This window comes from Poecile atricapillus, chromosome 36 (genome assembly GCF_030490865.1).
Source record: "Poecile atricapillus isolate bPoeAtr1 chromosome 36, bPoeAtr1.hap1, whole genome shotgun sequence".
Taxonomy (NCBI): domain Eukaryota; kingdom Metazoa; phylum Chordata; class Aves; order Passeriformes; family Paridae; genus Poecile; species Poecile atricapillus.
In genome coordinates, this window is record NC_081284.1 from 422,580 (window position 1) to 492,617 (window position 70,038).

The 70,038-nt window shown below is 52.2% G+C and overlaps 2 protein-coding genes and 1 pseudogene across 2 annotated transcripts in view; all 3 read right to left on the reverse strand.

Annotated features, from left to right (window-relative positions):
* Positions 1 to 8,945, reverse strand: part of LOC131590971 (serine/threonine-protein kinase pim-1-like) — a 9,418-nt gene extending 473 nt beyond the window's left edge. The window contains exons 1-5 of the mRNA XM_058861389.1: positions 8,795 to 8,945; positions 8,388 to 8,494; positions 8,209 to 8,259; positions 7,638 to 8,004; positions 6,925 to 7,101 (exon numbers count right to left, since the gene is read on the reverse strand). Of these exons, the coding sequence (XP_058717372.1) occupies positions 6,925 to 7,101; positions 7,638 to 8,004; positions 8,209 to 8,259; positions 8,388 to 8,494; positions 8,795 to 8,945 (853 nt within the window). The remainder of the gene's footprint in view (positions 1 to 6,924; positions 7,102 to 7,637; positions 8,005 to 8,208; positions 8,260 to 8,387; positions 8,495 to 8,794) is intronic.
* A 27,431-nt stretch (positions 8,946 to 36,376) lies between these two features.
* On the reverse strand, positions 36,377 to 55,323 carry LOC131590972 (serine/threonine-protein kinase pim-1-like). Its single transcript, XM_058861391.1, has 7 exons — positions 55,303 to 55,323; positions 45,041 to 45,219; positions 44,634 to 44,766; positions 44,455 to 44,505; positions 43,884 to 44,250; positions 43,168 to 43,344; positions 36,377 to 36,390 (listed from the first exon to the last, which is right to left on the reverse strand). Exons 1-7 carry the CDS (start codon positions 55,321 to 55,323, stop codon positions 36,377 to 36,379), a joined length of 942 nt encoding a protein of 313 aa, XP_058717374.1.
* Positions 55,324 to 55,451: 128 nt separating this feature from the next.
* Positions 55,452 to 56,417, reverse strand: LOC131590973 (olfactory receptor 14J1-like; annotated as a pseudogene).
* Positions 56,418 to 70,038: the final 13,621 nt, after the last annotated feature.

The window sequence follows — 70,038 nt, forward strand, 5'->3', positions numbered from 1 at the left end:
CCCCTCCCTGAGGATGCCTCCTGAGGGAAACTTTGGACTGTGAGTTAAGCCATCTAAGGGAACCTGAGATAGATAAAGGTGACGCTGGTCAATTTTCTCAGGTCTAGAGAAGTAAACAAGGCTGAGGGAGAAGAAAATATCCCCCAGAGAGCCAAACCCAGCAGCTTTCATGAAAATCAGCTTTGGTTAAGTTTGGGGAGGGGGTGGCCATAGCCTCAGGCTCATCTACTGAGGCCAGGCTTGCACACACTTCCCCCAGCCAAGGGGGAGGTGGGGAATTTTGGGGCTGTGATGTAACCTCTGGCCAGAGGCAGTGAACACCATCCTCTGTTACACAAAATGGCTCAGCTGTCAAACCCCCCACCCCAGGAAAGCCACGCTCAGAGAATATTTTTTAAGGCCTTGCACAAGAGCACTGCAATTTTCATAAAATCAGAAATCTCTTATACACTCTCTGAGTGCGGGGAGAGTTCTCCTCGACACTGAGTTCTACTTCCTGACTGAGGATTGAGAAGAAGGAGACCTCTGCACCCCACTATCATTTGTTGATAAGTGACATAGAAGGAGACCTCTGCACCCCACTATCATTTGTTGATAAGTAACACTGGCTCCTAATCTATACTATTTCTTTGCTAGCTGTAACATAGGTACTTCTATTATCATGCAATGTCTTATGAACCTACTAATAGAGTTTCTTTAGTTTATCCTGTGTAGTAAGTAAGCCTGTCAAAGTCTCATGTCTATTTCTTCCCTTGTGTCTACTCGATAAATAACTCAAATTGTAATTGCTTGATAGGTCATTATTAAGAACTTGAGAGCAAGAGTGGTTTTGGAATGCTGGCTGCCTCAATAAAGCTGCTGCCTACTGCCAGAAGCCTGGGCAAAGGCAGAGACTTGTCTAAGCTCTCTCCTCTCATTTGTAACAGGCCCAACAGGATGCTGTTCAGATCCATGGAGTGGTGATATTTTTTCTGTCACTCTGTCTTTCCACCCACCTCTTTTTCTATTTCTTTCTCTTCCTTTATCTCTCTCATTTACTGTTAAATACAATCCATACTACTGACTTTGGCATATGGTCTTGTTTGGACCTGAATTCAGGGAGAGGCATTCTCTAAAAATTTTAATAATGAGATCACAACACCGTGTTGAGATCCTTGCAGACCAACTCCAGCCAACGTTCATCTGCTGGAAATACGGCACCAACCCTTGGGATCTGCTTCATCTGCATCTGGGACCAGCCGTGGGGTGCCTCAGCAGTGGAAATCAACAGAGGAGTCAATCAGCTGACTGACATGAGACCTTGAGATGACTGTGACCATGAGATAAGCACAACCATGACATGATCCTGACCATGAGACAACCATGGTCATGAGATGACCCTGACTATGACCATGACAGGACCAGGACCATGAGACCAACACATGACCTTGAGATGACCATGACCATGAGGTGATCAAGACCTAGAGGCCACCATGACCAAGAATATGAGGAGTGTCCCTGAGGTGGCCCCAGTGCGATGCCATACCCAGGGGCTGCCGGAGTGAAAGCTCCTGAGGACACAGAGAACAAAGTTTGAGCTCATAGCCCTGGAGATGAGGAGATCTTGGAGAGAAGACCCACTGCCAGGAATTCCACAGGATCTTGGTTGGGAGTGGCAGGAGTGGGGGACACTGGGAATGAAGGAGCAGCACAAGCAGGGGGACACCAGGAATGAGGAACATTGGTAACAGGGTCCACCAGGAATGGGGAGCTCTGGGAGTGGAGAACACTGGGAATAAGAGACATCAGGGATGGGGAATAGCAGTATGGGAGACACTGGGAAAGCGGGCACTGGAAATGGAAGACAAGGAGTGTGTGTACACTCTAACTGGGGATCATGGAAAGAGTCCCAGGGAGATCCAGGGGAGTCCCATGCACTCCTGGGGAGTTTCCCAGGCAGGACCAGGTAAATCCCCAGGGATTCCCTGTGGTGGTGGATTTTCCCCCTGCCTTTTCCATGCTACACCATGATCTGAGAAATACTCATTAGACCTCTGCCTTGATGAACTTCACCTGGGCCGAGCTCCTCTTGAGCTTATCAGAAACATTGTGCTTCTAGGCAATGCTGCTGTGTCACACCTCCTGGTTTCTTTATGAACAGCCTTGGAAACTATTTTTCTTCCCTTAATTGGACCAAATCCTTGTTTTCACTCTTTGGCAGAAAGCTGCCCACCCAAAGTAGGGCCAGGATGAAACCTTGTTGTGACTAAAGGCCATCCCTTGGGGCCCACTAAACAAAGGTGCCAAAGGAGCCCCTTGGAGCTGTGCTGGGCCACAGGAGCTACGAGCAGCAAAGTCCCTGTGAGTGGGGCCTGTGCCAGCCGGGAACTCTCCTGTTTGCTGCACCCAGGGGATCCCTGAAGGACAATGGCTCCTCGGCTGCTGATGCCCCCACTCCTGGAGACCTCAGCCTTTGCTCGGTGAGAAGATGCCAAGGCATCTGAAGGGAGTATTTCAGTAGCTTGGAGAGGAATTTTTTACAAGTACCTTGCACTGGCTCCTTATGTCTGTGTACTTTTTCATGTGCATATGCCACAGCAAAGCTGGGAGAAATGATGCTGTCTAAGATGTTTAAGTACCTTAAATATCTAACTAAGTCAGGCCTGTAAGTTTATTTTAAGTTATATGTTAAGTTAAATGATGTTAAGTTTTATTCCTTTGTTAAATTTTTGAGGTATAAGTGATAGTAAAAGGTTCTAAAATCTTAGAAAATTCGGGGACTTAGGTTTGGAAAGCCCTGGGAAAAGCAGGCCCTGGGAAATGTTAGGCCTTGTGCTTGCTAAAGACCAGGTCAAGCTGCACCTGTGTAGTCAGTATATGATAAATGATACAATTGTTAGATGTGATTAGATATAATTATTTTTTAGAGAACATGGGGAACCATGTTGGGGGGCTAAGGGGGGATCACGAGAAAGTCATGCTTGGATAAAAACAATGCATACAATAGAACAATGTTAGTTTAATAATTAATATGCAAGTTGCATAATGATAGAATATAAAATATGTTCAACTCTAAAACTCAAATGGGGTCAGATTTGGGTATGTGTACCCCTGACACCCAGAGCTCTTTAAATAAAGCACCTTCATATAACCATTCATGGTTATGTGTGTTCCTGAATGCTAACACCTGGGCTGGGGCTGGGAGGGAGCTGCCCCTTGTTCTCCCTCTGCCTCACACAGAGCTGGGCCGGGCACAAGTGGGGCAGCAGAGCCAACAGGGAGCCTGCGAGTCTCTTCCAGCCCTGCCTGCTCAGACTTTGGCCTTGGAGCTTCAGGTGGACAAAGGCAGCTGCTCTGGTCCCTCTGTGTGTTCCCGTGTTCAGCACTGCTGCTCCATCAGTCTGTGCCCAGCAACGGGGAAAAGCCTCAGCCCTGCAGGGCCAGGAGCTGCCGGGCTCTGCCTGAGCAGCTCAGCCAGCGGGAAGGGAGCTGCTCCACACGGGAACCCGGAGCAAAGGACATGCCTTTTCCAGGACATGTTTTCTGTAGAAAAACAAACAAATAAACAAACAAACACAAAAAAAATATGAAAGATAAAAATTACCCCCAAATTTGTAGTGAAAAATCTTCTATAACTCTGGAGTAAGAAAGAGGTAACTGATCCTTTGAAAAAGAGAACTCAGCTTTGATTTTAGTTACTTAGTTTGTACACGTGCTAGTGGAAAGGATCCATTAGCTGCCTTCCTTTACAGATTTTATGGATGTTTTCCAATATTAAGATATTTTAGAATGCAGTTAAAGGAATAGGAAATTGAAATACATGTTCTTCATGACTGTATCTTGAGTGTAGAAATTTTGCAGTTTGAAACTTGGACCTAAAGCGTTGCAAATGGAAGTGATAAATCCCAATGGACTGAGTGAATGCAGCTTTTTTTATGGGATGTGCAGCACTCCAAGGACTCCCTCAGTGGGGCTGTGGGTGCTTGGAGCTTTGTCCTGTGCCACTCTGGGATGTCATGAAATGGGACTTCACCTGCCACCAGCCCAGGTCACGCTCTGCCACCACCCCAGCTCCTTGGACCTTGTGTCCCCAAAGAAGACACAAGGTGTTTCTGCTGCTCCACCCTTTGCACAGATCCACAGAGAGCTGGGATTATCCCAAGTCTCGTGTCTCCATTGTGCCATATTCCTAAAGAGCCAGCAGCCCATCCTGACGAATATGATGAGTTATGTGGATGGTTGTCAGCTCCCTTTCCTGCCTAGAAATCCTGAAACTGCTTCTAAATGCTGTTCCCTTCAGTTCATGGACACCTACTCACACAGAGCTGGGAAAAAATCCCCTGGCCATGGCTTACAAGGTGAGTCATGCCAAATTTAGAGCTCTGTGGGAAATCTCTATCCATCCCCATCCTTTTAATATATCTATACATGGGGGTGTGCATGGATGTGTCTTGTATGGAAAGGAAGGAGTGTGCAAACAACGTGACTGACACTTTCACCCTCTGTGTTCATTCCATACTCATGGGTACAAAGATATTATGGAAACCTTTGCAAGGACAGACCTTCTGTCCATGGATACAAAGACATCCAAGAGCCCCTGGTACAGAAAGACCCTTCTGTCCATGGATACAGAGACATCCAAGAGCCCCTGGCACAGAAAGACCCTTCTGTCCATGGATACAGAGACATCCAAGAGCCCCTGGCACAGACAGACATTGCTGCTCTTCAGCCAGTGACAGGATGAGTCCCTGAGCCTGGGGCTTGGCCTTCCTCGTGGAGAGGGGCATCAAGGAAGGCTGCAGTGTGATGGAGACTGTGATGGGCTGGGAACTCACTAGGGGAAAGGAGGGAACAGTTGTGAAGTAAAAGGTAGGTGGGGGAGAGAACTGTTCAGAGAAAGGCAGAGCTACAGATTGAGAAAGCTGAAAAATGACATTTGGGGTCATCCCAGATCGATTTCATTTCAGAAGTTATGGAACAAGTTTAATTTTGGGGGGTGTCATGTTTTCCTTTGGAGGTGGACACTCTGCAGACTTGAGCTGCATTGCCAAAATGCTCAAGTCACTGCTGCAGGTCACACCATTTCTTCTTTGGCTGATCCCGGCCCGGGGCTGAGCCCAGCAGAGCCCTGGCAGAGCCCAGAGCAGCCTCAGCATCCGCAGAGCCCGGCTGCAAGGAGAGAAACCAGAAACCGCCCGTCAGCTCAAGGCTCCTGTCCCCTTGTCCCAGCCACCCACGGTGCCCAGGCCATGCTGGCCGTGCTCAGAGCTGGGCCCAAAGCTGCCCATCACTGCTGCCTTTGGGAGCCGAGCAGGAGGGCAGGACATGTGCCCAGCCTGCAGCCAGCCACGGCAGATCCAGCCCCTCAGCAGCTGCCCAGAGCGGGATGCTCCTGTGCCCACTGCCATCTCCCAAAAGCTCTTGTCCCACCCATGCCAAGGAGATGAGGACCCACCTCACACCATCTGCTGCCAGAAGAAAAGCTGGTCCCAAACGATGTCCTCAGCCTTCTCCAAGGGCACGGCTCATCCACACCACAGCTGGTCCCAAGCACTTCCTGATCCAGACTGGACCCCACCAAGAACGCTTCCTTTAGAAAAACAAACAACAAATTAATGAAAATAGGTTACAGACAAAAGGGGAAAGAAGAAAATGGTAAGAAATCTTATGTCTGTCAGGAGTTTGAGGAAGGCCCCACCCCTACATTCTAGGGAAAAACCCACCCACGGGTGAGGGACGCCCATGCTTTCTCCCTTCCCCCCTGCACTGTCCCCCAAAATCACGGTGATCCCAATGCAAAGCAGGGGAGTGGAGCAGCCCAAGCCCTTCCTTGCCTGCACAGCAAAGCAGCCGTGCTCAGGTTCTGGAGTCCCACCTGTGCTCCTGCCATGGGGGTTTGTTTGTGTTGGGCTGGCTGCCCCAGCCCCAGCCTGGGGCACGGTGGGTGCTGGGGGCTGTTGGCAGGACCAGGAGCCCACTCCCATTTCGTAACCACCCCAGCCCACACCCCCAGCCCTGCCAAAAACCACCTGGGCAGCCACTGAAGAATCAGTTGCATCCACCCCAGCAAAGGGGAAACCTTTGGTTCCCGGCCAATGCACAAATCTGGGAGCATCCCCCTGGGTCTGGACTTACCTGAAAATTCTCTGTGGAGCCTGGCTTTGAAGAAGGTGCCAGAATCAAAGTCCATCATCGCCAGCTGCCACTGGCCAGGTGGAGGAAGTGGTTGTCATCCTTGCTGTTGTCCTCCATGTCCCCAGCAGCAGCAGCAGCCTCACCTGGTGCAGCTTCTCCAGGGGCTCCTTCTTCCCTGGGGTGACACCAGGCTGTCAGGGTTCTGCCCAGGGCCCGGCTGTCACTGAACCAGGACAAGCAAAACCAGCTCAGATGGCGGCCAGCAGTGCTGGGCAGAGCAGCTGAGCTCCAGCACAATGGCTGCGTGTTCCCACTCGATGAGCCCTGTGCAGTGACACAGGCAGGACAAAAAAGTCTGGGTTTCTTTGCTTCTGATTGCCAGGGTATGTGTGGAGCTGTAACTTACCAGGTCCCTGCATCACTGTGCCTGTGGCTCTCTCCCTTCTTCTAGGGCTGATGAATATCCTGCATCCAGGGATCACAGAACAGGTCTTCTAATGAGGGCCTGTCCAAGTAGTGCAGGGATAAACACCGCCTGATCAGATCTTGGCAATCTGGGGAGAGAAACCACAAATCACTGGTCAGTTGGAGAAGGCTCCTGTCTGCTTTGCCCCACTATACCCCTGCCCAGGCCATGCTGGATGTGCCCAGAGCTGGGCCTAAACTTTCCCATCAATTCTTTGTTTTGGAGGAGAGCAGGAGAGCAGGACATGTGCCACCTCCTCAGCAGCTGCCAGAGCGGGATGCTCACGAGCCCGCTGCTGTCTCCCAACACTGGTGTTCCCCCCGTGCCCAGAGATGAGGATCCACCTTGGGAGAGCTGTTGTGGCAGCAGGAGATGGCCCCAGCTGATGTTCCAGCCCCTCCTGAAAGGGTGCTTCCCGCAGACCATCTCATGCAGCAGGATGCCCAGGGTCCAGACGGTTGCTGCCTCGCCATGGTACCATCCGAAGTTGGTCCATTCCGGGGGTCTGTATGATCGTGTTCCTATGGAATATGGATGGAGCTCATCAGGGGGATGCTGCTGCTCCCAGAGCCTGACCCCAGCATCCCTGGGCATGTGGGGCTACCCCAGTGGCACATGGGGTGACCTGCTGCCCTCTCGCCAGCACCTGGGACTTGTGTACAAACCCAGGGTTTGAAAAGAAGGCACTGGTGCTGGAAGATGGCAGCAGAAACCCTGGCAAGGCCTGACCATGACACACAAAGGAAAAACCCACTCACAGTGCTGGGGAAAAACCATACCCACATCCTCCCTGCTGGCATTGCCCAAAAAATATTATGAACCTAGGCAAACCAGGGAAGAACAGCAGGCCAAGCCCATTCTCACCTGCACACCAAACCAGCTGGTGCACAGGTCCTGGCTCCCCCTCTCTGCTACCCCCACCCACAGGGGATTTTGTCAGGCTGCCCCAGCCCCAGCCCCAGTCCTGGGAGAATCCCTGCTGCCACACCCTGGGTGGGCCATGAGATGTTGGGCCAGGAGATGCCGGGACTGGGAGCCTACCCCTGGGTGGGCTCACCTGCAAATTGTGTGTAGGCTGTGTCCTGCAGGTAGGTGCCACAGCCAAAGTCAATCAATTTTGCCTCGCCGGTGTCCAGGTCTACCAGGATGTTCTCTGGTTTGATGTCTCTGTGAAGGACCCCGCAGCTGGTGCAGTGCTGCACGGCCTCCAGCACCTGCCGGAAAAGCTCCCGCGCCTCTTCCTCGGACAGGAATATCCGTGCCCGAATGTAGCGCCGCAGGTCCTCACATCGCTCTGGGCGCTCCAGCACCATTACGATGTGCTTGGGGAGCTCAAACCATTCCAGCATTTGCACCACACCGGGGAAGCCTGTGGACACCTTGTCCAGCAGCACTATCTCCAGTGGTGCGCTGGTGCCGTTGGGCTGCGGGAGGAGCACGGTGCCGTCAGTGGGGCTGAGCCCGTGCCAGGGCTCGGGGAGCCCTCAGCCAGCCCGGGATGCTCTGCATGCCCCGCTGGCCCCACGCCCGCTCTCCCCGCAGGGCTCCCGGCGGCTCCCACCCTGCCGGGCCCCAGCTCATCCCTGCCCGGCACGCCCCGGCTTCTGCCGCTGGCCCCGCTCACTCACCAGCTCGCCCCAGTCCCGGATGCGGTTCCGTGGCACCTTTTTGATGGCCACCTGCAAGCCAAAGGGAGCAGCGGATTCAGCTCGCCGCCTACCGTGTCCAGCCCCATCCCACTCCTCCGCCCCCTTCGCCTTCTCCGCCCCCTCCTCCTCCTCCGCCCGCCGCTGGCTCCTCTGCTCACCGGGGCGCCATCCGAGAGCCGAGTGGCCGAGAAAACCCTGCCGAATCCGCCGCGCCCCAGCAGCGAGCCGATCCTGTAGCGCTGCTGCAGGGCCTCCTGCGCCTTCCCTGGGGAAGAGACGCGGCGGTCAGCGCTCGGCCCGAGGCCAGGAACGGCCCCCGAGCGCTCCCCAACCTCCCCGGGCCCAGCATCCGCAGGCGTCCGCTCCTTGCAACGCGACAGCGGCGGCTCGGGGCCAGCGGCCGCGCTGCCGAGCGGCGGAGCTCGGGCCGGGGAAGCCGCAGCGGAGGCGGCGGCAACGGCTGCACCGCCTGTGTCCTCCGCGGGCCCCGGGAGGAGCCGGGGCAAGGGCCGGGGCCAGGGCCGGGGCAGGGCTCGGAGCAGGCGGAGCCAAAGGGCGGTGATACCGCCCCAGCCCCAGGCACTGAGGCCCGCCCAGAAGCGCCAGCGCCAGCTCGGCCGGAGCCGGGCGGTGGCGAGAGCGGGACAGGACGCCCGGGGCCGCGGTCGGGGCCGGGGCCGGCGCCGGGGCCGTGGCCAGGAGCGGGCCGGGGGCATGTCCCGGGCGGGCAAGGGGAGAGGGAAACTGGGAGAGAAGGAGAACACAAAGACAGAGAGATCGGGAGTGGGTGAGGGACCGCGGGGGAGAGGGTAGAACAGAGGGATGGGGAGAGGAGAAGATACAGAGGAGAGATAAAGTAGTTTCGTTTGCTGCTTTCTCTTTGCGCTGCTGCTGCTGCCGCTGCTGCTGCTGCTGCCGCTGCTGCTGCCGCTGCTGCTGCCGCTGCAACTGAAGCACCGGGGCCGTTTGTCCCCGGGGCCGTTTGTCCGTTGCCCGCTCGGCCCCGCCCCGAGCCCCGCGCTCCCCGGGCAGCCCCTGAGCCTGGCCAAACACGGGAACTTTGCCGTGTTGAGCCAAGAGCCAGAGTCTTGATTCCTGCACAGGGGCACAGCAATGCCCTTGGCTGCTGCTGTGCCTTGTCCCTGCTGAGCGTCAAACACTGTCTGAGCACATTTCCTGTGTGAGGAGCAGTAGGTTTGGGCCCCAGGACATTCCGTCTGTGCCGCTGCCCCGCAATGGGCGGCCGTGCCCGGGGCTCTGGGCCTGCCCCGCGTGCGCTGAGCTCCCGACACTGCAAGAGCTGCCCGGGCTGGGCTCAGGTTCCCACTGGGACTGGGCAGCAGGCTGGGCTCCAGCTGGGATCAGCAGCAGCTGGAAATACCTCTGGGCATCTCCACTTTCTGCTGTTGCTCGGAAGAAGCAATGAAGCGACAAGTTCTGTTTTTTCTTTCTCCTGGTGTATTTTTTCATTTTATTTGCCACTGCAGAGGCAATTTGTGTGATGGCCTCTGTCAGTTGATTCTATTTCAGCAGCAGCAGCAACAGGGCTGTGCTTGAGCACTGCAAATGTCAGCTGTGTGGCTTTCATTCCCCTCGACTTAGTGCTCAGGGCCTTGGGAGCATTCTGATCTCTACTGATCATGATGCCTGAAACAAAAATCCTGAGTTCCCCATCACAAGAGGACTCTGGGCAGCACTGATTGAAAGAGGCAATTGCAGTTGTACTGCTAAAATTCAGGTGGCAAGCAGAAGAGGGGCAAGAGCAGCCGAGATCTACAATGTCCAAGGCCAAGGCACCAACAGCCTCCTGCTGTCACCTCAGGGTGAGTAAAAGAGAGCTGAAAACAGCGCTGGAACCCGATCCTTTCTTCCTCTGAGGGCTGGCTCAGGGCAGCAGAGGCGGGCCCTGAGGAAGCCTGAGGGCTGTTTGTGGGGGATTGTTGCTGTAGTCCAGAATTGCCCTGGAAAAAGCCCTGGGAAGCCGAGGCAGGAGCAGGTGGGAAGGGCCGGCGCTGCTGCTGCTCCTGGCCGGGAGCCCCGGCCGGGCCGGGCCAGCGCCCGCTGCGCTGCGGCTGCTGCTGCTGCCAGAGCCGGGCGGGACTCGGGGACAGGGAATGGACACGGGGGGACAGCAAAGGCCTTGGGGGCTGCAGGGATGGTGGTGCTCGGGCCAGCGCCAGCACAGAGCTTCAGCCCGCAATGAACCCCGAGGGAAACGCTGGCGAAAGGCTCCATTCAGCCTTTCTTTACTCGGCGCTGTGAAGGGACGGAAATAAAAGGAGAACAAGCAGGGCCCGACCCCTTCTCCTTTGGGAGGAGCCCCGCGCCTGGGGCTGTGAGGGGCTGTGAGGGGAAATGAAGGGCTGTGAGGGGCTATGAGAGGTTCTACAGGGCCATGAGAAGTTCCATGGAGCTGTGAGGGGCTGTGAGGGGCCATGAGGAGCCTCAGCCCTGGCAGGAGGGGGTCCCACCATGTCCCCAGGGCAGGGCAGCCGTGAGGGGCTGTGAGTGCAGACGTGGCAGCAGAGCGGGCTTGGGGCACCTCTGGGAGGGGATGAGACCCTTCCCCATCTCCACACCACGCCAAACCCAGCATTAACAGGGTTTTCCATCTTTAGAATCCACTGGCAACTGGGAGTCAAGTGTACAGTTTAATCCTGGTGGGAAGAGCAAAGGAATTTTCCCAGTGAGTGACATCCTGCCATTCTTATTAATGTTGAAGATTTAAAAGTCTAAAAATGAATAGGTATACTATTAAATATTAAGAAATACAATAACAAGAAATAAAGCCCCAAATCCCAGCACCCTGCTCAGTAATATGCTCTTGTCTGTAGTAACAGATTAGCAATATACAAATAAATGAAAGAGATTTCATTTATAATTCTGACTTCTTTCATTTTTTTCCCAAGGTTCTGGTCCCTTTCCTTCAGGGTCATTTCCTTTACTCACCCACTTTCTAATAGTTAGAAGGGAGTTAAGCATACCAGAAAAGGCAACAGCTCCTATTTCAAAGGGAAGCAGCCACCACTCCAGGAAACCTGAATTGCCCCCAGGCACGTGTGTGCACTTGAAGGGTGAGCAGGTGTTGGGGACGGAGATCTCAAACCCATTCTAAGGCTGTGAGAAACCCACAAGTGGCAAAGTGTCATTGTGGGTCAACTCATGCTGAAATTCCATTCCCCCACACGCTCCAAATGGGCAGGCAGGGTTCAGTTTTGAGTGCCTTGTGTTCCATGGCATGGAAGTGATCCTGTCAACCCTGGTACTGATGGATTGTGGTACGGCTGCTGAAGGAGGAGAGGGAATCTCAAGAGACAGGAAAGTCTCTTCTTCTCCTTTCTCCCTGCAGAACCCCCTCTCCAAAGAGAAATGCTTGTGCTGGGTTTCCATGGCACCCCTTCCCTCTGCCCAGTGTCTGACCCACTGTGTGCTCTGCAGGAGCCAAAGCCAGAGCAGTCCCAATATCAGTCACCACATGGTCCCCACACAGCAGGAGAAAGCACTGCTTGCAGTGGGGCTGCTGATCTGTGACCCATCCTGGTTCCATCCACCCCACTCCTCTCAGCCACAGACACCAGAAGGATCCCAGGAAAGCCACAGTGCTCTACCAGATGCCAGGAGCACTCCCTGCTGTGGCCTCAGGGATGCTGGGTGACCTTGTTGATGAGCATCTCTGGCTGGTGATGGAATGTGTGGATGGAGGCCCTTGACAGGAGGTTGTTTGAGACACGTGTGGGGCTGAAGGAGAGATGGCAGCTGTCAGTCGGGAGGGCAGGGACCCCGCTTGTGAGTCCATTGCCTTGGACACCCTCAGCCACAGGATGTCCAAGAAGTCACACAAGGCTTTGGCACTCTCAGCCTTCTTTTCCCCAAGTTCCTGCTTTCTGTACATTTACAGCAGAGAACCTTGTTTGTTTTTAGAACTAGAACAAAGATCTCAGAGGGAACAGCCTTGCTGGTTTTAGTCAGAAGCATCAGTGAACAAAAGTTGTGTTTCCTTTTCTTTGGTCACATCTTTGTTCCTTCTCAGTGTTCAGGCTGGGTTGTGGGGCGTCCTCATTTGCTGCATTTTCTGAGTTCCTCTTGGATCCTTTGGAGGGCAATAGGTTGTGCCCTCTGAGGATCCTTTGTGCTCCTTGGTGACCCAGGAGAACCTTCCAGGAGGTTTTTGGGGGAGCTGCTGCTGTGATGTCACAGGAACGTTGCCGTGTCCTTGTGGTGTTCCCGTTGCTGTGGGGCACAGAGGCCTCAGTGTCAGAGCGGCTCTGGGTGCCTGCTCATTGCCTGAGGATCCTCCTGCCTGAGGCATTCTCAGCAGCCAGCCCAGCCCCTGACGGGTGTCCTTCTGTCCTGGCAGGGGGACAGACAGTCTGCAGACATGTGCAGCACAGCCAAAATGATCCAGCAAGTGGTTACTGCACTTTGCATTCTGGACTCTGTGGCTTCTTATGGGTTTTTTGTAACCCACTCGGCCCCTAAGTCGAGGATTTCCCCAGGTGCACCATATGTGCCTTTGGGATTGCTGTGGGCTTTCCATTCTACCTTTGGAATGGAGGTGATTTTGAAAGAAAATTGCCATTAAGATGCCATTTGTTTGGGAGAGTTCCTGCCAACAACTTCTTAAAAAAAGGGTTTGTTTTTAGCCAGCAGGGTGTGCACAGCATTTGGAATGGAGCCTGGGGGGGTTCTGTTCCCTAAGAGGAGAGTCTGTGGCAGTGGACCCTGGTACTCCCTCCATTTGCTGGTCCAGCCAAAAACTGGACACAGCCTAATATTTTGTGCTGTTCTCTTGCCTGCTGTGTGATCCAAAAGGACTGTGGCTCCAGGAGGGAAGTTGTGAGAGGAAAATGCTCTCTCTTGGCATTGACTTGTTGTGTGGGAGTTTCCAGCACAGGCAGCTTTTTCTCCTAACAGCGTCTGGTTCAGGTGAAGGTCACCTCACACATGGATACTGCAAAGCTCCTTCTTCAGTGAGTGGGAAAGGAACCTGTGGTGTTCAGAGATCCCAGTTGCTCCATTTCAACACCAATATGAGCCCAATAAGCTCCAGGATGATCCTTATCACATGCCAGCACTCCCAGGATGGTCCCAGTTGCCTCTGGCTAGATCAACCCAGTCAGTCCCAGTATGATGCCATTTCCCCCAGCGTGCCCCCAGTTGCTCCCAGTTACCCCCAGTATGGGATGATGTGCAAGGTATGTTGTCAGTCACTCTCAGATATTCCCAGTATGAATCCAGTCACTCCCAGTATAATCCAAAGATGGACGGATGGGAAGCCTGATGGAATCATGGAGACACTCTAGGGCTCCATGGAACCAAAGGACTTTGTGACACCAAGGGGTCCCATGGAACCAAAGGAACGTTGTGACCCTGGGAGGCCTGATGGAATCATGGAGACCATTGTGACACTCTAGGGCCCCATGGAACCGTGGTGACACCAAGTTGGCTGGGAGTGTTGATGTGCTGCAGGGTAGGAGGGCTCTGCACAGGGACCTGGACAGGCTGGATCCAGGGGCCAAACCCAACAAGGTGAGGTTTAACAAGTTCAAGTGCTGGGTCCTGCACTTTGGCCACAACAACCCCTGCAGCGCTCCAGGCTGGGGACAGAGTGGCTGGACAGCAGGCAGGCAGAAAGGGACCTGGGGCACTGATGGACAGCAGGCTGGGCATGAGCCATCAGTGAGCCCAGGTGGCCAAAGAGGCCAATGGCTCCTGGCCTGGATCAGGAGCAGTGTGGCCAGCAGGACCAGGCCAGGGATTCCCCCGCTATGCTTGGTACTGGTTGAGCTTTATCTCGAGTGCTGTGTCGAGCTCTGGGCCCCCAGTTTAGGAAGGACATGGAGGAGCTGGAGCTCTGCCTGCACAGGAGGGGCTTCACACCTGGGAGCCCGGCCCTGAGGGCAGAAGCTGTGCTGGGGGGACAGAAGGGAGGAGCCTTGTTCAGAGGGAGGGGCTGCACTGCAGGGGCTCCTATGGACATCTCTAAACTCTCTCTGCCACAGGATTTCTGGGCTTTTGTTTACTTTCCTTCCCTCATCTTCTCTCTGCTTCTTGGAGATTTTCCTCCTGCAGGTGTTTCCCTGTGTCTGATCTCTCCCTGCCAGCACCCACAGATCCCAAATCTCTGTGCACTCTCCTTGGCCTGACAGAGCCCTGCCTGTTTGCAGGGCTCTGGCTGGGGGCAGGTTCTGTTTGCAGCTTGGAGAAAGGACAGCTCAGACTAAGCCTGATGGGTCCAGCAAAGGTGATGCTGGTGCTGTCCATGGGCAGAGTGGCTCAATGCACATTAGGAATCTCCCATGAGACGATTGATCACTAAAAGTAACAGTTTGGATGTCTCAGGCACTTGTCAAGATTCATAATACCTTTATTATTTGTCCCCCTCCTCCCTGCCTTTCTCCGATGGTAGGAAACTGAATACAAAGTCTTAGGAAATGTCCTCATTTTTATCAAAATCCTTGTCTTGGAAATACTCTATGACTGATCAGAAGCCCTCAGCATGTCAGAGCTTCATGAGCATTCACCTCCCCTACACCACAAATACTCAGAGTTGTACTCACAGGGTCTGTAGGCACTGCCATGTTCCAGCTTTAGGAGATGGCTCCAGGAGCTGCAGCTGCATTGTTCTGCAGCCAGAGGCTTCCTGTGTCAAGGGCTGGGAGGGATTGTGCCCCAGGCACTTCTCAGCACCTTCCCAGCCCTGGCTGATTGAAGCTCTCTGTGCCTCTGGGCTGTGCCTGGGGTGGCTGCAGGCAGTGCCCCAGTTCTGCTGGGCTGGGAGAAGAGCTGCTGAGCAAGAGAAATGTGCTTTTGAAGCTTTTCCTAGTTTTCAGGATCATCCTCTGTGCTGGGAGCCTGGCCCAGCTCAGCAGCACAGGCACAGCAGCAGGACTTTAATGACCCTCTTGGGGCTTTGTGCTGAGGCCCTGAACATCAGTCCCTGAGAGGGAGAGGAAGAAACCTCTCAAGAACTCTGAGTTAGAATCCAACTCCAAAGTTTCTTTTCCTTTTAATGGGTCCCACTGAGGGATGTGACTGAGAAAGTGTCCCCAGGCTCCAGGCAGGGCAGAGAACTGGAGGCACTGATGACAGGTGGGGACAAAGAGAAGCCAAGTCTTGGTGCCCTGGGCCACAGCAGCCTCTATGCCAGCAAGGGCTGTGAGGAGACACCTTGTCCTGAGGCCCTGGGGCCTCCTGGCACAGCCCCAGCAAGGCTGGCCACTGTCACCCCCTTGGCCTGCCCTCAGCATCCCCCCTAGCCCACATGCCAGTGGCCTCAGGGATCTGCTGGAAGGAGTCCCTGGGGAGCCTTGCTCAGGAATGGCCCTGGGGGCTCCTTCATGCTCCCAGGGTCTGCAGCTTTTTCAAAGCACTTTGGCTTTGGCTTTTGCCTTGGAGTCTCTGAGAGGTTTGTGCAATCATGATCTCCAATTATCTGCCTGTAATTAGTCCACTGTGGGGCTTTGTCAGTAACAACACTCAGTGGGGCTCATTAATGCTTCAAGGTACTTCAGGTTCTTAAGGCACTTTCCTTTCTGCTTCACACACTGAATCTCTGAGAAGTTTGTGCAGTCATGGCCCCAATTATCTGCTCTAATGAGTCCCTTGGGAGCTTTGCATTGACACTCAGAGGGGTCATCAAGACTTTGAGATACCCAGGGTTTTTTCAGGGACTTGGGATTTTCCTTTCCACACTGAATCTCTCTGAGAGGTTTTTATGCAATCCTGGCCTCCAGTTCTGTCCTCCAAGGAGTCCATGAGGAGCCTGTGTTTGGGATGGACTTCAGTGGCACCCATTAATGAAACGAGACACTGGGAGTTTTTTCTGACTTGGACTCCTGGAAAGGTTTGTGCAATCTCCTCTCAAGCCCTGAGGTTCAAGGGCTCAGCTCCAAATGCACCATGGGTCTCATTAGGATCAAGCAAGTCCTAACAAACCATGGCTCTGTCTCGATTTCCCTCTGCTCTGGTGCAGTTCTTAGGAAAGTTTCCTACAATAGTTATGGAAAAATAGTTCAATGAGCTTCTAGGAAATATGTATTCCTATTTTAAGGGGCATCTTTTATTACTCTTCTCCTTGGAGCAGTGGTGATTGCAGCATTCAGTGATGGATATTGATCCAGGGTCTCTCCTAAGAACGTCTGGCCAGGTCAGAGAAGCTGTGTCTTGAGGTCTGACCCAGTGTGGACAACCTTGCTCCACATTCCCCAGTCCCATCCTGTCTCTCCTCACTCCCCTGGGACCTGCTTTGCTCACACAACTGGCTGCACTCAGGCAAAGAGAGGTTTTTCTTTTTTGATTTTAGCAATCTAAAACTCCTGAGTTTCCCCATGGAAAACAGACACCCTCCTCAAGCGTGTGCCAAGCCCAAGGTGCCACCAAGGAGCTTCCTCTTCCCCAAGGCAGAACCATGCAAGGAATGTTTCAGACACACAGGAAGTTCTACAAGAAACACAAAGCCAGAGTTGTCTGAAGGCAGAATTAGAGCAGCTGCTGAAGGACAGACAAGCTTTGAACTCCTTGCAGCTGAAAGCACCAAGTGGGTTGTTGGGAGGTGTGTGAGTGAGCCAAGAGTGAGGGAAGGGAAATGCAGAGAGCCCTGGAAGTGTTTCTGTGCAGACAGGCTGTGGGGAAGGGCACTGCAGAGCTGCCCTGGGCCAGCTGTGAGGGTGGATTATCATCCCAACCTGCCCTGGGCCATTGCAAGGGGCTGTTGCCATGGACACTGCACTGACCCCACTGCTGGGTTTGGGTGCCATGGCAATCCCCATCAGATTTGGAAACTTGAATCAAGTTGTTCCCAGAGGTTTGGCTTGTTAAGGTGTTCTGAATATTAGTGAGCCTTGGGGCACTGAATTCCTGATCTGAAGAGCTGAAGGCTGAACAAGCCTCTGGAGAAGTAAAAGGCAGCAGCAGTAGCAGCCTCCAAGTTGCTGAGGATGTCAGCAGCCCCCACTGAGGCCATCCCTGCCCAGAGACTGTGGGGGAATGGGCAGACGTGGAGAGCGTCCCTGGGGCTGGGGAAGCAGAACTCAGAGGCACCAGCGGCTCCAGGTGGGAAATGGAGTGTGGAATGGGGCTGTGAAAGCCCTCCCTGGGCTGTGCCAAGCAGGACAGACAAGGCCTGAGCCCCATCCCCCAAACAACTCTCTCAAGGAGACCTTTAAAAGGAATTATAATTGTATGTGTCCTCTGAGTTGGATGCACTGGAGAAATACTGGTAAGAGATCTTCAAGAGGTCAAAACCAGAAAACAGGCCTTATTGGTAAATCAGAGAAAGTTTGACAAATGCTTTAATATGACATTCAATCAACAAAAAACATTTCTCAAAGCATTAACTTGGCCCATTCAACCTCACAAATTATAAACCCATTCAATTTTAAGTTAATCCAAATTTGCAAGAGGACAGAAATAGAAAAAGAAGACACAAAAAGAGAGAAAGACAAAGAAGATACAGAGAAGCACACACACATCTACCAACTCCTGGATTCCAGCAGTGTTCAGAGAGAAATCCCAAGAGGAGGTAGTGTCAAGATGTGTGCTTGCCTTGTGGTCAGCCTTAAATACCCCTTGGTCTTCCTGGGCCCATTCCCCACGTGGGATTTCCGATCATTTGGTCACTCAGGAGCTGGGCTGAGGGTTCCAGAGGTGAGTGTGCAGCATTGCCTTTGGTGTGCCAGGGACTGGCAGACAGTGCTGGGCTGGGATAGAGGCTCTGGGGGCATTGGGGTTCCAGGGCAGTGCAGTGCTGGGGTTACAGGGCTGGACAAGGCTGGACCTGGCCCTTCCTCCCCTTTGAAACACAAAATGTTTCCAGCCAACAATCTTCTCCAGTCTCTCACAACAGGCAACGTTGGAGGTGGAATTCCAGTTTTTGTCATGGGCACCTGGCTGAGATGGACAATTCTTTTCCATAGGAAGGAAAGCACAGAGGCTCAGGGTTTGGAAAGCAGGTGAGAGCTGGACATCAGGAGGCCAAGGCCAGCCCGACTTGTCAGTAATGGCAGAATTTGTCTGGGAGCAGTCTTTGGATCAAGGGAATGTTGGAGGTGGAATCCAAATTTTGGCCATGGATGCCTGGAGAAGCAGGACAGTTCTTTCCCACAGGAAGGAACTCACAGTGCCTTCCCCAGTGTTTCAGTAGCAGATGAGAAGAGACCCTCAACATGTCAAGGTCAGTTGGACCAGTCAGGTGGCCCCTGGGAGGCCAAAGCAGCCAGACCTGTTCTGTGTTCCCTTGATTTTATGGGGCCCCATAGAGTCACCATGGACCCTTCCTTCAGTGGGGCCCTGCAGTGTCATAATGGTGCTGTGATTCCATGGGATCCAGCAGTGTCATAGTGGAGCACTGATTATAAGAAGACCTGCAGTGTCACAGTGGACTCTTGATTCCATGGAGTTGTCACAATGGCCTCAGGATCCATCAGGCCCTGCAGTGTCACAATGGTCCCAGCGATTCCATGTGGCCTTGCAGTGTCACAATGGTCTCTATGGTCCCACAGACCCCTCAATGTCTCGTGACTCCTCTGTTCCATGAGGCCTGAAATGTCACAATGGACCTTGGCGATTTGCAGTGTCACAAAGGTCTCCTTTGGCTCCACAGTGTCACCATGGACCACTGATTACAGGAGGCCCCTCAATATCACAATGGACCTTTGGTTCCGTGTAGCCCTGCAGTGTCACAAAGGCCTCTTGGTTTCACAAGGCCCCACAGTATCCCAATGGTCCTCTTGGTTCTGTGGGGACCACAATGGTCTCACTGTTCCATGAGGTCCCACAGTGTCACAATGCTTTGTTTATTTCATGGTGCCCCCCAGTGTCACAGATGTCCCTTGGTTCCATGGGGCCCTGTGCTGGTGCATTCCCCCCTCCCCTTCTCAGGCCGCCCTGCCAGCTGAGAAATGCTCCTTGGGCCTGAGCCTTGGCCAACAGCCCCTGGGCTCAGCTCCTGTGCAGCTCATCAGAAACACTGTCTGCTCCCAGGCACTGCTGCTGCCAACCAGCTCCTGCTTGCTTCAGGAGCAGCCCTGGGAACTGTTTCTGTTCCCTCCGTGGCACAACATCCCTGTTCTCAGCCTTGCAAAGAAAGCTGTTGATGCCAAGTGCGGCCAGGATGAAACATTGCTGTGCCTGAAGCCCCTCTCTTGGGGCCCTACAAACAGCGCTCCAAAAGGAGCCCCTTGCAGCTCTCCTGGGCCAGCCACCTCCCTCGGAGTGGGGCCTCTGCGAGCCGGGAACTCTCCCGTTTGCTGCACTCGGGGCATCCCCGAACAACGACGGAGCCTGGGCCGATCCCCGCACTCCTCCAGGCTCAGCCCTTCGCCCGCTGGGGAGATGCCAAAGCATCCGCAGGGAGCATTTCCCTGCCCTGCAGGGCAATTTCTCACAGCTGCCTTGCACTGCCTCTTTGTGCCTGTGTGCACACACCAGCGCTGTGCCCTGGCAAATGTGGCAGAAATGCTGCTCTCGGAGGGGCTGGGGTGCCTTGGAGATCTGAGTCAGTCAGGCCTGTGAGTGAGGGTAAGTCACCAGGTATAAACTAAGTTCAATGCTGCCTAGTGTTGCTCTTTGCTAAGTTAAGTTTAATAGAAGTTATAGGCTGTCCTGGTTTAGGGCAAATTTGGCAGAAGACCTCCAGTGGGGCTCCCCCCGGGAAGCAAACCCACGTGGCCCTTTTCTCCCACCCCCCAACCGGTTGGGGAAGAGATTTCTCTGAGAGAAGTGGAAAAAACCTGTTTATTTCACAGGTACAGCACTACCCAGCACAAAAATGAATGATATCAAATTACAAAACCTCTCGCCGTTCAGAAGAGATGACAAAACTTCAGAGGGTCTCTTTCCTGTGGGTGTTTGCTCTGTTATCAGTCCCTCTGGCGCTGGAAGATGCCGCTGCCCAGGCTGGGCTCCCGGTAGTCCACGGGTGCAAGCTCTCTGTGCTCCCCCGAGTCCCCAGTCCAGAGCAGGTTCAATTTGTTTCAGAAAAAAGGGAAAGAAAACAGTCCAGGAAGACCTCTCTGCTCCGGCTAGTTGGAAAGCCAAGGCGATCTGTATCTTGTTGTCTGTCTGTGCTGTAGTCAAAACTCCCGATGCGGGGGGAGCAACTACAGCCTCTGATAACAGACTCGCTGCTTCTTTTTCCACTCACTTTTACTCTTAGATGAAATTTTAAGAATACAAAACTTGTGTCTGGGTTAGGTGGACGAATGGGGATACAATTTACCATCATAATCAACCCACAACATAGGGTAAGTTGAATATTGTTAAGGGTTATCCCTCTGTTAAATCAAAAAGTCATAGGTTATAAGTTAGGTTAAATATAGTAAATACAGCTCTTTTGCTGAATTGTGACATTTTGCTATCAGTTAAGGCTGAGGTATAAGTCAAGTCCTGTTAAGTTTGAGCTCTGGAAAGCTTTTAGGCTGTATTCCTTTTATCTTTGCCCTCACTGTCCTCTTGTCACACACACACACACACACACACACACACACACTCACACACACACGCACACACACACAAACACATGGACAGTTCCGGGTTCATTTCTGGTTTAGTTGCCTGGATTTTGTTTGGTTTTGTTGTTGCTTTGTTTCCTTGCTGTGCCTGAAGTGTCCAGTCAGGAGCAGAGTGACTCTTGCCAAGGAACTTTGTGCTGCTGGTGCTTAATATTAAATCTGGTTTTTGCTGCTCCCTTGCTGGGGATTTTTTAAGTGCTCTCAAGCCCTTGTTGGTGACAGGGTGAAGGAGCCCTGGCCCAGGCTCTGGCCCTGGGGGACACGGGGACGCTGCCGGGGAGGTCCCTGTCCCCCTGTGCCAGACCCCACTGCCCTTGCAATGTCCCACAGCCATTCTGTGATGCCACAGCCCCTCTGAGGTGGCAGAACCCACTCTGATGTCACAGCCTTCTCTCTGACATCACACACTCTTCTCTGTGATGTCACAGGGAACACTGTGATGTCACACAGCTACTCTGTGATGTCACAGTCCGCTGTATGATGTCACATCACTGCCATGTGGCCTCACAGCCTGTTCTGTGATGTCTCACAACCAACCAGTGATTTCACAGTCCAACCTGTCGTGGCTTTGTGATGTCATCCAGCAACTCTGTGATGTCACAACCTGCTCTGTGATGTCACAACCCTCTCTATGATGACATACATTCAACCTCTGATGTCATAGTAATGTCTGTGATGTCACAACCTACTAAGTGATATCACCCAGCCCACACTGTGATGTCATACAGCCACACTCTGATGTCACACCCCAATTTCTGATGTCACAGAATCCCCTCTATGATGCTGTAGCTGCTCAGTGACCTCACACAACAAACTCTGTGATGTCACAGCCCCATCTGTGACCTCACACAACCCACTCGGAGCTGTCACACAGCCCCTTTCTGACATCCCAGCTGCTCTGGGGCTCCAGGACACAGCCACAGAGGTGCCGCTGTGACACAGCCCCCTCTGGCACATCCCACAGCCCCTGGCAGTGCTGAGCCCCTGGGAGCTCTGTCTGGGCCTGCTCGTGTCCCTGAGCTGCCCTGGCAGGGCCCCAGCCCTGCTGGGCTGTGCTCAGGAGCTGCTCCTGGCCAGAGCTGTCTCTCTGCAGCGCTGCCCTTGCCAGGAGCTGCCTCTGGGCCAGGAGCCCGGCCCAGCTCAGCAGCACAGACACAGCACCAGCACTTTCATCACCCTCTTGAGCCTTTGGGGCTCTTTGCATCACACTCAGTCCCTCAGAGTGTGCTCCAAAAACTTCTCAAGAGTTCAAAGTCAGATGGAAACACTGAAGTTTCTTGTAGTTGAAATGAGAGACACGAGTGAGAAAGCGTCCCCGGTTTCCAGGCAGAGCAGAACACTGGAGGCCCTGATGACAGCTGGGGACAAGCAAGGGAAAGGTGTCTCTGGTGCTGAGCAAAGCTGGATGTGTTTCAGGAATGCCAAGGGCCAAGGGCTGAGCCCCAGCCCCTGGCAAGGCAGATGCTGTCCCTCCCTCATTGCTCAGGGCTCTTCCCGGGCCACTGGCATGTGGGGATGTGCAATGCCAAGGGCAGCACCATGGGGCGGCCCCTGCCAGGCTGCTGAGCAGGGACAAGGAGGCAATGAGGCCCCAGGGCTGCCAGGGTCACTTGTCCCCTGCTGGCCTCAGGCCCAGGGACAGCAGCCATGGCCAAAGGGCTGCACAAGTTGCCTCTGGCAGGGCCTTGCAGCTGCACAGCCCAGAGCCCTCAGCCTCTACCTGCTGCGTATGTGATGAGGCCTCCAGACCCCATCCTGGGAGATTTTTTGGTCTTCTCCATGGTCTGTGAAAATGGAAACACTGGTCAAAATTATTTTCTACCTAATCTTGCAGTGACAGAACAAGGATCAATATCTTTATAGTGAACAAGAGTGGATTTGGATTTTGTTAGAAGTAGGAAATATTTTACAATGAGAGTGGCACAAAACTGCAACAGTTTTTCCAGAGAAGTGGATGCCCCATCCCAGGATTGCTCCAAGAGCAGTGGCTGTGTCACCTGACATAGTGAAAGAGCCCACCTGTCCCCAAGGATGGAATTGCTGTTGTGTGGGTTCTCTGATGTGCTGGGTGCCCTCACAACCCTCCTGGCCAGAATGTCTGCTGAGGGCCAGCCAGGCTGCTGCAGTGGCAGTGACCTTACAGCCATCACCATTTCAGCCATGTCCCCTGGGCCTGGCTCTCCCCTTTCCTCTGCCCCTGCCTTGTCTCTGCTGGCATGAAGAGTTTGTTCATTATTATCTTGTCCCCAGGGTGCTGGGGCCAATTGCTTCCCAGTCAGGCTCCTGGAGCAGAAGTGGCTTTTCAGAGCCCAGCCAGAAATGAGCCCTGAAGCAGCAGCTCTGCAGTTCTGGCCACCAGGCCGGGGTGCCAAGGGAGCCTTCTGGCCATGCCCTGGAAGCAGCTGCTGCTGCCAAGGTGCCTTTGGTGCCTCAGGCTGTCCCTGGCACAGCTCCCAGCACGGCACTCTGCACTTGTGCCCGAGCCCTTCCCTGGGTTGGGGGTGGCCTGGGGCTTTTCCTGCAGTGGGATCTGCCCTGGTCATGGCACAGGAAAGGCAGTTCCTGCTGGAGCAGGAGGCTCAGCCTGGAATGGGCTCAAACAACTCCAGCAAGGCCCTGTTTACTTCAAAACTCCTTCCTAGAGCACCATAGCCTAATAATTCTTATATCTCCTACACTGTGGAGTAAATCACTTTTGTTTTAATTTACTCTCTGGTGAAAATAAATCTTTCTGTCTAATCATGATCAGAACCAATCATAGCTGTATTTATAGAAAGATATCTCGTCATTAATCCTGTGGGACAGGTTGCATTAGGATTCAATTTCACCTGTCCAATCTTTACACATAAACCTTTGACATAGTCCCGGGCTGGGATTGGATCCAGCTGCTCCCAGTCTCCCCTTTTAAGAAGGAATTTAAAAGTCGAGGCATCCTGGAGGGGTTTGAGGATCCCTGGTGGCTGTTGGGTGTCATTTCTCCACCTCATGACTCAGCAGGAGTTTCTCCAATGAAGAAATAAAGCTTTTGCCTGAAGCTCCCACTCTGCCCATGACAGGAAGCCCTGGGAGTGTCTGTGACATCCCGGCTCTTTGGCAGCCTGGGGACTCCTGGGATGTCACCGTGGAGCCCCCGGGAGTGTCTGTGACACAGCGGTGCCTTTGCAGCCCAACGTCCCCTGGGATGTCACCATGGAATTGCTGTGACTGCGTCTGACCACACGGCTCTTCAGCATCCCCAGAAACCCCTGGGAGGTCTCTGTGGAGCCCCTGTCTGTGCCTGTGACATTCCAGCTCTTGAACAGCCTAGAGACTCTTGGAATGTCCCCATGGAGCCCCTCTGAGGGCCTGTAACAAATCTGATCCTTGGTAGGCAACCATCACCAGCCCCCATGTTGCTATGGTCTGTTGCCATGGCAACCATCACAGCCCCTGTTGCTATAATCTGTTTCCATGGCAACCATCATGGCCCCTGTTGCTATGATCAGTCCCTTGGCAGCTCCATGGAGACCCCATGCCAGGGGTGGTTGCCATGGACAGCAGCTCAGGCCTGGAGCCAGAATCCATTGCCATGGCAACCATTTGCAGTCCCATCCCCAGGCTTGTGGGATCACAGAGCCACAGAATTGGCTGAGTTGGGAGGCACCCATGGGGATCCTCCAGTCCAACTGCTGGCCCTGCACAGGACACCCCAACAATCCCAGCCCTGGCCTGGCAGCGCTGGCCAAACGCTGCTGGAGCTCAGACAGCCCTGGAGCTGGGAGCCCTCCCTGGGGAGCCTGTTCAGTGCCCCAGCAGCCTCGGGGCAAAAACCTTTTCCTCACATCCAGCCTAAACCTGCCCGCCTCAGCTCCAGCCGCTCCCTCCACTCCTGGCCCTGGGCACCAGAGGGAAGAGGTTCCACAGCCCCCAGCCAGGGACCCGCTCCCCAGGCTGCTGCCATGGCAACCAGGCCTGGCACCAGCTGGGATGCTCCGTTTCCACGGGCTGGGCTTCAGGAATGGCATTCTCCAATTTCCTGCTCCTGCCAAAACCGCGTCACCACTCGCTTCCCTCCCACCTTCCATGGAAAGCAGAAAAGGCAAAGATCCTGGGCTGGGATAAGAACAATTTACTGGGAACAGCAATGAGATAAGGAACAAACAGGAAGAGAAACAATTTTGCTAACAAAAGGGGTAAGACAAACTATTTGCAGGGAAATACACACCACCTGGCTTCTTCTGGCCACGTATTTCCTCCTGTCTGGAAAGGACATCCTTCTCCACTGGTGAGAGAGAGGGACTCCTTTTCCTGCCCCTGGCAACAACCTGAGATGGGATTGAATATAATGACAGGACCATGGCCAGACCCTCATGTTCTTCAATCCCAAATCATACCATTGCCATGGGCAGGAAAAGGTACAGGTGTCTTCCCTGCATGGATCACAGGGAACATGCGCCACAGCGGTGTGGATGTCAGGGGTGCTGCCACCTCTCTGAAAACCTCGGCCCTCAAGAACATGGATCACCAGGTCTCTTCACAGTCAAAGTCCTCCAATGGGGGATGATGCTGGAGCAGGGGACAAAGCTCTTCCTACATTCAGAGCATTTACAGGGCTTCTCTTACCGGTGCCTCCGTTGGTGTTTGGTCAAGTGAGAGCTCTGGCTGAAGCTCTTCCCACACTGGGGACACTCGTAGGGCCTCTCCCCAGTGTGGATGCGCTGGTGGATGATGAGGTGGGAGTTTTGCTTGAAGCCCTTCCCGCAGTCAGGGCAGCGGAAGGGCCTCTCATCCGTGTGAATCCGCTGGTGCACCAGGAGATGGGAGCTGGTTTGAAACCTCTTCCCACACCCAGGACACTCCTAGGGCCTCTCCCCAGTGTGGATCATCTGGTGGATGATGAGTTTGGAGCTGAAGCTGAAGCCTTTCCCACACTCCCCACATTTGTAGGGCCATTCCCCAGTGTGGATCATCGGGTGGCAGATCAGGCTGTTGCTCTGCCTGAAGCTCTTCCCACACTCCAAGCACTTGTAGGGCTTCTCCCCATCCTGAAGCTGCTCATGGACCACCAGCTCAGAGCCCTGGCTGGATCTCCGGCCGCCTTCCCGGCACAGGGTGGGTCTTTCCTCCTCAGAGCACCCTGGGCTGGGTTTGGAGCCCCTCCTCCTGCAGGAGGATTTTGCTCCTCATTGGATTGCTGCACACTGCAGCTGCTCAAAACGGCCTCTTCCACGAGGTTCTGTCCTGGGGTTTTGTCCTCCCTGCTCTCCATCCTCAGCTCCTTGTCTGGGGGAGGAAGGACAAGGAGAGGATGGGATTTGCCTCTGTGTTGGAGTCTGAAATACAGACTGTGTGCCCTTGCTTTTAATGTTTAGTTCTGAAATTCAAGAGAACACTGAATTTCATATAATATGAAATTCATGAGCATGTTTTCATAGTGATACATGAAAACAAATGTTAAAGTTAGATAAGAAAAGTAAGTGTGTAGATTAAAAAGTTTCTTAAATCACTGGGTGAAAAAAGTAGTTTAGAGAACAAGAGACAAGATGGAGGATTTAGGGTGTTGTCTCTTGTCCTTCTTCTTTCTTCTTCATGTCCTTCTCCTGGAGGCTTTTGGGTAGTAGTTAGTGATTGGACAGAAAATGCTGCAGTCCATCACAGAGGTGATGGGTCATTGGGTCATTAAGAAAAATAATGTACATGTCTGTTGTTAATTGGATAAAAATAGGTATAAAGATAAAAGAACTGTGTAGATCAGGGCCATTTTGTGTATCAGACATGAAGTGTGCCACAAGGCCTTGTTTATACCATCAGAAGAAAGAAATGTACCAAATTGCAAAGATTAACCTTGTAACCAGCCTGGAGAGACCTGTTAAGCTTTGTAAGGATCCTGCAATAAACACGAGAAACAAGATTCTAACGAGCTCGAGAGTTTACTTCGAATAATGAGAACTGAGATAAGTGGAACTCCCCACGAGGGAGGATCCCGGGAGAATTCAGCCCAGAGGAGGCTGGGAGACTATAGAGAGCTGTATTCACAGAGAATTGAGCCCAGAGAAGGCTGAGAGACTAAAGAAAAGATATATCCACAGAGAACAGAGCCCAAAGGAGGCAAAGAAAAGAGAGACAGAGGTAACACCTCTGTGCCAGAGGGAAGGGGAAGGAGATCCCCCCAGTGCGTCTCCGGCAGGACGGCATCAGCAGCGGGGTTGTCCTGCAGCCGGGGGCCAGGCTGGGCTGGGAGATGGAGCAGGAGACAGAGGGAAAGGGGCAGTGACTTCCTCCTCACCTGCCTGGCTGTCCTGGGGCATCTTCCTCTTCCTCACAGCCTCCTTCTCCATCCACGCCAAGTTTAGGAATGAGAAATCCTGGTTTCAGAAAATGCAATGGATGAGCACTTTGGGTTAGGGGGTTCCTACTCTCCAAGTCCATCTCTAGAAGTCACCGAGCATCTGGTGCCCATATAAACCACCCAAACACTAAGATTCAGTCCCCTAAAATACACAAATGGCCAAGATTCACCAAAAACACCCATCCATGCGTTTACCCTCTCTGGTCTCTCCAATCTGGGGTCCTGGAGGCTCCCGATGTCTGGATTGCTGTGGGTCAAGTTTGTATTGGTGTTCCCCCTCTCTGTCTGCTGGGGCTCCTGGCAAGCCAGGAGGCTCCCCTTCTCTGGCCTCACCACTTTGGCATCCCAGGAGTCCTGGATGGGCAGCACTGTCTGGGCTCCCTGTTTCAGGCTCCTGGGCTATCCCTGGGCCCCCTTGTTCATGCTCCCAACATCTGCAGGCTTCGGGAGCACCCCCAGCACTGGCATTGCCCGTTTCTGCTGCCCCCATTGCCGCTTTCCCTGCCAGCCCTGCTGGTCCCGGGCCATCCCCACGCGGCTCCGGGCTGACAATGCAGCCCCTGAGGCGGGCAGAGCAAGCCCCAGCACGGGGGGAGCCTGCATGCTCCGCTCCCTCAGCAGCCGCGCCCAGCCCCGGGCACAGAGCTCCGGCAGCCCCCATTGCCGCCCCCTCCCCAGAGAGCCCCGGGGACCCCCGCAGCCGGGGCTGCCTCTGAGCCAGGCGGCCCCCGAGCCCGGCTGCGTGGCCAGGGGGGCACGGCGAGCCCGGGGCCTCTGTGCCAGCGCTTGTCCTGCTCTCCCTCAGCCTCTGCCCGGCCCGGCCCGGCCCGGCCCCCCGAGCCCCGCCAGGCCCCGCACGGCCACGGCCGGCCCGGGCCGCTCCCCTCGGAGCCCTCTGCGGACACGGCGCCGGCCCGGCCACACGGACCCGCCTGTGCTGGGGGCCCACGGGCCGCCCAGCGCTGCCCGGGCCTCGGCCCCGAGCACAGAGCTCTGCCCGGGGGGCTCCCGGCCCGAGGCGGCGGCTCCGGGCCCGCCCGGCCGCTCCCGGCTCCCACAGCCCGCCCGGGGCCGCCCCGCCCGGGCCGGGGCTGCGCCAGCGCTCCCCGCACCCGCGGGGCTGCAAACCGCTGGGCACAGCTCACAAAAAAACATTCCCCCAGCCCCACAGGAACACCAAAATCACAACCGGCCATCACCCCTCACAAAAAAACCATCCAAACCCTAAAACCACAAACCCACCGCTTCCACCCTCTCCTCCTTCGCCTTCCCAGGGACCCCGAGCCCGCGGCAATGGCCCCGGAGCGGGACAAAAAGCTGCTCCGGCCGAGGCACTTTGAACACCCTGAGCTCTCCTCAGGGGGACCTACAACACCGGCCAATGGAACTTGGCCGTGCAAAGGAACCATTTTGGTGGTCCCTGCGGAGGCCAGAACTGAAGCTTTGTTCCTTTTCCCTCGGGCCAGAGACCCTCGGGCTGTTTTCTGCACACACTTCCAGCCCCCAGCGCTTGCAGCAGGCGCTCCCTGCAAATGTCCCACTGCCAGAGCCCTGGCCTTGCTGTCACCCGCTGGGGCTGGCCATGAACAGAGCTCCTGCACTTGCATTTCCAGCTGCTGTGCAACCAGAGCTGAGGGATCTGCAGCTGCCTGAATGCAAAACCTGGCAGAGGAGCCTCTCTCGAGGGGGAAATCTCCCCCTCCTGAGCCAGCCCGTGGCAATGCTGCCATTCTCTGCTGCTGCTGCTGCTGCTGCTGGGGCACTCGGGGCTCTGGCTGAGCAGGAAAGGTGACCCTGAGCCAGGAGCTTTCCTTGGCTGCAGCAAAGGCTCGATGCACAAAGACCTTCCCAGAATGTGCTTGTTTGTTTTTTTCAATTAACTGCCCCTGTCAGCTCTGGGCAGAGCTCTGTAACTGGGTGTGACACTTGTCTGTGGCACTGTCGGGGTGGCCAAGGGGACCTTCCCCGAGCTGTGTGCAGAGGAATCCACAGCAGCCCAGGCCGAGGGTGCTCAGTGGCCACTCAGTTCCGCTGACTGGACGCGGCTCTGGCCGCTTCCCTTGGAGCGTCTCCAGGGAGGGAAAGCTGGGGCTGCCCCGGCTGTGGTGTCACTGCCAGGGGAACGCTGGGGCTGCCCCGGCTGTGGTGTCACTGCCAGGGGAACGCTGGGGCTGCCCCGGCTGTGGTGTCACTGCCAGGGCAACGCTGGGGCTGCCCCGGCTGTGGTGTCACTGCCAGGGGAACGCTGGGGCTGTCACTGCTGTGGTGTCACTGCCAGGGGAACGCTGGGGCTGCCCCGGCTGTGCTGTCACTGCCAGGGGAACGCTGGGGCAGCCCCGGCTGTGGTGTCACTGCCAGGGGAACGCTGGGGCTGTCCCGCTCCTGCCCCACCCCATCAGCTCTGCCAGCGCCTCCAGGGGACACAAAGGCTGAGCCAAAGGGTGAGAGTTGCACAAGGGGCTGAGCTGGGATCTGGCACCCATTGGGATCATCGAGTCCAGCCCCCGGCCCTGCACAGACACCCCAACAATCGCAGCCTGTGCATCCCTGGCAGCGCTGGCCAAAGGCTCCTGGAGCTGCGGCAGCCTCGGGGCCGTGCCCATTCCCTGGGGAGCCTGGGCAGTGCCCCAGCCCCCTGTGGGGGAAGAAGCTTTTGCTGATCTGCAGCCCAGCCCTGCCCTGGCCCAGCTCCAGCCGTTCCCTCGGCTCCTGTCCCTGCTCACCTGGGCAGAGATCAGAGCTTGCCCAGAGAAGCTGTGGCTGCCCCTGGATCCCTGGAAGTGTCCAAGGCCAGGTTGGAAGGGGCTTGGAGCAGCCTGGGATAGTGGAAGATGTCCCTGCCATGGCAGGGGGTGGAATGAGAGGAACATGAAGGTCTCTTCCAAACCAAGGCATTCTGTGATTCTGGGATTTTGGGAGAGATGCTGAAGCTCTGGCTCAGCATTGTAATAAATGGAATTGAGTCGTGCTAACTAAATTGGAACTATTTGGAAACTTATTTAGAAGCAATCAAAAGGATCAGTGCTACAATGCACCTTTGCAGATGTTACATGTTAAAATTGAGGTACAGGATGTAGTTTAGAAGATAAGTGATGTCCCAAGTTGAAAATGGCCTTGAGATGGACAAAATTAGAATGACTGTAGGCATAGGGCCTGAAAATCAGTAAATATCAGACTAATTAGTAGACTTACATAACACAACACTCAGTAAGCACATGCAAACCTGTAAGGTTATCCAAAGGACAATGAGGAAGAGGAGAAGCCTTCACCAAAAGACCCCCAAAAGAAGACTGAAGACCCCCTAACAACAAGTGAGGCATGCACTGTGAAGAAAAGTGATGTAAAGTCAGAAAAATTGGAAATAGGAGGAGATTTATGAGAAACATTAATGAATATGTAGAAGCATACAGTATATAAGTTCAGCTTAAAGTGCTTTGTTTTCTGTGTGAGGCAGGGTGGGAAGCCCCCTCTGTACCCTGGTCAGTTTTGTACGTCAGGTGGGATGAGAAACCCTCCCTGTACCCCAGTCGGTTTTCCTTATGCTTTAATCATATGGAATTACTTGCAAATTACATATATAAATTGCATTTTTTTATTAAATTGTATTCTTTTATTAAATTGCATTCTTTTACTAAATTGCATTCTTTTATACCAAATTATTATTCAATTTACTAAATTGTATTCATTTTTAATTAAACTGTCATTAACCCAAGAGACCAAGTTGTCCAAATTCTACTTTCGTTTAGAACAGTTTTATCTCACCCAATGTCTGGACCCAGCAGCAGCCATGGGTGGGCTCCTCCCTCTCGCTGTGGCTGGAACTCACCCAGGGGCAGCAAGTGAATCATGTCCCTCATGGGCCAGCGAGTGCCAGAAAGGAACATTGCTCCTTGGGGAAACACAGTGTCCTTGGGCTTCAGCAGAGCATTGAAATGGGCCCCCTCGAGCACCTCAGCTCCAGTGAAATCTGCTCTTACTGGGCTGGGCCCAGGAGATGTCCCAGAGCAGCTGCAGAGGAGTCGCTGTCAGGAGGAGGGACTTGTATCAAAGTTTGATGTAGATCAAAACAAGCTCTGTTGGTAGCTCATTTTTGTTAGTGTTCTAAATGAAATTAGAATTTTGACAACTAGGTCTATTGAGTTAATAGTAATTTAATAATCAAGAAAAAATTGATAGAATTTAGTGCATTGAATACAATTTTGGTATAAAAGAAATACAATTTAGTAAATGAGTACAATTTAGTAAATATATTCAGGTATATATATATATATATGTGTCTGTGTGTGTGTGTGTATATAGTTTGTCAGTAATTAAGTATGATTAAAGCATAAGCAAAACTGACTGGAGTATGAGGAGGGCTTCTCACCCTACCTCACATACAAAAAAAGCAATTAAAACTAAACTTATATACTGTATGTTTCTGCATAGTCATTCATGTTTCCTGCACATTTCCCCCTACTTCCAATTTTTGAATTTAAATCATTATTCTTCATAGCGCATGCTTCACTTGTTGCTAGGGGGTCTTCAGTCTTCTTTTGGTGGTCTTTTGGTTGAAGGCTTACATTCATCCTCATATCCTCATATCCTCTGGATAACCTCACAGGTTGCACGGGTGTACTAAGCTTAGTGTTATGTAAGTAAGCATTGTGCTCCACTAATTAGTCTTAAATTTTATAATTTTCAGGCCTTATGCCTAAAGTCATTCCAGCTTTATCCATCTCAAGGTCGATTTTGTCTTAGGACATTTCTTATCTGAAAACTACATGCTCCACCTCAATTTTAACATGTAACATCTGTAGCGTGGGGTACATCTGCCTTGTAACACCAATTCCCTTCATTGCTCCTAATAATAACTTTCCAAATTGTTACAATTTAGTTAGCACAAATAATTTCCATTTATTACAGCAGGGTGTGAAAACAGTAGCATTGTTTGGTGTGGCCTCCTCTCTGCCTTTCACACCTTTCAGCGCTTTGACCCAGCCAAGAGCTTTCTCCAAGAGTGCAATGAAGCAGCTGCTCCAGCTCCCAGCTCTGGCTCTTGCCAGTCTCTGACCCTGCCTGGTTTTATCCCTCTTGCTGTGCCCTCTGTTCCCCCAGGGGCCCTGCCCCAGACTGAGGGATCAGATCCAGGCACTGCTGCTGCTCCCTCGGGACCAGCCCCAGTTTGGTTGTTGCTGGCAGTGCCAGCAGAAGCCGTGGCTGGAGCAGCAGGTGCTGACAGTGCCCCAAGGCCCGGGGCTGGAGGGGTCCCTGGGCTGGGGCTGGGAGGGAGCTGCCCCTTGTTCTCCCTCTGCCTCACGCAGAGCTGGGCCGGGCACAAGTGGGGCAGCAGAGCCAACAGGGAGCCTGCGAGTCTCTTCCAGCCCTGCCTGCTCAGACTTTGGCCTTGGAGCTTCAGGTGGACAAAGGCAGCTGCTCTGGTCCCTCTGCGTGTGCCCGTGTTCAGCACTGCTGCTCCATCAGTCTGTGCCCAGCAACGGGGAAAAGCCTCAGCCCTGCAGGGCGGGGAGCTGCCGGGCTCTGCCTGAGCAGCTCAGCCAGCGGGAAGGGAGCTGCTCCACATGGGAACCAGAAGCAAAAAGCATGTCTTTTCTAGGAGATGCTTTCTGTAAAAAAAAAACCAAAAACAAAACAAAAAACCAAAACAAAACAAAAGAAAAAAAACACACACAAAAAAAAAAAGATAAAAATTATTCGCAAATGTGTAGCGAAAAATCTTCTATAACTGTGGAGTAAGAAAGAGGTAACTGATCTTTTGAAAAAGAGAACTCAGCTTTGATTTTAGTTACTTAGTTTGTACATGTGCTAGTGGAAAGGATCCATTAGCTGCCTTCCTCTACAGATTTTATGGATGTTTTCCAATCTTAAAATATCTTGCACTGCAGTTAAAGGAATAGGAAATTGAAATACATGTTCTTCATGACTGTGTCTTGAGTGTAGAAATTTTGCAGTTTGAAATTTGGACCGAAAGCGTTGCAAATGGAAGTGATAAATCCCAATGGACTGAGTGAATGCAGCTTTTCCTATGGGATGTGCAGCACTCCAAGGACTTCCTCAGTGGGGCTGTGGCTGCTTGGAGCTTTGTCCTGTGCCACTCTGGGATGTCATAAAATGGGACTTCACCTGCCACCAGCCCAGGTCATGCCCTGCCACTACCCCAGCTCCTTGGATCTTGTGTGCCCAAAGAAGACACAAGGTGTTTCTGCTGCTCCACCTTTGCACAGATCCACAGAGAGCTGGGATTATCCCAAGTCTCGTGTCTCCATTGTGCCATATTCCTAAAGAGCCAGCAGCCCATCCTGACGAATATGATGAGTTATGTGGATGGTTGTCAGCTCCCTTTCCTGCCTAGAAATCCTGAAACTGCTTCTAAATGCTGTTCCCTTCAGTTCATGGACACCTACTCACACAGAGCTGGGAAAAAATCCCCTGGCCATGGCTTACAAGGTGAGTCATGTCAAATTCAGAGCTCTGTGGGAAATCTCTATCCATCCCCATCCTTTTGAGAGGAATGACAGGTTTGTCTTTACAAACAAGCTGTGGGTCAGTTGATAAGGTGTACTATCAGTGAGAGACGACAGAAACAATGGGATGGATTCCAGTAGAAGATCAAAGGGACACTAAAAGAACACTATGAATTCTATAAAAGTTAAGAAGGGATTATGCATGGGGGGGGGGGGGAAGGTATCACCGCCGGTATCAGGCGTTCCGCGCGGTATCAGGTGTTCCGGGAAGCCTGTACCTCTCAAGTACCTCAGCCTATGGGGAAAGAGAGAGGGACATGCGGCCGGGAATTAGGATAAAAAGGAGGCTGCGCCCTCCAAGAATTTGAGAGACCCCAGGGGAATGCCCCATGGCCTCTCCCTTTATTCGAATAAAGAAAAAGGACTCCTCTGTCTCCTTTTTGGACATAAACCTCTGGTGTTTGTGGATTAATTTTCCTGACAATTTTTGGGGGCTCGGTCCGGGATATTTCCACCGTCCAGGGCGGCAGGCAGTGAGTAGAGCTGAAGGCGCGCCTCACCCAGTTTCGGTGATCAGCTCCCCTTGGTGGCGGCCGGCACCGGGCGATTGATTGGGTTCCCGAGACTGTCCAGGAGACAGACGAGTGGCGGACCAGGGGGGTCCGTGAAGAGTCCACAGGGAAGGACCACTGAAAATCTCACCGGTGAGTAAAATGGGATCTTCGGGGAGCAAGCCTGGGAGGGCACCCAGGGAGGGTAGCACAGGCAAGCCTGGGAGGGCACCCATGGAGGGTAGCACAGGCAAGCCTGGGAGGGCACCCACGGAGGGTAGCCCAGGCTAAACAGGGCACCCATGGAGGGTTGCAAGGGTACAGCCGGGAAGGGGTCTCGGCAAAAGGGATGACGATCCCACAATACCCCCGGAGAGTCCCTTGGGGAGAATGCTGAGATCTTGGGACAGATTATGCATTCACACAGAAGTAACTATAGAGATGATGGTGAAATATTGTTATTATGTATGGCCAGAGTATAAGTTGCCAAATGGACTTATATGGCCACCTTAGAAAACAGAATTCATTTGTGTTGAGTTCTGTGAAGGTGTCTAGAGGAGAGCTGGAAAAGATGGATTAAAAGAGAATGTGGATTAATGTGGTTTGTACGGGCAGCAGGAGATGGATGGATTGTGTTAGTGTGCTGGAACAGAATTGGTTAATGAAGAGTGTGGAGAGATGTGGTTGAAGCAGGAACCAGGAGTGGAGGAGCAGGACCAGGAGCACAGGCTGGGGGCCTGTGAGGCTGCTGGGACTCAGCACTGGGCAGTGCCTGACCCCACCAGCCCCGGGCAGGGGCAGCAGCAGCTGCCGGCCCTTTGAGGCTGCGGGACGCCCTGGCTGCCTGTGGTGCTGCCGGCCGTGCCCACCGGGAACACTGGAGTGGGGAGGAGCTGTTTGGACAATGTGGCAGGACAGGAACTGGCTCTGGTATTTGGTGTGTGGTAAATAGAGTGAGCACAAGGAGGAAAGGCGAAGGTGATGGCCTTTTTCAGGCCAAAGAAGGAAAAACCGCAAGGTCCAAGGGGTCCCCCGGGACAGAGAGGACGGGATCAGGCACAAGGAAGTAGCAGAAGCTTTCTCTCCCCAGCAGGGGAGACCCAACCCAAACAGCGGCTGGGAAAAGATCAGTGTGCTGTCTTCAGGGCGTAAGACACTGAAAACGGCAAAGTCTGCAAAATAGCCAAAAACAGCTGGACTGTCGAGAAAGTCCAGAAGATAAGAAAAATGGATTGTTAAGTGTCAAAGGCTCTCATTATATCCACCAACCTAGAGCCGTTGTCAACTTTTAAAGTGAGTCTGGATCGAGGAGAGGTGTGTGTCTTAGTAAAAACAAAGACCTCTCGATTCACCTAAATTTTTATCCCCGAGGGGGAAAAATGTCTAAAGAATTTTTTGATCGTTCAAAAGAGTTGTGAGAATTGTGGTTTCTTCTGTGTGCTCAGAAGTTTGAACACATCTTTCTCTGAAAGAATTGTAAAAATTGTAGTAAATTAATTTGAAGATTTAATTAATTTGTCTACATGAAGTTTTGTGCGGAATGCCTCCAGTTTAGAGGGGACCACACCCCTCTGCTTTTTGTATGTTTTGTTGTAAAAAGCCAGAATTGGCAAATTTCAGTTATGAAGCCAATGCGGCAAGTCATACCTTGTGGGGAACACGCCCACCACTCTGTAGTTTGTTGTAGCCTTAAAGCAAATTCTGTAGCTACAACCTTGTGAAAATAGTGTCCTATGGAAGGCCTGGGTATTTGTCATGCACTTCCTCGGTAGAAGTTATGGGAAAACTTTAAAGGAAAGTATCTTGTTTCTTTCCTTAATAAAAGTTTTAAATGTTAAAGGTTATAAAATGTTATAAATATTAGAGTTTCCTTAATAGAAGTTAATTTGTTAGTCACCTCCATACACCTAGGATGAACTTGATGCAAAAAATTGAGATGGAGAGTGGTTAGTTACTAAAAAAAAAGAGAAATGTAATGTAATTGGCTTGAAACAGTGGCATTACTTGCTACTGAACTAAATCATGTTTATACAAAGTCACCTGTTTGCGCAAACTTCACAAAAGAAAAATGTTAAGAGAGTTTGCTCCACCCTCAGAAGTTAAGTTGTTGCAGTATGTGCATGATTTGCTGTTATCAAGAGAACAGGAAGAGAAGTAATGCAAAAGAAATTTTAGTTCAGGAGCATGAGGGAACACAAAGACCTGTTGACTATTTTTCAAAAATGTTAGACCCGGTGGCCAGAGGCTGGCCCCATTGTTTGCAAAACTGTGCAGCCACAGCTCTGATGGTGGCTAGGGCTCGAAAGCTGACAAAGGGGGGGTTACCTGATTGTTAAAGTTTCACACCAGATTAAAGCTTTGTTAGCTGAGAGAGCCTCTAAGTAGATGACCAGCTCTCAGTTGTTGTAATATGAGTCTTGTTTATTAGAACAGGAAAATTTAGAATTTAAAAGCAGAGAAAGTTTTAACCCAGCCTCCTGTTTGAATGGCCCTGAGGAGGGGAGCCAAGGCAAATTCCATGATTGTATTCAAGTAATAGATCTACAAACTAGGGCAAGGAATGATTTGCGAGACATTCCATGGCCTGAAAGAGAAAACGTGTTTATTGATGAGTCTTCAAAAGTGATAGAAGGAAGACGCAGAGCTGTGTGCTCTTGTGAGTGGCTGTGAATTATACCGAGACAAGACAGTAAATGTTTTTACTGATTCTAAATATGTATATAAAGTGATACAGGCATTTAAAGAAACTGTGAGAAGAAAGAAGTTTATTAACCTGCAAAGGAAGGACGTTGGTTCGTGAGAGTTTAATCTCCTGCCTGTTAGAGGTGGTGAATTTGCCAAAAGAAGTAGCAATGATGCACATTAGAGGGCACCAGGCAGAGTGCTCGGGGGAGGCAAGGAGAAGCGGACTAGTTGATGGAGAGGCGGGGAGCTGCATTGTTTCTGGAAGTTTCTGAGATGTTTCCCTTGCTCCCGGTGGCTGCCCCCTTGCCAGAAAAGTTGTCTTTTTCACTGAAGGACCTTGAGATAGTTGTGGAGAGTAAGGCAGAGAGAAAAGGAGGTGGTTAGTTTGCAAAGGACAGTGAGCGGATGCCGAGAGTTCCGACATCGCAGTTGTTAAAGCAACTTCATGGGGGAGGTGCCGAGGCTCCCGAGGGATGGCAGAGACCTTCCTCAAGATGTATACTGCTGTGGGTCTTTTTGTTCTGGCAAAACGAGCTGTTGATAGTTGTTTGATTTGTGCTAAGACAAATAACAAAGTTACAAAGAAACTGGCCAGGGTGGGGAGGCCTTGAGCTGTACGTCCCTTCCAAAGATGCCAAGTAAATTTTACTGAGATGCCCCGGTGAAGAAATTTAAATATCTTTTGGTAATAATATGTCAATTAACAGGATGGCCAGAAGCCTTCCCTGCTGTTTCAGCAACCACAGGGTCAGTTATTAAAGTATTCTTGGAACAAATAATTCCAAGATATGGGATGGTAGAAGCAATAGACTCAGATAGAGGAACTCATTTTACTGGAAAAATTCTTAAAGGAGTAATGACTGCTTTAGGGATACAATGGAACCTCCACACTCCCTGGCATCCCCAAAGCTCAGGCCAAGTTGAAAAGATGAATGGAGAGATAAAAAAACATCTTCTGAAGCTAGTGATAGAAACCAAAATGCCATGGCTGCGGCTCTTACCACTGGCTTTAGCAAGAATAAGAGCCAGACCCAGGGAAGATATTCAACTATCTCCCTTTGAATTGATGTTTGGAATTCCTTATCCTTGTAATTCTCAGCCTGGGGCGGGAGTAGAGATAAGTGATGTATATCTAAAACAGTATGTGGCTCGGATACCTTCTCTTGTGAAAGCTCTTCGACAAGAAGCTCAGCTGACACAGACCCTGCCTTTGGACTTTGCTGTGCATAATATCCAGCCAGGAGACTGGATCCTAGTTAAGGAGTGGAAAGAAGCACCCCTGGTGGCTAAGTGGCGTGGACCTTTCCAGGTGTTACTGACTACAGAAACAGCCGTCAAGACAGCTGAACACGGGTGGACACATCACACTCGAGTCAAGGTCTCTAAAGCTCCAGAGATTTGGACATCTCAGCTGGAGGAGAAAGATGGGAAGCCGCGACTGACACTCCGCAGGAGTGGCCTGGAGCAGTAGCTGGTGCGTCGACATCGGGGGAAGCCCTGAGTGCCTACCCACAGACTGACTGCTGAAATAGTCTGTATGGGCATCCCTACTCTCAAATCTCCAGACACTGAGAGCCAATCCATGCTGTCACTGCTTTCTTTATGCTAAACTGTTTCTGTGCTTTCACTTGCCACAAGTGGTGTAGAAGACAACGTGAAATTGAAAATTAGAAATTAGATTGTAACACTATTAGAATGTTTCTCTTAATAATTTTACCTTTATATTTTCAGTTAAGTTGGAGTCTAAAGTGGGAAAATCATTTTTTTACTTTAGGAGAACAAGTAGCAAAAACCTTTAACCTTAAGAACTGTTGGGTCTGTGCGGGGCCGGGGGGATCTGAAAGCTGGCCATGGGTGGCCAGCCCAGTCGAGCCTAAATGGTGGGTTAGCACCCTGAGTGAAGTCCATAATGAAACAGGATTTTGGGACAAAGAAGGAAGTCCATGGCAGCTTCATTCTTCTGAAAGAGGCATTTATTGCCTAAACAGAACCGGGAGCACATATGTAGGAAAGAGCGTTTGTGACTCGACTTTATCTTTGGGTTTAGATTGTTGGACCCCCAATTGCCCTCCTTATGACTGTTCCAGATATCAAGGCAGATAGAATCAAACACATGTTAAACTCACTAATGGTAGCTGAGTAAGGTGTTCCTTCCATAATTACCAAAAAGATTTTGAAGGCTGTAAAGCAGTGGGGAAGGATAAGTTTTTTGACCCTTTATTTTTAAGCTGCCGCCGAGATAATTCCACAAGTCCGACACATGTTGTCCGAGACTATCAGTGGAAATGGCAACACCGGAATGGAACTCGAACCCTTTTCTGTAAGTTCTGGTCCGGATCTAATAAAACAGATCTGGGATGTGATTGTAAGTGGAAGCCTCATGTAGGAGCTTAGAAATGTAAATATTGTGATTCTTATGGCGAGGCAACTATTGTTGGTGGACCACTAGGCCCTGGAAGCAAGCTGTATTTTGACCCACCAGTTGATGATGAAAATTGGAAAGGTCCCTTCGCTAATGGGACCTGGGCTCTAAAGGGGCATTACTGGATTTGTGGCCAAAATGCTTACCGCAAGCTACCCCCAAACTGGTCAGGAATATGTTATGTGAGGTATATTAGACCATTGTTCTTTCTGCTACCACAAGTTCAGGGAAATCAGTTAGGAATCAAAGTATATGATGATCTAATTAGAGAAAAGCGGTCCATTGATACATCCCTGGTTGGAAAGAGCACCCAAAAGTGGGGAAAAGATGAACGAAAAAAAAAACCTGAACGAAAAGGGAAACCTGAACGAATCATACAACACTATGGACCAGCTACCTGGAACACAAATGAATTAATATCAGGTGCCAGAGAACCCATTTATAATCTAAATCGGATAATTAGGTTGCAAGCTGTCTTTGAAATAATAATCAACCAGACAGCTACAGCTCTTGACCTTCTTGCTGACCAGTCTACTCAGATGAGAAATGCAATATTTCAACATCGGATGGTATTAGACTACTTATTAGCAGAAGAAGGGGGGGTGTGTGGAAAATTTAATGACTCAAACTGCTGTTTGCAAATAGATGACAATGGAAAGGTAGTGAAGCAAATAACAAAAGGAATAAGAAAGTTAGCCCATGTACCGGTCCAAACATGGAAAGGATGAGAATGGGACATGTTTTCATGGTTACCTGGTGGCCTATGGGACAAACAAATGCTTTTTTTCCTCTTATGTGTTGTAGCAACTCTAATCTTTTTACCATGCATGATCCCTTGCTTCATACAACTCATTCAACATGTGATCAAAAGAATGCAGGTAGTAGCAGTGCCTACTGACCCAGAGATGGCTACAAAAGGGCACAGAGTGATGCCCCTGCAAATAATTGCAAAGCCAAAAAAGACCCAAGAACAAGAAATTAAGTCAATGATAACTAAAGTTTGTAAAGACAATTATTAACAAAAATTAAAAGAGGAGGGATTGAGAGGAATGACAGGTTTGTCTTTACAAACAAGCTGTGGGTCAGTTGATAAGGTGTACTATCAGTGAGAGACGACAGAAACAATGGGATGGATTCCAGTAGAAGATCAAAGGGACACTAAAAGAACACTATGAATTCTATAAAAGTTAAGAAGGGATTATGCATGGGGGGGGGGGGGGGGGGAAGGTATCACCGCCGGTATCAGGCGTTCCGCGCGGTATCAGGTGTTCCGGGAAGCCTGTACCTCTCAAGTACCTCAGCCTATGGGGAAAGAGAGAGGGACATGCGGCCGGGAATTAGGATAAAAAGGAGGCTGCGCCCTCCAAGAATTTGAGAGACCCCAGGGGAATGCCCCATGGCCTCTCCCTTTATTCGAATAAAGAAAAAGGACTCCTCTGTCTCCTTTTTGGACATAAACCTCTGGTGTTTGTGGATTAATTTTCCTGACACTTTAAATATATCAATACGTGGGGGTGTGCATGGATGTGTCATGTATGGAAAGGAAGGAGTGTGCAAACAACATGACTGACACTTTCACCCTCTGTGTTCATTCCATACTCATGGGTACAAAGATATTATGGAAACCTTTGCAAGGACAGACCTTCTGTCCATGGATACAAAGACATCCAAGAGCCCCTGGTACAGACAGACCCTTCTGTCCATGGATACAGAGACATCCAAGAGCCCCTGGCACAGACAGACATTGCTGCTCTTCAGCCAGTGACAGGATGAGTCCCTGAGCCTGGGGCTTGGCCTTCCTCGTGGTGAGGGGCATCAAGGAAGGCTGCAGTGTGATGGAGACTGTGATGGGCTGGGAACTCACTGGGGGAAAGGAGGGAACAATTGTGAAGTAAAAGGCAGGTGGGGGAGAAAACTGTTCAGAGAAGGGCTGAGCTATAGCTTGAGAAAGCTGAAAAATGACAATTGGGGTCATCCCAGATTGATTTCATTTCAGAAGTTACGGAACAAGTTTAATTTTGGGGGGTGTCATGTTTTCCTTAGGAGGTGGACACTCTGCAGACTTGAGCTGCATTGCCAAAATGCTCAAGTCTCTGCTGCAGGTCACACCATTTCTTCTTTGGCTGATCCCGGCCCGGTGCTGAGCCCAGCAGAGCCCTGGCAGAGCCCAGAGCAGCCTCAGCATCCGCAGAGCCCGGCTGCAAGGAGAGAAACCAGAAACCGCCCGTCAGCTCAAGGCTCCTGTCCCCTTGTCCCAGGCACCCACGGTGCCCAGGCCATGCTGGCCGTGCTCAGAGCTGGGCCCAAAGCTGCCCATCACTGCTGCCTTTGGGAGCCGAGCAGGAGGGCAGGACATGTGCCCAGCCTGCAGCCAGCCACGGCAGATCCAGCCCCTCAGCAGCTGCCCAGAGTGGGATGCTCCTGTGCCCGCTGCCATCTCCCAAAAGCTCTTGTCCCACCCATGCCAAGGAGATAAGGACCCACCTCACACCATCTGCTGCCAGAAGAAAAGCTGATCCCAAACGATGTCCTCAGCCTTCTCCAAGGGCACGGCTCATCCACACCACAGCTGGTCCCAAGCACTTCCCGATCCAGACTGGACCCCACCAAGAACGCTTCCTTTAGAAAAACAAACAACAAATTAATGAAAATAGGTTACAGACAAAAAGGGGAAAGAAGAAAAAAGGTAAAAAATCTTATGTCTGTCAGGAGTTTGAGGAAGGCCCAACCCCTACATTCTAGGGAAAAACCCACCCATGGGTGAGGGAAGCCCATGCTTTCTCCCTTCCCCCCTGCACTGTCCCCCAAAATCACGGTGATCCCAATGCAAAGCAGGGGAGTGAAGCAGCCCAAGCCCTTCCTTGCCTGCACAGCAAAGCAGCCGTGCTCAGGTTCTGGAGTCCCACCTGTGCTCCTGCCATGGGGGTTTGTTTGTGTTGGGCTGGCTGCCCCAGCCCCAGCCTGGGGCACGGTGGGTGCTGGGGGCTGTTGGCAGGACCAGGAGCCCACTCCCATTTCGTAACCACCCCAGCCCACACCCCCAGCCCTGCCAAAAACCACCTGGGCAGCCACTGAGGAATCAGTTGCATCCACCCCAGCAAAGGGGAAACCTTTGGTTCCCAGCCATTGCACAAATCTGGGAGCATCCCCCTGGGTCTGGACTTACCTGAAAATTCTCTGTGGAGCCTGGCTTTGAAGAAGGTGCCAGAATCAAAGTCCATCATCGCCAGCTGCCGCTGGCCAGGTGGAGGAAGTGGTTGTCATCCTTGCTGTTGTCCTCCATGTCCCCAGCAGCAGCAGCAGCCCCACCTGGTGCAGCTTCTCCAGGGGCTCCTTCTTCCCTGGGGTGACACCAGGCTGTCAGGGTTCTGCCCAGGGCCTGGCTGTCACTGAACCAGGACAAGCAAAACCAGCTCAGATGGCGGCCAGCAGTGCTGGGAAGAGCAGCTCAGCTCCAGCACAAGGGCTGCGTTTTCCCACTCGATGAGCCCTGTGCAGTGACACTGGCAGGACAAAGAAGTCTGGGTTTCTTTGCTTCTGATTGCCAGGGTATGTGTGGAGCTGTAACTTACCAGGTCCCTGCATCACTGTGCCTGTGGCTCTCTCCCTTCTTCTAGGGCTGATGAATATCCTGCATCCAGGGATCACAGAACAGGTCTTCTAATGAGGGCCTGTCCAAGTAGTGCAGGGATAAACACCGCCTGATCAGATCTTGGCAATCTGGGGAGAGAAACCACAAACCACTGGTCAGTTGGAGAAGGCTCCTGTCTGCTTTGCCCCACTATACCCGTGCCCAGGCCATGCTGGATGTGCCCAGAGCTGGGCCTAAACTTTCCCATCAATTCTTTGTTTTGGAGGAGAGCAGGAGAGCAGGACATGTGCCACCTCCTCAGCAGCTGCCAGAGCGGGATGCTCACGAGCCCGCTGCTGTCTCCCAACACTGGTGTTTCCCCCGTGCCCAGAGATGAGGATCCACCTTGGGAGAGCTGTTGTGGCAGCAGGAGATGGCCCCAGCTGATGTTCCAGCCCCTCCTGAAAGGGTGCTTCCCGCAGACCATCTCATGCAGCAGGATGCCCAGGGTCCAGATGGTTGCTGCCTCGCCATGGTACCATCCGAAGTTGGTCCATTCCGGGGGTCTGTATGATCGTGTTCCTATGGAATATGGATGGAGCTCATCAGGGGGATGCTGCTGCTCCCAGAGCCCGACCCCAGCATCTCTGGGCATGTGGGGCTACCCCAGTGGCACACGGGGTGACCCGCTGCCCTCTCGCCAGCACCTGGGACTTGTGTACAAACCCAGGGTTTGAGAAGAAGGCACTGGTACTGGAAGACGGCAGCAGAAACCCTGGCAAGGCCTGACCATGACACACAAAGGAAAACCCACTCACAGTGCTGGGGAAAAACCATACCCACATCCTCCCTGCTGGCATTGCCCAAAAAATATTATGAACCAAGGCAAAGCAGGGAAGAAGAGCAGTCCAAGCCCATTCTCACCTGCACACCAAACCAGCTGGTGCAGAGGTCCTGGCTCCCCCTCTCTGCTACCCCCACCCACAGGGGATTTTGTCAGGCTGGCTGCCCCAGCCCCAGCCCCAGTCCTGGGAGAATCCCTGCTGCCACACCCTGGGTGGGCCATGAGATGTTGGGCCAGGAGATGCCGGGACCGGGAACCTACCCCTGGGTGGGCTCACCTGCAAATTGTGTGTAGGCTGTGTCCTGCAGGTAGGTGCCACAGCCAAAGTCAATCAATTTTGCCTCGCCGGTGTCCAGGTCTACCAGGATGTTCTCTGGTTTGATGTCTCTGTGCAGGACCCCGCAGCTGGTGCAGTGCCGCACGGCCTCCAGAACCTGCCGGAAAAGCTCCCGCGCCTCTTCCTCGGACAGGAATATCCGTGCCCGAATGTAGCGCCGCAGGTCCTCACATCGCTCTGGGCGCTCCAGCACCATTACGATGTGCTTGGGGAGCTCAAACCATTCCAGCAGTTGCACCACACCGGAGAAGCCTGTGGACACCTTGTCCAGCAGCACTATCTCCAATGGTGCGCTGGTGCCGTCGGGCTGCGGGAGGAGCACGGTGCCGTCACTGGGGCTGAACCCCTGCCAGGGCTCGGGGAGCCCTCAGCCAGCCCGGGATGCTCTGCACGCCCCGCTCCCCCCACTCCCGCTCTCTCCGCAGGGCTCCCGGCGGCTCCCACCCTGCCGGGCCCCGGCTCCTCCTTGCCCGGCACGCCCCGGCTTCTGCCGCTGGCCCCGCTCACTCACCAGCTCGCCCCAGTCCCGGATGCGGTTCCGTGGCACCTTTTTGATGGCCACCTGCAAGCCAAAGGGAGCAGCGGATTCAGCTCGCCGCCTACCGTGTCCAGCCCCATCCCACTCCTCCGTCCCTCTCGCCTTCTCTGCCCCCTTCTCCTCCTCCGCCCGCCACTGGCCCCTCTGCTCACCGGGGCGCCATCCGAGAGCCGAGTGGCCGAGAAAACCCTGCCGAATCCGCCGCGCCCCAGCAGCGAGCCGATCCTGTAGCGCTGCTGCAGGGCCTCCTGCGCCTTCCCTGGGGAAGAGACGCGGCGGTCAGCGCTCGGCCCGGGGCCAGGAACGGCCCCCGAGCGCTGCCCGACCTCCCCGGGCCGAGCATCCGCAGGTGTCCGCTCCTTGCAACGCGACAGAGGCGGCTCGGGGCCAGCGGCCGCGCTGCCGAGCGGCGGAGCTCGGGCCGGGGAAGCTGCAGCGGAGGCGGTGGCAACGGCTGCACCGCCTGTGTCCTCCGCGGGCCCCGGGAGGAGCCGGGGCAAGGGCCGGGGCCAGGGCCGGGGCAGGGCTCGGAGCAGGCGGAGCCAAAGGGCGGTGATACCGCCCCAGCCCCAGGCACTGAGGCCCGCTCAGAAGCGCCAGCGCCAGCTCGGCCGGAGCCGGGCTAAGGCGAGAGCGGGACAGGACGCCCGGGGCCGCGGCCGGGGCCGGGGCCGGCGCCGGGGCCGTGGCCAGGAGCGGGCCGGGGGCATGTCCCGGGCGGGCAACGGGAGAGGGAAACTGGTAGAGGAGGAGAACACAGAGAAAGGGAGATTGGGAGTGGGTGAGGGACCGCGGGGGAGAGGGTGGAACAGCGGGAGAGGGAGAAGATACAGAGGGGCGATGAAGTAGTTATTTAAGCTGCTTTGTCTTTCCGCTGCTGCGGCCTCCGCCGCCGCTGCTGCTGCTACTGCCGCTGCTGCTGCTGCTGCTGCCGCCGCTGCAACTGAAGCACCGGGGCCGTTTGTCCCCGGGGCCGTTTGTCCGTTGCCCGCTCGGCCCTGCCCCGAGCCCCGCGCTCCCCGGGCAGCCCCTGAGCCTGGCCAAACACGGGAACTTTGCCGTGTTGAGCCAAGAGCCAGAGTCTTGATTCCTGCACAGGGGCACAGCAATGCCCTTGGCTGCTGCTGTGCCTTGTCCCTGCTGAGCGTCAAACACTGTCTGAGCACATTCCCTGAATGCAGAATTTGTACCTGACCCAAGCACTGCACTTGTGTCTCCAGCATTGCTTTCCAAGAAGAACAGGGGAAGGCAAACTGGGTGTAGCTCATGGTATTTTACAGTGTCTAAAACTTGTCAAGTCTCAGATCTTAGAGGTGAGATCCATTTGGAATGAATGGGATGGAGAAACAGTGCACGATGGAAAAGGGAAACATATAAATGAATAGAGAAAAATTGAGAAAAACATACTGGTCATTTCTTTTGGTTTTATTTTCATTTCTTAAAAAAGCTGTTTCAGTTTTCCCAGAATCTTCTCCACAGTCCTGTCCTTTCCAAAAACCTGTCCTGAAGAACGAGGTGCAGCTCCTGTCACAAGATGTGCCCCCAGCTGCAGCTTCTCTTGGCTTTCCACACTATGTGTGCAGCACAGCTCTTGCAGCAAAGCAGGACAAATATTTGAAGAACTTGACAACTTGTTCTTGCTTTTCTTTGTGGACTGGGGAGTTGTGCCATTGATACGGTTTTCATTGTTACTCTTTGACTCGATCTTCTCGAGTGGCCCGGCTAGCTCAGTGATGAGGTTTCTCTTCACTCGAGTTTCGAGCCAGCATATGTTTGTGGGGTTCACTGATTTTCTTCAAGAATTCAAGTCTATAGAGCGAGTAAAGAAATCAGGGGGGGACTCTCTCTCTGGTTTGCAGTCCACAGTTTATTTCTGTGAAGGGGAATCCAAAGGATGAGAGACAAAGGATTTGGGGTCTGGGGGGTTTCTTTTAACAGGGTTTCTCGGAGGGTGGGAACATCAGAGAAAGAACCAATTATTTTTCTCAGTTAGTACATCTTACAAACTTTCTACAAATCAAGGTTACACACACCAAGATAAGAAATAACAGACACCAACTTCTTCAAATGCCCACAGAGGTGTAGGAGTATTCTCTACAGAGGGACAGAGGGGGAGAGAGGGGGGGCTTGGTTTCCTGGCAACACAGGGGGGAAAGAAAGGGAAGGTAAGCATGCCCTCTCAGCTTCCACAGCTCAGAGTCATTCTGGGACAGGAAAAACAAAGTTACAAACTTCCGTGTTGGAAAGAGGGGTCTCTCTTCTCTCAACCCCGTGCTTTCCTGGGCTAAAGAAACTTCAAGCAGCTGGAAATGCCAGCAGGGTCTTCTCTTTACTCTATCCGGCCTCTCGCCGTGGGGATGAGGAGAGAAACTTCAGTAACCATGGTAACTTGACGCCAGGTAAACAATTAGGAGAAAGAGAAGCTGGGGGGAAATCACAACTAAAAGAGGGGAAAAATACATTTCAAGCTATCAACTACAACAACTCTTCTACCCTAAGGAAACATGATGAGCTGCCAGGAATTGTTAGGGAATACAAGCCTGGTTGAATGTGGAGAAAGAATCTCCAGAGCCTGCAGCCAGCAGTGGAGAGCTCATCATTCCAATAGCCCCATGGACATCTTGAAAGTGATCTGGAACATGAAAATAGGCTGACAGAGAGAGTTTGTTTGTGTGTTCAGTTGAGATGATTCTACATCTCCTGCACTGGTAGAAATCAAGAGCACAATCAGTTGCTGACAAGCACAGGAACATGATAAGCTGGACCTCTTAGTAGATGAGAGAAAGAATGTGAAAAGGACAAATGCAGGGAATGACTTAGTGAAGTTTGTCTGTTTAGAAGGCTCATTTTTTTCCCTAATAATTCCCAATTCATTCCCTTTGCTTTTGTCCTTTTTAGCAAGGCTATTTGCATGGCAGAATCCCCAGGAAATGAGAACCTGGAGCTTGTGGAAGTGCCTGAAAGCTGCCCTGTTCCTCTGCAGGGACACTCAGGCTGAAACAGGAGCCTGAGGCCTCTCTTGGGAAGCCTCCTCGGAGCTGGGATTTGTGCCATGCCAGGAGAGGAGGAGGGGGAGCTGCCCAGGCTGGGCTCAGGTTCCCACTGGGACTGGGCAGCAGGCTGGGCTCCAGCTGGGATCAGCAGCAGCTGGAAATACCTCTGGGCATCTCCATTTTCTGCTGCTGCTCAGGAGAAGCAATGAAGTGACAAGTTCTGTTTTTTCTTTCTCCTGGTGTATTTTTTCATTATATTTGCCACTGCAGAGGCAATTTGTGTGATGGCCTCTGTCAGTTGATTCTATTTCAGCAGCAGCAGCAACAGGGCTGTGTTTGAGCACTGCAAATGTCAGCTGTGTGGCTTTCATTCCCCTTGACTTAGTGCTCAGGGCCTTGGGAGCAATTTGATCTCTACTGATCATGATGGCTGAAACAAAAATCCTGAGTTCCCCATCACAAGAGGACTCTGGGCAGCACTGATTGAAAGAGGCAATTGCAGTTGTACTGCTAAAATTCAGGTGGCAAGCAGAAGAGGGGCAAGAGCAGCCGGGATCTACAATTGCAAAGGCCAAGGCACCAAGAGCCTCCTGCTGTCACCTCAGGGTGAGTAAAACAGAGCTGAAAACAGCGCTGGAACCCGATCCTTTCTTCCTCTGAGGGCTGGCTCAGGGCAGCAGAGGCGGGCCCTGAGGAAGCCTGAGGGCTGTTTGTGGGGGATTGTTGCTGTAGTCCAGAATTGCCCTGGAAAAAGCCCTGGGAAGCCGAGGCAGGAGCAGGTGGGAAGGGCCGGCGCTGCTGCTGCTCCTGGCCGGGAGCCCCGGCCGGGCCGGGCCGGCGCCCGCTGCGCTGCGGCTGCTGCTGCTGCCAGAGCCGGGCGGGACTCGGGGACAGGGAATGGACACGGGGGGACAGCAAAGGCCTTGGGGGCTGCAGGGATGGTGGTGCTCGGGCCAGCGCCAGCACAGAGCTTCAGCCCGCAATGAACCCCGAGGGAAACGCTGGCGAAAGGCTCCATTCAGCCTTTCTTTACTCGGCGCTGTGAAGGGACGGAAATAAAAGGAGAACAAGCAGGGCCCGACCCCTTCTCCTTTGGGAGGAGCCCCGCGCCTGGGGCTGTGAGGGGCTGTGAGGGGAAATGAAGGGCTGTGAGGGGCTATGAGAGGTTCTACAGGGCCATGAGAAGTTCCATGGAGCTGTGAAGGGCTGTGAGGGGCCATGAGGAGCCTCAGCCCTGGCAGGAGGGGGTCCCACCATGTCCCCAGGGCAGGGCAGCCGTGAGGGGCTGTGAGTGCAGACGTGGCAGCAGAGCGGGCTTGGGGCACCTCTGGGAGGGGATGAGACCCTTCCCCAGCTCCACACCACACCAAACCCAGCATTAACAGGATTTTCCATCTTGAGAATCCACTGGCAACTGGGAGTCAAGTGTACAGTTTAATCCTGGTGGGAAAAGCAAGGGAATTTTCCCAGTGAGTGACATCCCGCTATTGTTATTAATGTCGAAGATTTAAAAGTCTAAAAATGAATAGGTATACTATTAAATATTAAGAAATACAATAACAAGAAATAAAGCCCCAAATCCAAGCACCCTGCTCAGTAATATGCTTTTATCTATAGTAACAGATTAGTAATATATAAATAAATGAAAGAAATTTCATTTGTAATTCAGATATGTTTCATTTTTCCCAAAGTTCTCGTCCCCTTCCTCCAGGGTCGTTTCCTTTACTCTCCCACTTTCTAATAGTTAGAAGGGAGATAAGTGTGCCAGAAAAGGCAACAGCTCCTTTTTCAAAAGGAAGCAGCCACCACTCCAGGAAACCTGAATTGCCCCCAGGCACGTGAGTGCACTTGAAGGGTGAGCAGGTGCTGAGGACAGAGATCTCAAACCCCTTCTAAGGCGGTGAGAAACCCACAAGTGGCAAAGTATCATTGTGGGTCAACTCCAGCTGGATTCCATTCCCCGACACCCTCCAAATGGGCAGGCAGGGCTGGGCTCTGGCAGGGTTCAGTTTTGAGTGCCTTGTGTTGCCTGGCATGGAAGTGATCCTGTCAATTCTTGTACTGATGGATTGCGGTACGGCTGCTGAAGGAGGAGAGGGAATCTCAGGAGACAGGAAAGACTCTTCTTCTCCTTTCGCCCTGCAGAACCCCCTCCCCAAAGAGAAATGCCTGTGCTGGGTTTACATGGCACCCCTTCCCTCTGCCCAGTGTCTGACCCACTGTGTGCTCTGCAGGAGCCAAAGCCAGAGCAGTCCCAATATCAGTCAACACATGGTCCCCACGCAGCAGGAGAAAGCACTGCTTGCAGTGGGGCTGCTGATCTGTGACCCATCCTGGTTCCATCCACCCCACTCCTCTCAGCCACAGACACCAGAAGGATCCCAGGAAAGCCACAGTGCTCTACCAGATGCCAGGAGCACTCCCTGCTGTGGCCTCAGGGATGCTGGGTGACCTCGTTGATGAGCATCTCTGGCTGGTGATGGAATGTGTGGATGGAGGCCCTTGACAGGAGGTTGTTTGAGACACGTGTGGGGCTGAAGGAGAGATGGCAGCTGTCAGTCGGGAGGGCAGGGACCCGGCTTGCGAGTCCATTGCCTTGCACACTCTCAGCCCCAGGATGTCCAAGAAGTCACACAAGGCTTTGGCACTCTCAGCCTTCTTTTCCCCAAGTTCCTGCTTTCTGTACATTTGCAGTAGAGAATCTTTTTTGTTGTTAGAACTAGAACAAAGATCCCAGAGGGAACAAGCCTTGCTGGTTTTAGTCAGGAGCATCAGTGGCCAAAAGTTGTATTTCCTTGTGGGGTGTCCTCATTTGCTGCATTTTCTGAGTTCTTCTTGGATCCTTTGGAGGGCAATAGGTTGTGCCCTCTGAGGATCCTTTGTGCTCCTTGGTGACCCAGGAGAACCTTCCAGATGGTTTTTGGGTGAGCTGCTGCTGTGATGTCACAGGAACGTTGCCGTGTCCTTGTGGTGTTCCCGTTGCTGTGGGGCACAGAGGCCTCAGTGTCAGAGCGGCTCTGGGTGCCTGCTCATTGCCTGAGGATCCTCCTGCCTGAGGCATTCTCAGCAGCCAGCCCAGCCCCTGACGGGTGTCCTTCTGTCCTGGCAGGGGGACAGACAGTCTGCAGACATGTGCAGCACAGCCAAAATGATCCAGCAAGTGGTTGCTGCAGTTTGCACTCTGGACACTGGGGCTTCTTATGGGTATTTTTTAACTTACTCAGCCCCTAAGTCGAGGATTTCCCCAGGTGCACCATATGTGCCTTTGGGATTGCTGTGGGCTTTCTGTTCTTCCTTTGGAATGGAGGTGATTTTGAAAGAAAATTGCCATTTAGATTCCATTCATTTGGGAGAGCTCCTGTCAACAGCTTCCTAAAGAACGGTTTGTCTCTAGCCAGCAGGGTGTGCACAGCATTTGGAATGGAGCCTGGGGGGGTTCTGTTCCCCAAGATGAGAGTCTGTGGCAGTGGACCCTGGCACTCCCTCCATTTGCTGGTGCAGCCAAAAACTGGACACAGCCTAATATTTTGTGCTGTTCTCCTGCCTGCTGTGTGATCCAAAAGGACTGTGGCTCCAGGAGGGAAGTTGTGAGAGGAAAATGATCTCTTGGCATTGACTTGTTGTGTGGGAGTTTCCAGCACAGGCAGCTTTTTCTCCTAACAGTGTCTGGTTCAGGTGAAGGTCACCTCACACATGGATACTGCAAAGCTCCTTCTTCAGTGAGTGGGAAAGGAACCTGTGGTGTTCAGAGATCCCAGTTGCTCCATTTCAACACCAATATGAGCCCTGTAAGCTCCAGTATGATCCTTGTCACATGCCAGCACTCCCAGGATGGTCCCAGTTTCCTCTGGCTAGATCAACCCTGTCAGTCCCAGTATGGTGCCATTTGCCCCTAGCGTGTTCCCAGTTGCTCCCAGTTACCCCCAGTATGGGCGATGATGTGCAAGGTATGTTGTCAGTCACCCTCAGATACTCCCAGTATGAGTCCAGTCACTCCCAGTATAATCCAAAGATGGATGGATGGGAGGCCTCATGGAATCATGGAGACCATTGTGACACTCTAGGGCCCCATGGAACCGTGGTGATACCAAGTTGGCTGGGAGTGTTGATGTGCTGCAGGGTAGGAGGGCTCTGCACAGGTACCTGGACAGGCTGGATCCAGGGGCCAAACCCAACAAGGTGAGGTTTAACAAGTTCAAGTGCCGGGTCTTGCACTTTGGCCACAACAACCCCTGCAGTGCTCCAGGCTGGGGACAGAGTGGCTGGACAGCAGGCAGGCAGAAAGGGACCTGGGGCACTGATGGACAGCAGGCTGGGCATGAGCCAGCAGTGTGCCCAGGTGGCCAAGGAGGCCAATGGCTCCTGGCCTGGATCAGGAACAGTGTGGCCAGCAGGACCAGGGCAGGGATTCTTCCCCTGTGCTTGGCACTGGTTGAGCTTCATCTCGAGTGCTGTGTCCAGCTCTGAGCCCCCAATTAAGGAAGGACATGGATGGGCTGGAGCATGTCCAGAGAAGGGCAACAAGGCTGCTGAGGGGTTCTGGAGCACACATCTTTTGAGGAGTGGCTGAGGGAGCTGGGGTTGTTTATTCTGGAGAAGAGGAGGCTCAGGGGAGACCTCATCACTCTCTACAACTCCCTGACAGGAGGGTGCAGCCAGGTGGGGGTCAGGCTCTTTCCCAGGGAACAGTCCCAGGACAAGAGGACACAGCCTTAAGCTGCACCAGGGGACGCTTAGACTGGACATGAGGAAATATTCTTCACAGAAAGGATGATTGGGCATTGGAATGGGCTGCCCAGGGAGCTGGGTGAGTCACCGTCCCTGGAAGTGTTTAAGGAAAGTCTGGACGTGGCACTGAGTGCCATGGTCTGGGTGACAAGGTGGTGTTGGGTCGCAGGTTGGACTTGATGGTCTGCAAGGCCTTTTCCAGCCTGGTTGATTCTCTGATGATTGTGACCCTGCAGGGCCCTGGGGAAGCAAGGGGCCACTGTGACACTGTGGGGCCTGGTGGAACTCAGAGGACCACAGTGACACTGTGTCCCACATGGCACCAAAGAGCCAATGAGCCATTGGGATGCCGTGGGGCTACATGGAAACAAGGAGTCCATGGTGACAGTCGGGGTCCTCATGGAACCACAGGGGCCACTGTGACACTGCTGGGCCTTGTGGAACCAAGGGGCCACTGCGGAACCAAGGAGACCCTGGTGAGACCCTGGGCCCCAATGGGATCAAGGGGCCATTGTTCCATTGCAGGGACTCCTGGAACTAAGGGAACAACTGTGACATTGTAATGCCCCATGGAACCAAGTGTGACACTGCAGGATCTTGTGTAACCAGGGCTCCACTGTGGCACTGCACCACCAAGGGAATCCTTGTGGCAGTCAGAGGCTTCATGGAACCAGGAGGCCCCTGTGACACTGCAGGGCCTGGTGGAACCATGCAGAGCATTGTGACAGAGCAAGACCTAGTGTCATGATGGGCCCACAAGGACACTGCAGGGCCCCATGGAACCAAGGGGCAAGTGTTGCACCTCAGGGACTCATGGAATGAAGGAAACATGTTTGATATTGTGGTGCCCCATGGGACCAAGAGGCCATGGTGACACTTTGGAACCAAGGAGAGCATTGCTGCACTGTGAGACCTCATGGAACCAAGGATTCACTATGACACAGCAGGGTCTTGGGAGACCAAGGTGCCATTGTGACACTGCAGGGCACAAGTATGGAAGGGACTTTGTGACACCAAGGGGTCCCATGGAACCAAAGGGACATTGTGACCCTGGGAGGCCTCATGGAATCATGGAGACCATTGTGACACTCTAGGGCCCCATGGAACCGTGGTGACACCAAGTTGGCTGGGAGTGTTGATGTGCTGCAGGGTAGGAGGGCTCTGCACAGGGACCTGGACAGGCTGGATCCAGGGGCCAAACCCAACAAGGTGAGGTTTAACAAGTTCAAGTGCTGCATCCTGCACTTTGGCCACAACAACCCCTGCAGCGCTCCAGGCTGGGGACAGAGTGGCTGGACAGCAGGCAGGCAGAAAGGGACCTGGGGCACTGATGGACAGCAGGCTGGGCATGAGCCAGCAGTGTGCCCAGGTGGCCAAGGAGGCCAATGGCACCTGGCCTGGATCAGGAACAGTGTGGCCAGCAGGACCAGGGCAGGGATTCTTCCCCTGTGCTTGGCACTGTTTGGGCAGCACCTCAAGTACTGTGTCCTGTTCTGGGCCCCCCAATTTAAGAAGGAAATGGAAGGGCTGGAGTATGTCCAGAGAAAGGCTGCTGAAGGCTCTGGAGCAGTTGTTCTGTGAGGAGTGGCTGAAAGAGCTGGAGTTGTTCATCCTGGAGAAGTGGAGGCTCAGGGGAGACAAGGTGGTGTCAGGGCACAAGTTGGACTTGATGATCTCCAAGGTCTTTTCCAACACTGCTGATTCTGTAATTCTCTGAAACCACCCTTGAAGCAGGTGCAGGATGAGCCCTGGGCCTCCGCTTTGCAACTTCCAGCAGCCCAGGTCCCTCAGCTTCTCCACACGGGCCCCAAAACCTACCCTGTCAGTCCTGCAGAGCCTTTCCATCCCCTCCTCATTGCCCAGAACAGGGAGCCCAACAGCCAGACACAGCAGCCCAGATGTGCCCCCCTGGCCTCTGCTGCCTCTGGCAAGGGAGCAGCACGAGGCACTGCAGGACCCTGCAGACAATTCCTGAAGCACCTGTAGGATGATCCTGCTCCCTGAGGGACCTTCTCATGGTGCCAACTCAGAAACTGAAATGGGGAGTGGGGCCAGAGAGGAAAGGGCAAACAGGGATGGGCTGTTTGCAGGGGAGGGAACAGGGATGGGTAATAGGAAGAAATCTGGAGCAGGAAGAGTAAAGAAAGGTGAAGCAAAGGAAATGCTCAGGGCAGTCTGGGGGTGGCTGCCAGGCAGCCCTGGCTCTGAGCAACAACATCTGCACTGGCGCAGGAAACTCACAGCTCATGAATACAAACTTTCTGTGTGACTTCAGAGGCCACGACAAACCTGAGTGTTTTCCCTCCCATCCCCCAGCCCTTCCTGGCCCCAGGGGCTGATGGCATTTGTGCTCCCTCAGGTTCATCTCCCCACAGCAGCACCATGGGGGTGCTGATGCCTGCTCTGGGCAGTGCAAACAGGGGCTCCTGAGCCAGTGCTGCCGTGTCTGTGCCTGCAAGGATGAGGCACCTCTGTGAGCTGGGGGAGAGGCCAGGGCTGCACAGGGGGGATGTTGTTGGCAGCTCCGTGAGGATTCTCTGGGACCCTGGGGTGTCCAGAGCAGTGGGGATGGATCAGCCCCTGCTCTGCTGCTCCTTCCCGTCTTCCCCAGGGACCTTGCAGAGCCCCAGCCATGCTGTTTGCCCCCAGCCTGCCCACGGCCACCCTGGGGCTGCTCACGGGGGTTTTCTGTGCTGAGCTTTGGCCTGGGCATGTTCTTGAGAGAGCTTGGACAAAAAGCCTGGAGCCCCCAGGCCCTGCCCTGAGGTGTCAGTGCTGCCCCAGCAGTGCCCATGGCCTGTCCCTGCTGCAGCCCAGCACTGCCACCCCCAGGGCTGTGCCCGGCCCCGAGAGCACTCAGGCCCTGCAGCAACACCAGGGCCAGGAGGGCAGCGGGGCAGTGACACGGGAGCAGCACTGGCAACACCAAGTGCTGCTGCTCCTGGGCACAGCTGCTGTGCCAGCACTGATCTGCTCCAGCTCTGCACACAGACACTGCTGCTGCAGCTCCAGAGAAGGGAACAAAAGGGAGATCTCTGGAGAAAACTTTGCTGGGAGATTCTTTATTTCATTTAAAGCCACCAAGAGCGCAGCTACTCACTGGCACAGTCTGTGGCCACATGGAAGCTGGAGAGAAAGAAAATGAGAAATGGGACAAACAATGACATTTCTTTGCAGACAGTATGAGAAAACTAGAACACAGGAAAAAAACCCAACCAAACCAACAAGAAGTATCCAAGATTACTTTAATTACAAATGATTTGGAGAAATTTTCCAGCAGTTTAATGTTTTTATAAACCCTCCAGTCATCAGTCTCCACACTGCAGCCTTGAGCTCCTGGTTCCTCAGGCTGTAGATGAGGGGGTTCAGGGCTGGAGGCACCACCGAGTACAGAACTGACAGTGCCAGATCCAGGGATGGGGAGGAGATGGAGGGAGGCTTCAGGTTAGCAAATGTGCCTGTGCTGATGAACAGAGAGACCATGGCTAGGTGAGGGAGGCAGGTGGAAAAGGCTTTGTGCCATCCCTGCTCAGAGGGGATCCTCAGCACAGCCCTGAAGATCTGCACATAGGAGAAAACAATGAACACAAAACAGCCAAGCAGCTAACAGACACTGATTGCAATGAGCCCAAGTTCTCTAGTGTAAGAATTTGAGCAGGTGAGCTTGAGAATCTGGGGCACCTCACAGAAGAACTGGCCCAGGGCATTGCCCTGGCACAGGGGCAGGGAAAATGTATTGGCCATGTGCAGCAGTGAATAGAGAAAGCCACTGGCCCAGGCAGCTGCTGCCATGTGGGCACAAGCTCTGCTGCCCAGGAGGGTCCCGTAGTGCAGGGGTTTGCAGATGGACACGTAGCGGTCGTAGCACATGATGGTCAGCAGGGAATACTCTGCTGAGATGAAGAACAGAAAGAAAAATACTTGTGCCGCACATCCTGTGTAGGAGATGTCTCTGGTGTCCCAGAGGGAATTGTGCATGGCTTTGGGCACAGTGGTGCAGATGGAGCCCAGGTCAGTGAGGGCCAGGTTGAGCAGGAAGAAGAACATGGGGCTGTGCAGGTGGTGGCTGCAGGCTACGGCGCTGATGATGAGGCCGTTGCCCAGGAGGGCAGCCAGGGAGATGCCCAGGAAGAGGCAGAAGTGCAGGAGCTGCAGCTGCCGCGTGTCTGCCAATGCCAGCAGGAGGAAGTGGCTGATGGAGCTGCTGTTGGACATTTGCTGTGGCTGCACATGGGAACCTGTTCATGAGGAAAAAGACAGTGAAGACTTACAGGAGAAATCAAAACCATTTCTCATGCACCTTCTTCTGCAACACAGAGTTTTTCTTTTTAAGCTCCCCCACCCTGTCTTTCCTGCTATTATTGGATATCAGAAACTCTCAGCATTTCTGCTGCCCTCTGGTAGAACAGAGTTAGTTCCCCGAGGCAAGCTGATGAGTGGAGACTGAGGGGAGATGATCTGTCACTTCATTCTGTTTGGAGTTTCTCTGGGCTTTCACTTTCCTCAAATGAAGGATGTTTACTCTCCCATGTTTTCCTTAAAGATCATCAGGAATTGCTGAGAGCAGATGGATCCACCACAGCCCAGCTCCATCTTTGTATCCAAGGACTCACATTGCTAATCTCACCAACCCAACAGCATTATCACTGTCAGAACACCTCTACCTTCCTCTGTGGGTCTTTCAGATAACACAAACATGCTCTAGGACAGGTTTGCATTCTGCATTGAAGCTCCCAGCTGGGACTGAAATCTCAGGGAGCCTTCCAAGTGTCCGTATGATAGCTTTGGATGAAGGGAGATCCAGCTCCTTCCCTGGCTGCACTGCCAGCATTGCCCACAGCTGGGCACTGGGGACAGCGTCCCCCTGAGCCAGCTGTGCCCCCCGCCAGAGCCCCCAGTGCTGGGCAGCTGCTCCCAGCCCTGTGCTCTGCAGAGGGAACTGGGCCCGGGGCTGCAGAGCTGCCCCACGGCTCTGCTGCAGCTCTGCCTGCACAGGAGGGGCTTCAAACCTGGGAGCCCTGCCCTGAGGGCAGAGGCTGGACTGGGGGAACAGGAGGGAGGGGGCTTGTTCAGAGGCAGGGGCTGCACTGCAGGGGCTCCTATGGACATCTCTAAACTCTCTCTGCCACAGGATTTCTGGGCTTTTGTTTACTCTCCTTCCCTGATCCTCTGCTTCCTGGAGATTTTCCTCCTGCAGGTGTTTCCCTGTGTCTGATCTCTCCCTTCCAGCACCCACAGATCCCAAATCTCTGTGCACTCTCCTTGGCCTGACAGAACCCTGCCTGTTTGCAGGGCTCTGGCTGGGGGCAGGTTCTGTTTGCAGCTTGGACAAAGGACAGCTCAGACTAAGCCTGATTGGTCTGTCGAAGGTGATGCTGGTGCTGTCCTTGCCAGAGTGGGCAATGCACATTAGCTATCTCCCATGAGCCTATTGATCACTAAAAGTAACAGTTTGCATGTCTCAAGAACTTGTCAAAATTCATAATATCTTTAATATTTATCCCCCCCCTCCTCTCTGCCATTCTGCAATATTAGGAATTTAAACACAAAGTCTTAGGAAATGTCCTCATTTTTATCAAAATCCTTGTCTTGGAAATATTCTATGACTGATCAGAAGCCCTCAGCATGTCAGAGCTTCATGAGCCTTCACCTCCCCTACACCACAAATACTCAGAGTTGTACTCACAGCTTGTGTAGGCACTGGCATGTTCCAGCTTTAGGAGATGGCTCCAGGAGCTGCAGCTGCATTGTTCTGCAGCCAGAGGCTTCCTGTGTCAAGGGCTGGGAGGGATTGTGCCCCAGGCACTTCTCAGCACCTTCCCAGCCCTGACTGATGGAAGCTCTCTGTGCCTCTGGGCTGTGCCCAGGTGGCTGCAGGCAGTGCCCCAGTTCTGCTGGGCTGGGAGAAGAGCTGCTGAGCAAGAGAAATGTGCTTTTGAAGCTTTTCCTAGATTTCAGGATCATCCTCTGTGCCGGGAGCCTGGCCCAGCTCAGCAGCACAGACATAGCAGCAGGACTTTAATGACCCTCTTGGGGCTTTGTGCTGAGGCCCTGAACATCAGTCCCTGAGAGGGAGGGGAAGAAACTTCTCAAGAAATCCAAGTCAGAATCCAACTCCAAAGTTTCTTTTCCTTTTAATGGGTCCCACTGAGGGATGTGACTGAGAAAGTGTCCCCAGGCTCCAGGCAGGGCAGAGAACAGGAGGCACTGATGACAGGTGGGGACAAAGAGCAGCCAAGTCTTGGTGCCCTGGGCCACAGCAGCCTCTGTGCCAGCAAGGGCTGTGAGAAGACACCTTGTCATGAGGCCCTGGGGTCTCCTGGCACAGCCCCAGCAAGGCTGGCCACTGTCACCCCCTTGGCCTGCCCTCAGCATCCCCCCTAGCCCACATGCCAGTGGCCTCAGGGATCTGCTGGAAGGAGTCCCTGGGGAGCCTTGCTCAGGAATGGCCCTGGGGGCTCCTTCATGCTCCCAGGGACTGCAGCTTTTTCAAAGCACTTTGGCTTTTGCTTTTGCCTTGGAGTCTCTGAGAGGTTTGTGCAATCATGATCGGCAATTATCTGCTGTAATTAGTCCATTGAGAGGTTTTGTCAGTAACAACACTCAGTGGGGCTCATTAATGCTTCAAGGTACTTCAGGTTCTTAAGGCACTTTCCTTTCTGCTTCACACACTGAATCTCTGAGAAGTTTGTGCAATCATGGCCCCAATTATCTGCTCTAATGAGTCCCTTGGGAGCTTTGCATTGACACTCAGAGGGGTCATCAAGACTTTGAGATACCCAGGGTTTTTTCAGGGACTTGGGATTTTCCTTTCCACACTGAATCTCTCTGAGAGGTTTTTATGCAATCCTGGCCTCCAGTTCTGTCCTCCAAGGAATCCATGAGGAGCCTGTGTTTGGGATGGACTTCAGTGGCACCCATTAATGGAACGAGACACTGGGAGTTTTTTCGGACTTGGACTCCTGGAAAGGTTTGTGCAATCTCCTCTCAGGCACTGAGGTTCAAGGGCTCTGCCCCAAATGCACCATGGGGCTCATTAGGATCGACCAAGTCCTAACAAACCATGGCTCTGTCTTGATTTCCCTCTGCTCTGGTGCAGTTCTTAGGAAACTTTCCTACAATAGTTATGGAAAAATAGTTCAATGAGCTTCTAGGAAATATGTATTCCTATTTTAAGGGGCATCTTTTATTACTCTTCTCCTTGGAGCAGTGGTGATTGCAGCATTCAGTGATGGATATTGATCCAGGGTCTCTCCTAAGAAGGTCTGGCCAGGTCAAAGAAGCTGTGTCTTGAGGTCTGACCCAGTGTGGACAACCTTGCTCCACATTTCCCAGTCCCATCCTGTCTCTCCTCACTCCCCTGGGACCTGCTTTGCTCACACAACTGGCTGCACTCAGGCAAAGAGAGGTTTTTCTTTTTTGATTTTAGCAATCTAAAACTCCTGAGTTTCCCCATGGAAAACAGACACCCTCCTCAAGCGTGTGCCAAGCCCAAGGTGCCACCAAGGAGCTTCCTCTTCCCCAAGGCAGAACCATGCAAGGAATGTTTCAGACACACAGGAAGTTCTACAAGAAACACAAAGCCAGAGTTGTCTGAAGGCAGAATTAGAGCAGCTGCTGAAGGACAGACAAGCTTTGAACTCCTTGCAGCTGAAAGCACCAAGTGGGTTGTTGGGAGGTGTGTGAGTGAGCCAAGAGTGAGGGAAGGGAAATGCAGAGAGCCCTGGAAGTGTTTCTGTGCAGACAGGCTGTGGGGAAGGGCACTGCAGAGCTGCCCTGGGCCAGCTGTGAGGGTGGATTATCATCCCAACCTGCCCTGGGCCATTGCAAGGGGCTGTTGCCATGGACACTGCACTGACCCCACTGCTGGGTTTGGGTGCCATGGCAATCCCCATCAGATTTGGAAACTTGAATCAAGTTGTTCCCAGAGGTTTGGCTTGTTAAGGTGTTCTGAATATTAGTGAGCCTTGGGGCACTGAATTCCTGATCTGAAGAGCTGAAGGCTGAACAAGCCTCTGGAGAAGTAAAAGGCAGCAGCAGTAGCAGCCTCCAAGTTGCTGAGGATGTCAGCAGCCCCCACTGAGGCCATCCCTGCCCAGAGACTGTGGGGGAATGGGCAGACGTGGAGAGCGTCCCTGGGGCTGGGGAAGCAGAACTCAGAGGCACCAGCGGCTCCAGGTGGGAAATGGAGTGTGGAATGGAGCTGTGAAAGCCCTCCCTGGGCTGTGCCAAGCAGGACAGACAAGGCCTGAGCCCCATCCCCCAAACAACTCTCTCAAGGAGACCTTTAAAAGGAATTATAATTGTATGTGTCCTCTGAGTTGGATGCACTGGAGAAATACTGGTAAGAGATCTTCAAGAGGTCAAAACCAGAAAACAGTCTTTATTGGTAAATCTGAGAAAGTTTGACAAATGCTTTAATATGACATTCAATCAACAAAAAACATTTCTCAAAGCATTAACTTGGCCCATTCAACCTCACAAATTATAAACCCATTCAATTTTAAGTTAATCCAAATTTGCAAGAGGACAGAAATAGAAAAAGAAGACACAAAAAGAGAGAAAGACAAAGAAGATACAGAGAAGCACACACACATCTACCAACTCCTGGATTCCAGCAGTGTTCAGAGAGAAATCCCAAGAGGAGGTAGTGTCAAGATGTGTGCTTGCCTTGTGGTCAGCCTTAAATACCCCTTGGTCTTCCTGGGCCCATTCCCCACGTGGGATTTCCGATCATTTGGTCACTCAGGAGCTGGGCTGAGGGTTCCAGAGGTGAGTGTGGGGCATTGCCTTTGGTGTGCCACGGACTGGCAGACAGTGCTGGGCTGGGATAGAGGCTCTGGGGGGATTGGGGTTCCAGGGCAGTGCAGTGCTGGGGTTACAGGGCTGGACAAGGCTGGACCTGCCCCTTCCTCCCCTTTGAAACACAAAATGTTTCCAGCCAACAATCTTCTCCAGTCTCTCACAACAGGCAACGTTGGAGGTGGAATTCCAGTTTTTGTCATGGGCACCTGGCTGAGATGGACAATTCTTTTCCATAGGAAGGAAAGCACAGAGGCTCAGGGTTTGGAAAGCAGGTGAGAGCTGGACATCAGGAGGCCAAGGCCAGCCCGACTTGTCAGTAATGGCAGAATTTGTCTGGGAGCAGTCTTTGGATCAAGGGAATGTTGGAGGTGGAATCCAAATTTTGGCCATGGATGCCTGGAGAAGCAGGACAGTTCTTTCCCACAGGAAGGAACTCACAGTGCCTTCCCCAGTGTTTCAGTAGCAGATGAGAAGAGACCCTCAACATGTCAAGGTCAGTTGGACCAGTCAGGTGGCCCCTGGGAGGCCAAAGCAGCCAGACCCGTTCTGTGTTCCCTTGATTTTATGGGGCCCCATAGAGTCACAATGGACCCTTCCTTCAGTGGGGCCCTGCAGTGTCATAATGGTGCTGTGATTCCATGGGATCCAGCAGTGTCGTAGTGGAGCACTGATTATAAGAAGACCTGCAGTGTCACAGTGGACTCTTGATTCCATGGAGTTGTCACAATGGCCTCAGGATCCATCAGGCCCTGCAGTGTCACAATGGTCCCAGCGATTCCATGTGGCCTTGCAGTGTCACAATGGTCTCTATGGTCCCACAGACCCCTCAATGTCTCGTGACTCCTCTGTTCCATGAGGCCTGAAATGTCACAATGGACCTTGGCGATTTGCAGTGTCACAAAGGTCTCCTTTGGCTCCACAGTGTCACCATGGACCACTGATTACAGGAGGCCACTCAATATCACAATGGACCTTTGGTTCCGTGTAGCCCTGCAGTGTCACAAAGGCCTCTTGGTTTCACGAGGCCCCACAGTATCCCAGTGGTCCTCTTGGTTCTGTGGGGACCACAATGGTCTCACTGTTCCATGAGGTCCCACAGTGTCACAATGCTTTGTTTATTTCATGGTGCCCCCCAGTGTCACAGATGTCCCTTGGTTCCATGGGGCCCTGTGCTGGTGCATTCCCCCCTCCCCTTCTCAGGCCGCCCTGCCAGCTGAGAAATGCTCCTTGGGCCTGGGCCTTGGCCAACAGCCCCTGGGCTCAGCTCCTGTGCAGCTCATCAGAAACACTGTCTGCTCCCAGGCACTGCTGCTGCCAACCAGCTCCTGCTTGCTTCAGGAGCAGCCCTGGGAACTGTTTCTGTTCCCTCCGTGGCACAACATCCCTGTTCTCAGCCTTGCAAAGAAAGCTGTTGATGCCAAGTGCGGCCAGGATGAAACATTGCTGTGCCTGAAGCCCCTCTCTTGGGGCCCTACAAACAGCGCTCCAAAAGGAGCCCCTTGCAGCTCTCCTGGGCCAGCCACCTCCCTCGGAGTGGGGCCTCTGCGAGCCGGGAACTCTCCCGTTTGCTGCACTCGGGGCATCCCCGAACAACGACGGAGCCTGGGCCCATCCCCGCACTCCTCCAGGCTCAGCCCTTCGCCCGCTGGGGAGATGCCAAAGCATCCGCAGGGAGCATTTCCCTGCCCTGCAGGGCAATTTCTCACAGCTGCCTTGCACTGCCTCTTTGTGCCTGTGTGCACACACCAGCGCTGTGCCCTGGCAAATGTGGCAGAAATGCTGCTCTCGGAGGGGCTGGGGTGCCTTGGAGATCTGAGTCAGTCAGGCCTGTGAGTGAGGGTAAGTCACCAGGTATAAACTAAGTTCAATGCTGCCTAGTGTTGCTCTTTGCTAAGTTAAGTTTAATAGAAGTTATAGGCTGTCCTGGTTTAGGGCAAATTTGGCAGAAGACCTCCAGTGGGGCTCCCCCCGGGAAGCAAACCCACGTGGCCCTTTTCTCCCACCCCCCAACCGGTTGGGGAAGAGATTTCTCTGAGAGAAGTGGAAAAAACCTGTTTATTTCACAGGTACAGCACTACCCAGCACAAAAATGAGTGATATCGAATTACAAAACCTCTCACCATTCAGAAGAGATGATAAACTTCAGAGGGTCTCTTTCCTGTGGGTGTTTGCTCTGTTATCAGTCCCTCTGGCGCTGGAAGATGCCGCTGCCCAGGCTGGGCTCCCGGTAGTCCACGGGTGCAAGCTCTCGGTGCTCCCCTGAGTCCCCAGTCCAGAGCAGGTTCAATTTGTTTCAGAAAAAAGGGAAAGAAAACAGTCCAGGAAGACCTCTCTGCTCCGGCTAGTTGGAAAGCCAAGGTGATCTGTGTCTTGTTGTCTGTCTGTGCTGTAGTCAAAACTCCCGATGCGGGGGGAGCAACTACAGCCTCTGATAACAGACTCGCTGCTTCTTTTTCCACTCACTTTTACTCTTAGATGAAATTTTAAGAATACAAAACTTGTGTCTGGGTTAGGTGGACGAATGGGGATACAATTTAACATCATAATCAACCCACAACATAGGGTAAGTTGAATATTGTTAAGGGTTATCCCTCTGTTAAATCAAAAAGTCATAGGTTATAAGTTAGGTTAAATATAGTAAATACAGCTCTTTTGCTGAATTGTGACATTTTGCTATCAGTTAAGGCTGAGGTATAAGTCAAGTCCTGTTAAGTTTGAGCTCTGGAAAGCTTTTAGGCTGTATTCCTTTTATCTTTGCCCTCACTGTCCTCTTGTCACACACACACACACACACACACACACACACACACACACACACACACACAAACACATGGACAGTTCCGGGTTCATTTCTGGTTTAGTTGCCTGGATTTTGTTTGGTTTTGTTGTTGCTTTGTTTCCTTGCTGTGCCTGAAGTGTCCAGTCAGGAGCAGAGTGACTCTTGCCAAGGAACTTTGTGCTGCTGGTGCTTAATATTAAATCTGGTTTTTGCTGCTCCCTTGCTGGGGATTTTTTAAGTGCTCTCAAGCCCTTGTTGGTGACAGGGTGAAGGAGCCCTGGCCCAGGCTCTGGCCCTGGGGGACACGGGGACGCTGCCGGGGAGGTCCCTGTCCCCCTGTGCCAGACCCCACTGCCCTTGCAATGTCCCACAGCCATTCTGTGATGCCACAGCCCCTCTGAGGTGGCAGAACCCACTCTGATGTCACAGCCTTCTCTCTGACATCACACACTCTTCTCTGTGATGTCACAGGGAACACTGTGATGTCACACAGCTACTCTGTGATGTCACAGTCCGCTGTATGATGTCACATCACTGCCATGTGGCCTCACAGCCTGTTCTGTGATGTCTCACAACCAACCAGTGATTTCACAGTCCAACCTGTCGTGGCTTTGTGATGTCATCCAGCAACTCTGTGATGTCACAACCTGCTCTGTGATGTCACAACCCTCTCTATGATGACATACATTCAACCTCTGATGTCATAGTAATGTCTGTGATGTCACAACCTACTAAGTGATATCACCCAGCCCACACTGTGATGTCATACAGCCACACTCTGATGTCACACCCCAATTTCTGATGTCACAGAATCCCCTCTATGATGCTGTAGCTGCTCAGTGACCTCACACAACAAACTCTGTGATGTCACAGCCCCATCTGTGACCTCACACAACCCACTCGGAGCTGTCACACAGCCCCTTTCTGACATCCCAGCTGCTCTGGGGCTCCAGGACACAGCCACAGAGGTGCCGCTGTGACACAGCCCCCTCTGGCACATCCCACAGCCCCTGGCAGTGCTGAGCCCCTGGGAGCTCTGTCTGGGCCTGCTCGTGTCCCTGAGCTGCCCTGGCAGGGCCCCAGCCCTGCTGGGCTGTGCTCAGGAGCTGCTCCTGGCCAGAGCTGTCTCTGCAGCGCTGCCCTTGCCAGGAGCTGCCTCTGGGCCAGGAGCCCGGCCCAGCTCAGCAGCACAGACACAGCACCAGCACTTTCATCACCCTCTTGAGCCTTTGGGGCTCTTTGCATCACACTCAGTCCCTCAGAGTGTGCTCCAAAAACTTCTCAAGAGTTCAAAGTCAGATGGAAACACTGAAGTTTCTTGTAGTTGAAATGAGAGACACGAGTGAGAAAGCGTCCCCAGGTTCCAGGTAGAGCAGAACACTGGAGGCCCTGATGACAGCTGGGGACAAGCAAGGGAAAGGTGTCTGTGGTGCTGAGCAAAGCTGGATGTGTTTCAGGAATGCCAAGGGCCAAGGGCTGAGCCCCAGCCCCTGGCAAGGCAGATGCTGTCCCTCCCTCATTGCTCAGGGCTCTTCCCGGGGCACTGGCATGTGGGGATGTGCAATGCCAAGGGCAGCACCATGGGGCGGCCCCTGCCAGGCTGCTGAGCAGGGACAAGGAGGCAATGAGGCCCCAGGGCTGCCAGGGTCACTTGTCCCCTGCTGGCCTCAGGCCCAGGGACAGCAGCCATGGCCAAAGGGCTGCACAAGTTGCCTCTGGCAGGGCCTTGCAGCTGCACAGCCCAGAGCCCTCAGCCTCTACCTGCTGCGTATGTGATGAGGCCTCCAGACCCCATCCTGGGAGATTTTTTGGTCCTCTCCATGGTCTGTGAAAATGGAAACACTGGTCAAAATTATTTTCTACCTAATCTTGCAGTGACAGAACAAGGATCAATATCTTTATAGTGAACAAGAGTGAATATCTTATAGTGAACAAGAGTGGATTTGGATTTATTAGGAGGAAATATTTTACAATGAGAGTGGCACAAAACTGCAACAGTTTTTCCAGAGAAGTGGATGCCCCATCCCAGGATTGCTCCAAGAGCAGTGGCTGTGTCACCTGACATAGTGAAAGTGCCCACCTGTCTCCAAGGATGGAATTGCTGTTGTGTGGGTTCTCTGATGTGCTGGGTGCCCTCACAACCCTCCTGGCCAGAATGTCTGCTGAGGGCCAGCCAGGCTGCTGCAGTGGCAGTGACCTCACAGCCATCACCATTTCAGCCATGTCCGCTGGGCCTGGCTCTCCCCTTTCCTCTGCCCCTGCTTTGTCTCTGCTGGCATGAAGAGTTTGTTCATTATTATCTTGTCCCCAGGGTGCTGGGGCCAATTGCTTCCCAGTCAGGCTCCTGGAGCAGAAGTGGCTTTTCAGAGCCCAGCCAGAAATGAGCCCTGAAGCAGCAGCTCTGCAGTTCTGGCCACCAGGCCGGGGTGCCAAGGGAGCCTTCTGGCCATGCCCTGGAAGCAGCTGCTGCTGCCAAGGTGCCTTTGGTGCCTCAGGCTGTCCCTGGCACAGCTCCCAGCACGGCACTCTGCACTTGTGCCCGAGCCCTTCCCTGGGTTGGGGCAGGGCTGGGGCTTTTTCTGCAGTGGGATCTGCCCTGGCCATGGCACAGGAAAGGCAGTTCCTGCTGGAGCAGGAGGCTCGGCCTGGAATGGGCTCAAACAACTCCAGCAAGGCCCTGTTTACTTCAAAACTCCTTCCTAGAGCACCATAGCCTAAAAATTCTTATATCTCCTATACTGTGGAGTAAATCACTTTTGTTTTAATTTACTCTCTGGTGAAAATAAATCTTTCTGTCTAATCATGATCAGAAACAATCATAGCTGTATTTGTAGAAAGATATCTTGTATTCCATCATTAATCCTGTGGGACAAGTTGCATTAGGATGTTGAGAGACCGCCAGCTCTTCACCAGTCTTCACAGAAGTAATTGTGAATGCCAGTTTATTTCTATCTTTAGCACACTTTTATAGGGTTCTACAGGGTCTGCAGGCAGAGCAAGTTACTATTGGCTAACACACACAGTTTACATTTTTTCTCTTACACACAGGGATATTGTTTTACTTTACTCTCTCTTCTGCATGAAGGTTTCAAGGACTTTAGCCCTTAATATCACGACTTATTTCAAAGGCTGGTTTGTGCATACAGGCCTTTACTAATATATAAAATATAGCAACAAATCCCCCTTTCTCTTTTTGCACAAACCAGGCTTTGGATAAGATAACATATAACTTAGACTGTCATCCCAATTAACATTATAAGTAAAGTCCGTCCCCCTTCTAGCACAAGAGACCTCAACCATCCAGTGATGCCCCGGCTGGCAAACCAACTTCCAATGGGATCACTATCTTCCTTCAGGGCATGCAACCCATCCTGTAGCTGTTGTAGTTGCTCATGGATGGAAGCTGAATGATCAGCAAGATCCAAGCAGCACATGCCTTCAAACTCTCCACAACTATGTCCTTGTGCTAAGAGCAAAAGGTCAATTGCAACTTGATTTCATAGTACTGCATGATACACACTACTCACATCGGCTGAAAGCTCACTTAACATTGTGGATGTTAAGTTTAATTCTTTCCTAGTCCAGCAAGCGAGCCTTTTTAGAGTGGCTAAACTTTAATTCATTCAGGCTTCGCTTTGACTGTTTGATGTTCTTCATTTTGCTAGCTATATTCAACAATTGATGTAAGCTTGGGTGGAACAAAGTGAGTTTCCCAAGATAACAGGGTCTTCCATGTGGATTAGCAAGAATTCTAATTCCATGCTCTATCTCCACAGATTAGGAATATGGAACTAGGTGATCATTTTGGTAATTGTCCTGTGAGATTGCACCATGAATAAAGGCTTTACTTACAGTGGTAGTAACGAGATCAGCTATAGGGTTGACTGCAACCCAGTGCTGCATTACTTTGTTAGAATGACTTTTTGTCGGGGGTTCAAACATTATCCATCCACCTGAGGTATTGGTGGAACATAACAAATCTAATTCTTCTGAGGGTTGTAACATTAAGAACTTTGGTAATTTTTGCTTGCTAACAGCCTTCAAGTTGTCTTAATGTGAAGCCAACAGTGCGATTGCACTCTTGCAACATTGCCAATCGATTCAGTCGAGTCTCGTTACTAATTAAAGCTTTAAATGCTGGAGGATCCCATTCAGGGACTCCTATGAGACAGGTGCAAAAGGATCTCCAGGGGTGGCTAGGCTCAAACACATTGACCTTTGGCCAGTTCAATGTGCCAGAGTGACCCATATGTTCTGTCACTTTTGGATGTTAGTTAGCAGACAGTTGGTCAGGACTATACACAACACAATTACCATAAGCAGTTTACCATGTAAATGACACCATATTTGCAAACTCACAGCTAGAACTTCAATAGTTAAATGAACTTTCAAAGATGCTTACACTACCTTTTGAAGAGGGAATACTTATACTTTATACTAACATAACAATTACTACACAAGCTAAACACTTAAACTATTATCTAACTACTTTTAACACAGGTGCTCTGGTATATATGTAGTCTAAGCGTGAAAGCAATTTGCTAAAAGGGTAAACACATAACTACAGTTTGCTTTATATACAGTTAAATGGAGTCTCTTCTTAGCTCTTCTACAGAATTTCTCCAGCACGATTCAGTCCTGGAATGTTCACTGCTCCTGTGATGTCAGCTGGCAGTTGATCGGTGACTGAGGGCTTTGATGTTCAAGTTGTTCTTCAGATCCTTCAAAATCTTAAAACAAAGGATACCTGAAAATTGGTAGAAACACAACATCATAATAACAACATAAAAGTTCTGTTGGCAACTGTCTGTATAGTGTTCAGACACAACTGTGTCCTGACAGGTCCACTTCTGATCCATGTCTGAAGTACCAAGGCTGTGTGGTGACATCTCTGTTCACTGGATCTCATGTGTTCAGAGGCACACAGTCTGGTCAGATGGACAGGTGACCTTTTTGAACCTGCCAACAAAACACAGACACTTCTCTCCTTGAAGTTAATGAATTACACTAATTAAATGCTTTTCGGGCATCCATTTCCCCCGTTTTTCTTAAAAAAAAATAAAAATGAGATGTACTTCTATTATAAACATCAACAACAACACAAAACCTTATGCACAATTAATAAGAACTTATACTAATTAAAAATCAATTAAATCTTAAACATTATTAATAACATATAAAATATAAAACTGCTATTAATTACTAAAACACTGCACTAGCATCTCATAGTTAGCAAACAAACAGAAACAAAAATCAGTGAAGGATTGGATCATCACCTCCGGAAAATGACTCTCCAAGCCCACTTCAAAATTGATCCAGCTGTCATATTAATAGGGTCAAATTGCTGAGTCAAAAAGTGACTCAAATACAGTTTTGGGACAGAAAACATCTGGATCTGTTGGCAAACATTCTGTCCAGGTAAAGTCAAGGCTTGGCCAGGGCCTGGCTTTAAACTGGAAAGATGCCTCTTAACTCATTTCTAAAACAAGGTTCTCAATAGTAGCAGCTATGAGATGCTTACAGCACAGCAAACTGTTAAAATGCATTTGTACAAAGCAAATGATCAGGAGCCTTAGGTACCAGACTAATTAAACCATGCAGCAGTTGGTTTAATCTGAAGCCTCTCCTATGGCAGCTGACCTTCAGCAATGGTACATCTTCTTAAAATTCTGGAAACACTGTAAAATAAGAAAACTATAACAAACAAAAACTGCAGAGATTGCAACAACCAATAGAACTCCTGATGAAGTCAAGGGTGTCACAGACTGCATTCACTTTTATCCACAAGCAGGTGTTCATCAGTGTTTCATCACAGCTGTCTCAGCTGTGGCCGTCCTCCTCTCTCTAGGAAAACAACTATACTTTGCAGTTTAAACAAGTGTCTCCAAGAAAACATAAAACAATTTAAATTAAACAATATCTAAACCCAACAATAATTACATATGACAAAAGGAAATAACAAACTTAGCCTTAAAAGAATATTTAAGTTAGAAAACTTAACTTAAAAACATTCAAGCCTAAACATTATAAAACTTGACTATCCTTAATTCTATTAACACTTAATCTATATTAAATGAAAACGTAACTTAATCTTATTCTGTTACTACAAAAAAGCAACTAAAAGTTTAATATATACCTTTTAAACACAATGTAACAATAACATGGATTCCTTATTAAAATTGTGGAAAAAACGAGCAAATGGATAATATATACTTTAACTTAACTTTGTTTTATACAGTAAAATTCTCTTGA

Coding starts and splice junctions, on each gene's coding strand:
- LOC131590972 (XM_058861391.1), bottom strand. CDS start 55,323: ATGTGGCCACAGACTGTGCCA. Junction 45,220..55,302: donor TGTGGCCACAGACTGTGCCA/GTGAGTAGCTGC, acceptor CTCCTCTACCAG/TTTCCCTCTCCCGTTGCCCG. Junction 43,345..43,883: donor AGCCTACACACAATTTGCAG/GTGAGCCCACCC, acceptor CATATTCCATAG/GAACACGATCATACAGACCC.